This window comes from Arachis hypogaea, chromosome 5 (genome assembly GCF_003086295.3).
Source record: "Arachis hypogaea cultivar Tifrunner chromosome 5, arahy.Tifrunner.gnm2.J5K5, whole genome shotgun sequence".
Taxonomy (NCBI): Eukaryota; Viridiplantae; Streptophyta; class Magnoliopsida; order Fabales; family Fabaceae; genus Arachis; species Arachis hypogaea.
In genome coordinates, this window is record NC_092040.1 from 81,323,691 (window position 1) to 81,395,779 (window position 72,089).

The 72,089-nt window shown below is 38.7% G+C and overlaps 1 non-coding gene across 1 annotated transcript; it reads left to right on the forward strand.

The window, feature by feature from the left end:
- Positions 1-39,357: 39,357 nt before the first annotated feature.
- Positions 39,358-39,464, forward strand: LOC112804695 (small nucleolar RNA R71). The gene has a single exon (XR_003203310.1). It is a non-coding gene; the product is annotated as a small nucleolar RNA R71 (small nucleolar RNA).
- The last annotated feature ends 32,625 nt before the right edge of the window (positions 39,465-72,089 follow it).

The window sequence follows — 72,089 nt, forward strand, 5'->3', positions numbered from 1 at the left end:
TAATTGGTATGGATTGCAAGGAGCTAAGTTTGGTGTTGCACACCAAAATAATTTAAGGGAGAATGAAAGATTCTAAGTTTGGTGTTCCACCAAAAATATCAATTAAAAACACATTCTCACCTCTTGCATGACGCTAGCTCCAAGCAACCAAACACATTATTCAACTGTTTAATTGCTTTCTAGCTTTAATTTCATTAACCTTTAGCAAGGACACAAGGTTTCACATATGGTTAAAATTGTTGCGTAAGAGGCAGTGGCAAACAATTAAGTTTGGTGTTCACACACCAAAACAGTTCCAGGAGCCACAGTATGCATACTAACCAAGTAATTAAGGGCTTGTGAAGCAAGCAACTTTGAGAATTATGCAGGACATGAGTTAACAATTGAAGACATTATGCATCTTAACTCAAAGAGAACACAACAGAAGGAAGAATCAAAGGGCTGCAACTTCAAAGGTTGTATCTAAACTCGATCCTTGCTGCTGTGAAATGTTTTGAATCTGGAAACCATTGTATGTCTTGCTAAAGTGTTTATTTAGTTGCAAGTGAAATTGTTTGTAAAAATGCTAAATCTGCATAATGCTTGTTATCCATCACATAGCTTGAAATTTTGTTTTGTTTCCCATATGCTTAAATAAAAGAGATTTCTTTGAATTGAAAAGTGAAATATCCAATGTTGCAAAAGTAAGAATGGAAGTTGGTGGTGGTATATGTGTTTGATTAAATGCATAACTCATGAAATAATTGTTGCATAATATCATTCTCATTCAAGTGTAAGTTAGCTTGCTGTATAAAGACTCTTATTAATAATGAAACAACCCTTGGTAACGAAAACAGAAAGGAAAGGAAGAAGAAAAAGCCAAAATGGCAAGAAAAACAAAGAATAAAGGTTGGACACCAATAGCTTGGACCCTAGGACATATGCCTGTGGTGTTCTTGTACTAAGATATGCTTGGATGAGTAAATTCTAAGGGGTATTTTAAAACCCGGTCACTTAGATCAACTGATTTGGGATGGCCAATTGAAAATCCACAATAAAGAGCAACTTAGATACAGAACATTTAGTTATCCAAAGAGATGCTGGGCATCAATGATCCTAGGAAGAATTAGTGAGCCATGTGTCGGTGGTGGAAAGATGTTGAGTAAAAGAAAAAGAAAATAAAGCCAAAGGCTAATACTGCAACATTTGACACCAAACCTCCAAAAGAATAATAAGCTTGTTAAGCATAGAAAAGTTAGCTAGGGAGGAAATAAAAAGGTGAGTCTTATAACAGCAAGTTTAGCAAGCCTTTGAGGAAAGATGTATATTATGTAACAGCAACAATAATTGAGTTATCATTGTCTGCATAAAGACTCCATAAATCAAGTTCTGCTATATGCCTAATAAGGATATGTGTTCTTTTCTTATTCATGTCATTTACTCTTAGTTTTGATGCTTGCTTGGGGACAAGCAAGATTTAAGTTTGGTGTTGTGATGACAAGTCATCATATACCCATTTTTCAAGCTAATTTCATTTGTTTTGTTAGTCTTTATGCACTTTCTTGCTTCTTAAGTAAGTGATTTGGAGTGAAAATGCACAACTTCTTTAAATCAAGCAACCACTATGAAATTAATGTTAATCCATGAGGTTTAAGCTAATTTTAATTGAATTTTAATTGATTTATAAGCCTCTTGAATTTAGTGATACTTTGAGTGGTTGTTTTGGTTTATTGTAGGTGAAGAAAAGAAAAAAAGGAAAAAGCGTGGCCTAAGGAAGTGTGGCCCAAGGAAAAGAAAGTGTGGTCAAAGAGAGAAGAAGTGTGGCGCACAATATGAGGAAGGGCAAGCATTGCCCTCCATAAGGGCACACTGCCCTCTAGGAGGGCAACATAAGGGAACTAAGCAACGAAGGCAACTCTGCCCTGCCCACTACAAGGGCAGAGCACAATTTTGTGCCTTGGAATCAAGAGGAATAAAATGTTGCCCTGCCTTCCACAAGGGCAGTATCGGGCTCACCAAGGGAGAAAATCAAAGGAAAATGTCTCCAAATGCTTGCCACAAGAGTTGAACACGGGACCATGAGGAAGCTAGGACTTAAGGCCCATTACCGTGCCAAGAAACCAAGGAAAATGATGTAGCGTGTGTTTCTGCCCGGATTCGAACACGGGACTGCATTTTGGAAACACTGCCCTGCCCTCCGCGAGGGCAGGGCAGCATTTGGTTGGTGCACAACTCTGGCGCACCAAGAAGTGAATCTGGCGCACCAAATCATGACCCTGGCAGCACCAGCGCGCACCACACACAATCCTGGCAGCACCAAATTTTTCTGCCCTGCCCTCCGCGAGGGCAGGGCAGCATTCTGCGCACCAAGGCACGATCCTGGCAGCACCAGCGCGCATCACAGCTTGAATCTGGCAGCACCAAGCACGCACCGTGGCATTTCTGGCGCACCAATTTTTCCTGCCCTGCCCTCCGCGAGGGCAGGGCAGCGTTTTGCGCACCAAGACTGCACCAAGCCGCACCAAGCCGCACCAAGCAAGCACCAACATGCACCAAATCCTACCCTGCCCTCCACAAGGGCAGGGCAGCCTCCTGGAAGCTAATATCTTGGGCCGAAAAATTCAATTAAAATGCCAATTTAATTCATCTCTTCACCAAATCAAAAGCCCATCCAAATCCCAAAATCCAAGAATAGAAAGTGTATAAATAGGATCTAGTTTGATGTAATTAGGACCTTTGGCTTAGCTTTTGAATTTTGCACTTTCTTTGAGCTTTGAATTTTAGTTTTGCATTTTGGAACTTCTCTTGGTGTCTTCACTGAGATTTTAGAGAATTAGGGAGGAGAATTGATCTCTCTTCTTCCTCGTTCTTGCTTGGGTCTTTTTAATTTCCTTGTTCTGATTCTTGGGTGTTAAGAATTGAGGAAATTTTGTCTCAATCTCCACTCTAGAATTCTTTAGTTTCTTTTCTGCATAATTGAATCCATTCACATTCTCTTTACTGTTTCTTCTTCAATTTCTTGTCAATTGCTTTGAGAACTTGGATCTAGGAAGGTAATTGAGATCCAGGCTCTGCTACATAGTCTCTTGAACCCTGAGATCCCAATTTACTTTCGGTTCTTCTGTGAACCCTGCTGCACTTTAATTTGCTTCCAATTCAATTTCTGTTTTATTAATTGTTGCAATTTACTTTCTCTTCGTTTAGATTCTGCAATCCCAGTCCTCAAATCCCTTTTACACTCAAGCAATTTACATTCCTTGCCATTTAAGTTACTGCAATTTACATTTCTTGCACTTTAAGTTTCAGTCATTTAATTTCTTGTTCTTTAAGATTCAGTCTATTTTACTTTCCTGTTCTTTAATTTACTGCAATTTCCCTTCTCCATTTACATTTCAAGCAATTTATCTTCTGTTAAATACAACCCACTCAACCAAAACTTGATTCGCTTGACTAAATCAACCACTAAACTAAAATTGCTCAATCCTTCAATCCTGTGGGATCGACCTCACTCATGTGAGTTTTTATTACTTGATGCGACTCGGTACACTTGCCGGTGAGTTTTGTGTTGGATCGTTTTCCACACATCAGCACTTATCCAAATAAAACTCCAACACCAATGAGAATAATGAAATGAATGAAAGTATGCAAACAAATTAAAATAAAATAAAAAGAAAAATAAGAAGAATGAGAAGGGAAAGAAGGGAAGAGGAAGTAAATAAGAAAGGAGGGAGGAAAAATTAGGATTGGGGAAGAAAAGATAAAATATTTTGGCATATAAGGTTAAGTTGTGCGACGCTGGCAACGCGGTCGCGTGGGCGACTGGCGCACGAAATTGTGATCATCAATGGCGCCATCAACATGGTACGCACAATTGTAATCTCAACTCTTTATCACAACTTCGCACAACTAACCAGCAAGTGTACTGGGTCGTCCAAGTAATAAACCTTACGCGAGTAAGGCTCGATCCCACAGAGATTGTTGGTATGAAGCAAGCTATGGTCACCTTGTAAATCTTAGTCAGGCAAACTCAAATGATTATGGATGATGTATGAATAAAATATAAAGATAAAGATAAAGATAATTATGTAATTCATTGGTAAGAATTTCAGATAAGCGAATGGAGATGCTTTGTCCCTTCCGTCTCTCTGCTTTCCTACTGTCTTCATCCAATCCTTCTTACTCCTTTCCATGGCAAGCTGTATGTAGGGTTTCACTGTTGTCAATGGCTACCTCCCATCCTCTCAGTGAAAATGTTCAACGCACCTTGTCACGGCACGGCTAATCATCTATCGATTCTCAATCAGGTTGGAATAGAATCCAGTGACGCTTTTGCGTCTGTCACTAACGCCCAGCCTTCATGAGTTTGAAGCTCGTCACAGTCATTCAATCATTGAATCCTACTCAGAATACCACAGACAAGGTTTAAACCTTCCGGATTCTCTTGAATGCCGCCATCAATTCTAGCTTATACCACGAAGATTTCGATTAAGGGATCCAAGAGATAAACATTCAAGCCTTGTTTGCTTGTAGAACAGAAGTGGTTGTCAGGCACTCGTTCATAAGTGAGAATGATGATGAGTGTCACATAATCATCACATTCATCATGTTCTTGGGTGCAGATGAATATCTTAGAACAAGAATGAGCTGAATTGAATAGAAGAACAATAGTAATTGCATTAATACTCGAGGTACAGCAGCGCTCCACACCTTAATCTATGGTGTGTAGAAACTCCACCGTTGAAAATACATAAGAACAAGGTTTAGGCATGGCCGAGAGGCCAGCCCCCATGATCTAAGATAGCATAAGACTAAAGATAGCTACCCCGATGAAAATACAATGGCAAAAGGTCCTATTTGTAGAGAACTAATAGCCTAGGGTTTACAAAGATGAGTAAATGACATAAAAATCCACTTCCGGGCCCACTTAGTGTGTGCTTGGGCTGATCATTGAAGCATTTTCGTGTAGAGACATCTCTTGGAGTTAAACGCCAGCTTTTGTGCCAGTTTGGGCGTTTAACTCCCATTCTTGTGCCAGTTCCGGCGTTTAACGCCGGGCAGTTTTGAGCTGATTTGGAACACCGGTTTGGGCCATCAAATCTCGGGCAAAGTATGGACTATTATACATTGCTGGAAAGCCCAAAATGTCTACTTTCCAACGCGGTTGAGAGCGCGCCAATTGGGCTTCTGTAGCTCCAGCAAATCTACTTCGAGTGCAGGGAGGTCAGAATCCAACAGCATCTGCAGTCCTTTTTAGTCTCTGAATCAGATTTTTGCACAGGTCCCTCAATTTCAGCCAGAAAATACCTGAAATCACAGAAAAACACACAAACTCATAGTAAAGTCCAGAAAAGTGAATTTTAACTAAAAACTAATAAAAATATACTAAAAACTAACTAAAACATACTAAAAACATACTAAAAACAATGCCAAAAAGCGTATAAATTATCCGCTCATCACAACACCAAACTTAAATTGTTGCTTGTCCTCAAGCAACTGAGAATCAAATAAGATAAAAAGAAGAGAATATACAATGAATTCCAAAAACATCTATGAAGATCAGTATTAATTAGATGAGCGGGGCTTTTAGCTTTTTGCCTCTGAACAGTTTTAGCATCTCACTCTATCCTTTGAAATTCAGAATGATTGGCTTCTTTAGGAACTCAGAATCCAGATAGTGTCATTGATTCTCCTAGTTAAGTATGATGATTCTTGAACACAGCTACTTATTGAGTCTTGGCCGTGGCCCAAAGCACTCTATCTTCCAGTATTACCACCGGATACATACATGCCACAGACACATAATTGGGTGAACCTTTTCAGATTGTGACTCAGCTTTTAGAGATGTCCAGGGTTCTTAAGCACACTCTTTCTGCCTTGGATCACAAATTTATTTCTTTTTTTTTTCGTTTTCTCCTTCTCTTTTTTTTTTGTATTCACTGCTTTTTCTTGCTTCAAGAATCATTTTTATGATTTTTCAGATCCTTAGTAACATGTCTCCTTTTTCATCATTCTTTCAAGAGCCAACATTCATGAACAACAAATTCAAAAGACATATGCACTGTTTAAGCATACATTCAGAAAACAAAAGTATTGCCACCACATCAAAATAATTAATCTGTTATAAAATTCAAAATTCATGCAATTCTTCTCTTTTTCAATTAAGAACATTTTTCATTCAAGAAAGGTGATGGATTCATAGGACATTCATAACTTTAAGGCATAGACACTAATGATCGCAAGACACAAACTTAGGTAAACATAAGCATAATTTTCGAAAAACAGAAAAATAAAGAACAAGGGAATTAAAGAACGGGTCCACCTTAGTGATGGCGGCTTGTTCTTCCTCTTGAAGATCTCATGGAGTGCTTGAGCTCCTCAATGTCTCTTCCTTGCCTTTGTTGCTCCTCTTTCATGATTCTTTGATCTTCTCTAATTTCATGGAGGAGAATGGAATGTTCTTGGTGCTCCACCCTTAGTTGTCCCTTGTTGGAACTAAATTCTCCTAGGGAGGTGTTCAGTTGCTCCCAATAGTTTTGTGGAGGAAAGTACATCCCTTGAGGCATCTCAGGGATTTGATGATGAGAGGGGTCTCTTGTTTGCTCCATCCTCTTCTTAGTGATGGGCTTGTCCTTATCAATGGGGATGTCTCCCTCTATGTCAATTCCAACTGAATAACAGAGGTGACAAATGAGATGAGGAAAGGCTAACCTTGCCAAGGTAGAGGACTTGTCCGCCACCTTATAAAGTTCTTGGGATATAACCTCATGAACTTCTATTTCTTCTCCAATCATGATGCTATGAATCATGATAGCCCGGTCTATAGTAACTTTGGACCGGTTGCTAGTGGGAATGATTGAGCGTTGGATAAACTCCAACCATCCCCTAGCCACAGGCTTGAGGTCATGCCTTCTCAATTGAACCGGCTTTCCTCTTGAATCTCTCTTCCATTGGGCGCCTTCTTCACAAATAACTGTGAGGACTTGGTCCAACCTTTGATCAAAGTTGACCCTTCTAGTGTAAGGATGTTCATCTCCTTGCATCATGGGCAAGTTGAATGCCAAGCTTACATTTTCTGGACTAAAATCCAAGTATTTCCCCCGAACCATTGTAAGCCAATTCTTTGGGTCCGGGTTCACACTTTGATCATGGTTCTTGGTGATCCATGCATTGGCATAGAACTCTTGAACCATTAATATTCCGACTTGTTGAATGGGGTTGGTAAGAACTTCCCAACCTCTTCTTCAGATCTCATGTCGGATCTCTGGATATTCACTCTTTTTGAGTTTGAAAGGGACCTCGGGGATCACCTTCTTCAAGGCCACAACTTCATAGAAGTGGTCTTGATGCACCCTTGAGATGAATCTCTCCATCTCCCATGACTCGGAGGTGGAAGCTTTTGCCTTCCCTTTCCTCTTTCTAGAGGTTTCTCCAGCCTTGGATGCCATAAATGGTTATGGAAAAACAAAAAGCAATGCTTTTACCACACCAAACTTAAAAGGTTTGCTCATCCTCGAGCAAAAGAGAAAAGAAGAGAGTAGAAGAAGAAGAAATGAAGGAGATGAAAATGGCTTTGTGGTTCGGCCAAAGGGGGGGAATTAGTGTTTAGGGTGTGTGAAAATGAAGGAGTGAAGATGGGTTTATATAGGGGTGGGGAGAGGGTTAGGTTTCGGTTATGGGAGGGTGGGTTTGGGAGGGAAAGTGGTTTGAATTTGAATGGTAGGTGGGGTAGGTTGGGTTTTATGAAGGATGGATGTGAGTGGTGAAGAGAAAGATGGGATTTGATAGGTGAAGGGTTTTTGGGGAAGAGGTGTTGAGGTGATTGGTGAATGGGTGAAGAAGAGAGAGAGTGGTGGGGTAGGTGGGGATCCTGTGGGGTCCACAGATCCTGAGCTGTCAAGGTAAAGTCATCCCTGCACCAAATGGCGAGCAAAATTGCTCCCTGTGCCAATTCTGGCGTTAAACGCCGGGCTGGTGCCCATTTATGGCATTTAACGCCAACTTCTTCCCCTTTCCTGGCGTTTAACGCCAGTCTGGTGTCCCTTTCTGGCGTTTAACGCCCAGAATGGTGCCAGACTGGGTGTTAAACGCCCATCTGCTAGCCTTATTGGCGTTTAAACGCCAGCAAGTTCTCCTCCACGGTGTGCTATTTTTCTTTCTGTTTTTCTTTCTGTTTTTGCTTTTTCAATTGATTTTGTGACTTCTCATGATCATCAACCTACAGAAAATATAAAATAACAAAAGAGAATAGATAAATATAATAAGATTGGGTTGCCTCCCAACAAGCGCTTCTTTAATGTCATTAGCTTGACAGTGGGCTCTCATGGAGCCTCACAGATACTCAGAGCAATGTTGGAACCTCCCAACACCAAACTTAGAGTTTGAACGTGGGGGTTCAACACCAAACTTAGAAGTTGGTTGTGGCCTCCCAACTCCAAACTTAGAGTTTGACTTTGGGGGCTCTGTTTGACTCTGTTTTGAGAGAAGCTCTTCATGCTTCCTCTCCATGGTGACAGAGGGATATCCTTGAGCCTCAAACACAAGGGATTCTTCATTCACTTGAATGATCAATTCTCCTCTGTCCACATCAATCACAGCCTTTGCTGTGGCTAGGAAGGGTCTGCCAAGGATGATGGACTCATCCATGCACTTCCCAGTCTCTAGGACTATGAAATCAGCAGGGATGTAATGGTCTTCAACTTTTACTAGAACATCCTCTACAAGTCCATAGGCTTGTTTTCTTGAATTGTCTGCCATCTCTAGTGAGATTTTTGCAGCTTGCACCTAAAAGATCCCTAGCTTCTCCATTACAGAGAGAGGCATGAGGTTTACACTTGACCCTAGGTCACACAAGGTCTTCTTGAAGGTCATGGTGCCTATGGTACAAGGTATTGAAAACTTCCCAGGATCCTATCTCTTTTGAGGCAGTTTCTGCCTAGACAAGTAATCCAATTCTTTGGTGAGCAACGGGGGTTCATCCTCCCAAGTCTCATGACCAAATAACCTGTCATTTAGCTTCATGATTGCTCCAAGGTATTTAGTAACTTGCTCTTCAGTGACATACTCATCCTTTTCAGAGGAAGAATACTCATCAGAGCTCATGAATGGCAGGAGTAAATCCAATGGAATCTCTATGGTCTCAGTGGGAGCCTCAGATTCCCATGGTTCCTCATTAGGGAACTCATTGGAGGCCAGTGGACGTCCATTGAGGTCTTCCTCAGTGGCGTTCACTGCCTCTTCCTCCTCTCCAAATTCGGCCATTTTGATGGCTTTGCACTCTCCTTTTGGATTTTCTTCTGTATTGCTTGGAAGAGTACTAGGAGGGAGTTCAGTAATTTTCTTGCTCAGCTGACCCACTTGCGCCTCCAAGTTTCTAATGGAGGACCTTGTTTTAGTCATGAAACTTTGAGTGGTTTTGATTAGATCAGAGACCATGGTTGCTAAGTCAGAGGTGTTCTGCTTAGAACTCTCTGTCTGTTGCTGAGAAGATGATGGAAAAGGCTTGCCATTGCTAAACCTGATTCTTCCACCATTATTGTTGTTGAAACCTTGTTGAGGTCTCTGTTGATCCTTCCATGAGAGATTTGGATGATTTCTCCATGAAGGATTATAGGTGTTTCCATAGGGTTCTCCCATGTAATTCACCTCTTCCATTGAAGGGTTCTCAGGATCATAAGCTTCTTCTTCAGATGAAGCTTCCTTAGTACTGCTTGGTGCATTTTGCATTCCAGACAGACTTTGAGAAATCATATTGACTTGCTGGGTCAATATTTTGTTCTGAGCCAATATGGCATTCAGAGTATCAATCTCAAGAACTCCTTTCTTCTGATTTGTCCCATTGTTCACATGATTCCTTTCAGAAGTGTACATGAATTGGTTATTTGCAACCATTTCAATCAGCTCTTGAGCTTCTGTAGGCGTCTTCTTCAAATGAAGAGATCCTCCAGCAGAGCTATCCAATGACATCTTGGACAGTTTAGACAGACCATCATAGAAAATACCTATGATGCTCCATTCAGAAAGCATATCAGAGGGATACTTTCTGACCAATTGTTTGTATCTTTCCCAAGTGTCATAGAGGGATTCTCCTTCCTTCTGTCTGAAGGTTTGGACTTCCACTCTAAGCTTACTCAATTTTTGAGGTGGAAAGAACTTTGCCAAGAAGGCATTGACTAGCTTTTCCCAAGAGTTCAGGCTTTCTTTAGGTTGTGAGTCCAACCATGTCCTAGCTCTGTCTCTTACAGCAAAAGGGAATAGCATAAGTCTCTAGACCTCAGGGTCAACCCCATTAGTCTTGACAGTGTCACAGATTTGCAAGAACGCAGCTAAAAATTGATGAGGATCTTCCAATGGAAGTCCATGGAACTTGCAATTCTGTTGCATCAGAGAAACTAAATGAGGCTTAAGCTCAAAGTTGTTTGCTCCAATGGTAGGGATAGAGATGCTTCTCCCATAGAAGACGGGAGTAGGTGTAGTAAAGTCACCTAGCACCTTCCTTGCATTGTTGGCATTGTTGTTGTTTTCGGCTGCCATGGGTTCTTCTTCTTTGAAGATTTCTGTCAGGTTCTCTACAGAGAATTGTGCCTTAGCTTCTCTTAGCTTTTGCTTCAAGGTCCTTTCAGGTTCAGGGTCAGCCTCAACAAGAATGCTTTTGTCTTTGCTCCTGCTCATATGAAAGAGAAGAAAACAAGGAAATATGGAATCCTCTATGTCACAGTATAGAGATTCCTTGAGGTGTCAGAGGAAAAGAAAAATAGAAGGCAAAAGTAGAAGAATTTGAACTTATCAAGAGAGATGGAGTTTGAATTGTTCATTGAGGAATAGTGTTAGTCCATAAATAGAAGGATGTGAGAAGAGGGGAAGAAATTTTCAAAAATATTAAAAAGATTTTAAAAAGATTTTGAAAAACTTTAATTGATTTTCAAAAATAAGAGTAGAAAAGAAATCAAGTGATTTTTGAAAAAGATTTTAAAATTAGAAGATAAAAAAGATATGATTGAGAACTATTTTGAAAAAGATGTTATTAAAAAGATATGATTGGTTTTAAAAAGATTTGAAAAACATTTTAAAAATATTTGATTTTAAAAAATTAATAACTTGGCTAACAAGAAAAGATATGATTCAAACATTAAACCTTTCTCAACAGAAAAGGCAACATACCTGAAATGTTGAATCAAATCATTAATTGATAGCAAGTATCTTTGAAAATGGAAAGAAATTGATTTTGAAAAAGATTTGATTGAAAAGATTTGATTTGAAAAATATTTGAGTTTGAAAAGATTTTGAAAACTAAAAAAAAAAATTGATTTGAAAACGAAATCTTCCCTCTTGTGCCATCCTGGCGTTAAACGCCCAGAATGGTGCACATTCTGGCGTTTAACGCCCAAACCACTACCCTTTTGGGCGTTAAACGCCCAGCCAGGCACCCTGGCTGGCGTTTAAACGCCAGTTTGCCTTCCTTACTGGGCGTTTTGAATGCCCAGCTTTTTCTGTGTAATTCCTCTGCTGAATGTTCTGAATCTTCAATCCTCTATATTATTGACTTGAAAAGACACAAATTAAAAATATTTTTGGATTTTTAATAATGAGGAATAATTAAAATGCAACTAAAATCAAATAAACAATGCATGCAAGACACCAAACTTAGCAGGTTGTATACTACTGACACTAACAAAATGAGAATACACATGAGAAACGCAAAATACTCAAGTCAATAGAATTCAAAGATCAGAGCAATGAAATCATCAAGAACAACTTGAAGATTAATGAAGACACATGCATGAATGCAAGAAGACCAGAAACATGCAATTGACACCAAACTTAACATGAGACTCTAGACTCAACAAGAAACCTAAAATATTTTTGGTTTTTATGATTTTGTAAATTTTTTTTGGTTTTTTTCGAAAATTAAGTGGAAAAGGAAATAAAGATATCAAAATTCTTAATGACAATTCCAGGAATCATGCAATGTTAGTCTAAAGCTTCAGTCTAAAGGGATTAGACATGGCTAGTCAAGCTTCAGCAGGACATTGCATTCAAGAGCTAAATTGATGAGAATCAATCAGCTTTGGTGATGATAAGAATATCACCTTGAAACACTAGAATACATTCTTAAGAACTCTGAAGAAAAATACCTAATCTAACCAACAAGATGAACCGTCAGTTGTCCAAACTCAACAATCCCCGGCAACGGCGCCAAAAACTTGGTGCACGAAATTGTGATCATCAATGGCACCATCAACATGGTACGCACAATTGTAATCTCAACTCTTTATCACAACTTCACACAACTAACCAGCAAGTGTACTGGGTCGTCCAAGTAATAAACCTTACGCGAGTACGGGTCGATCCCACAGAGATTGTTGGTATGAAGCAAGCTATGGTCACCTTGTAAATCTTAGTCAGGCAAACTCAAATGATTATGGATGATGTATGAATAAAACATAAAGATAAAGATAAAGATACTTATGTAATTCATTGGTAAGAATTTCACATAAGTGAATGGAGATGCTTTGTCCCTTCCGTCTCTCTGCTTTCCTACTGTCTTCATCCAATCCTTCTTACTCTTTTCCATGGCAAGCTGTATGTAGGGTTTCACCGTTGTTAGTGGGTACCTCCCATCCTCTCAGTGAAAATGTTCAACGCACCCTATCACGGCACGGTTAATCATCTGTCGGTTCTCAATCAGGTTGGAATAGAATCCAGTGACTCTTTTGCGTCTGTCACTAACGCCCAGCCTTCAGGAGTTTGAAGCTCATCACAGTCATTCAATCATTGAATCCTACTCAGAATACCACAGACAAGGTTTAGACCTTCCGGATTCTCTTGAATGCCGCCATTAATTCTAGCTTATACCACGAAGATTCCGATTAAGGGATCCAAGAGATAAACATTCAAGCCTTGTTTGCCTGTAGAACAGAAGTGGTTGTCAGGCACTCGTTCATAAGTGAGAATGATGATGAGTGTCACATAATCATCACATTCATCATGTTCTTGGGTGCAGATGAATATCTTAGAACAAGAATGAGCTGAATTGAATAGAAGAACAATAGTAATTGCATTAATACTCGAGGTACAGCAGAGCTCCACACCTTAATCTATGGTGTGTAGAAACTCCACCGTTGAAAATACATAAGAAAAAGGTCTAGGCATGGCCGAGAGGCCAGCCCCCATGATCTAAGATAGCATAAGACTAAAGATAGCTACCCCGATGAAAATACAATGGCAAAAGGTCCTATTTGTAGAGAACTAGTAGCCTAGGGTTTACAAAGATGAGTAAATGACATAAAAATCCACTTCCGGGCCTACTTGGTGTGTGCTTGGGCTGAGCATTGAAGAATTTTCTTGTAGAGACTTCTCTTGGAGTTAAACGCCAGCTTTTGTGCCAGTTTGGGCGTTTAACTCCCATTCTTGTGCCAGTTCCGGCGTTTAACGCCAGGCAGTTTAGAGCTGATTTAGAACACCGGTTTGGGCCATCAAATCTCGAGCAAAGTATAGACTATTATACATTTTTGGAAAGCCCAGGATGTCTACTTTCCAACGCCGTTGAGAGGGCGTCAATTGGGCTTCTGTAGCTCTAGAAAATCCACTTCGAGCGCAGGGAGGTCAGAATCCAACAGCATCTGCACTCCTTTTTAGTCTCTGAATCAGATTTTTGCTCAGGTCCCTCAATTTCAGCCAGAAAATACCTGAAATCACAGAAAAACACACAAAATCATAGTAAAGTCCAGAAAAGTGAATTTTAACTAAAAACTAATAAAAATATACTAAAAACTAACTAAAACATACTAAAAACATACTAAAAACAATGCCAAAAAGCGTATAAATTATCCGCTCATCACAACACCAAACTTAAATTGTTGCTTGTCCTCAAGCAACTGAGAATCAAATAAGATAAAAAGAAGAGAATATACAATGAATTCGAAAAACATCTATGAAGATCAGTATTAATTAGATGACCGGGGCTTTTAGCTCATCAGCGACGCGGCCGCGTGGTGCGCAATAAGGTCAAGCAACGCGGACGCGTGGGTCATGCGATTGCGTGACTCGATTTGCGCTAGTGGTGCGAGTGCAGCCTCGCGCTCGCACAACTCTCTGTTCAAAATCTTATTAGTGCCAAATTTTAAGTGACGCAATCGCATGGGGCATGCGATCGCGTGAGTGGGCTTTAAAGGAATATGACGTGGTCGCGTGGGACATGTGATCACGTGGGAAGGATCATGCGGTCAGCACCAATCCAGCACCACTCTCGCACAACTTTCGGGTGTGCACCACTTTGACGTCGAAATCCAGGGCACGCGGCCGCGTGGGGCACGCCGTCGCGTGGGAGGCCATGATTCCCATGCGACGCGAACGCGTCAGGGACGCGGTCGCGTGGGTTGATTCATGCCAGTGGCACGCCTCCAGCCACGCTCCAGCGTGACTCTCTGTTCACTTTTATTTTTCTTCACTCTAAAAGCGACGCGGACGCGTCGCTGATGCGATCGCGTCGCGTAGCGAATTTTTTTTTTGATGCAATATGCAGATGCAAATGCAATGCTTAATGTGAATGCTATGCATGATTCCAGGTTCAATAAAATAAAATAAATCTCAAAAACAAACAAAACTAAATAAAATTAAAATTTGCAAAATGAACGATCATACCATGGTGGGTTGTCTCCCACCTAGCACTTTTAGTTATAGTCCTTAAGTTGGACATTTGATGAGCTTCCTACTATGGTGGCTTGTGCTTGTACTGATCCAGGAATCTCCACCAATGTTTGTATCTCCAGTAACCTCCGGGGTCCCAAACTAGGCGCAGAAAGCCTTCAAGTAAGTTAAAGAAAGTTACAAGGCCCCAAGAGTGTTGATTGTTGGAATGAATTCCGGGGTCCCAAACCTTGCTTTTATACCCGTCTTCAAGTTGATTATATCATGATTCCATCCGGGTGGTTCAGTTTTAGAATTCTCACTAAAGTGTCCAAACAACTTCTTAGACCCATTCAGTTGAGCCTTACACCAACCTTTGCATTTAAACTTTGAGCACACAACCATGTTGAACCTTGCTTGACAATTCTTATCACTGGCCATCTTCCTCTTACTCTTAATGCCGCAAAGAGATCTAAGTTGACCATCCGTCTCCAGTAGCCCATATTCAAGTGGGATTAGAAAGTTATGGGATATGAATTTTACCTACTTGAATGTTGTGAAGGATGATGGCGACCTAGGGGGAGGTATCTTTAATGAAATTGCAAGCTCCACTCCCTTGTGCTCTTCTCTGATAATTACCACCTCTTTGCAAACTTCTTCAATTTCAACCTCTTCCTCTTGGTAGCCCTCTTTCAATTCAATCTCCTTTTCATTGCTTTCCAAGGGCATGGGAGGTTGTTCTTCTTCTTCTTAAATCTCCATCTCTTGATCAACTTCTTCCAAGTCTTCAACTGTGATATGCATTGGAAGTTGTACACCCTCCTCAGCATCAATTTCAACCGTCTTGGAAGGAGGCTCGATGTCTTGACTTTCCCATGGAGGTTCTGCATCTCCTAAGTCTTCAACCACTTCTTCTTTTTCTTGAACAATGACAGCTTCTTCTACTTGTTCTAGTACGAATTCATTCTTTGTCTTGTTCACTGGGGTTTCTGGTATCTCCTTCATGCTACGCTCTTCACTAGACTGTCCACATGGGGCTGTGGCTGATCCTTGTGTATTTAAGCGTCTAGAAGCCCATTGAATTAATACTTGCCCCAGTTGTTGAGTGGTTGCCTGAAATTGATCCATTGTTTCCTTTAGACGATCCTTTGCCTCTTGATGCACTCGTTTTTCATAAGTAGGATCATAATGCTCTTGGATTGATGGATATGGAGATGGTGAATATTAAAGTGGTGGTTCTTGTGAGTAATTAGGTTGGAATTGGGGTGGTTCTATATATGGTTCATATGGCTCATAAGGTGGTTGGTATGGTGGTTGAGGATTAGGGTCATATGGAGGTGAATGGCGGAAAGGGGCTTGTGAGTGTGGTGGGTTGAGGTTGTGTTGAAAGGATGATCTCTGAGCATAGGGTGGGGCTTGTTGGTAGCTACAAGGTGGTCCACCATATCTATCAGCTTGGGATGCATTGTAGCCTGGTCTTTGTCCATGATATCTAGGATAGTATTGTTGCCTAAAGGGTTGATTAGATCCTCTCGGCTCCATCCATCCTTGATTGGTCTGACCTTGATGCATATTTCTGCTGTGGTTTCTATTTCCTTCAACAAAGTTAGAACCAAACTCAAAGCGAGAGGGATGAGAATTCATAGTATTAGGGGAAAATAAAAACAAAAATTAATAAAAAGAAAATATTTTGAAAAGGATATAATTTTTGAAAAAGATAGGAAAATAATAAGGAAAAGATATGATTTTTTGAAAAAGATAAGATAAGATAAAAAAATTTTAAAATAAAAATCTGAATTTTTTTTTTTTGAAAAATATTTACAATAACCAATAATAAGGCACACGTTTGCAATTCCCCGGCAACGGCGCCATTTTGATGAGAGAAATTTTGCGTGGTCTAGAAATTTGCGGATAAATCCTCGTTGCAAGTATAGTTTCTAAACCTTCAAAAGTCCTTTCATACAAACGTTTTGGTTGTCACAAGTAACAAACCCCTTTTAAAATTGATAACCGAGTATTTAAACCTCGGGTCGTCTTCTCAAGGAATTGCAGGGAGGTATGTTCTTATTATTGGCTATGGAGATTGTAAATTGGGGGTTTTTAAAGTATGCAATAAAAAGCAACAATAGTAAATAGCAGAGGAAATAAAATAATAGCAATAAAAATAAACTCTTGGCAAGGTATTAAGAACTGGAGGTCCTATCCTAGTTATCCTTATCAATTGTGATGAGAATTGGATTCTTCCCCCACCTTATTAACCTCTAACTATGGAGGTAAGTTAAGTGGGCAAATTAATTCCAATTTTCAATCAACAATGAGTTTGATAACTTAAGAGTTACCAATGTCTCAACCAAAGCCAAAAAGAAAATAGTAAATTTACTGAATAAAAAATTTCTTCAGATGGGAAGCAGTAATCATGTAAATAAAAGAAAGCAACCATGAATGGAAATACCTCAAATAACATTAATTAAGAAAATTATATGTAACACGAAAGAGTTCATAAATTAAATAAAAATAAAGAACCTGGGATTGAGAGTCACTCCTAAAACTAAGAGAAGTCCTAATCCTAATCCTAAGAGAGAGAGGAGAGAACCTCTCTCAAAACTAAATCTAAATCATGGAAAAGTAAATTATGAGAGCCTGATAATGAATGGATGCATTCCCCCACTTTATAGCCTCTAATCTGTGTTCTCTGGGCCGAAAACTAGGTCAGAAACTGCCCAGAAATCATTTCCAGCGCTTTCTAGTCCATACAGGTCGTGGAAAAGTGACGCAGTCGCGTCGTCCACGCGGCCGCGCGGGTTGCGCTCCTGCCAGGTCACGCGTCCGCGTGACCCACACGTTCGTGTCGCCTGGCGTCGGGGCAGCTATGGCAAATTATATATCAAATCGAAGCCCCGAACGTTAGCTTTCCAACGCAACTGGAACCGCGTCGTTTGGACCTCTATAGCTAAAGTTATCGCTGTTTGAGTGCGAAGAGGTCAGGCTGGACAACTTAGCAGTTTCTCCAACTTCTTGTATTCCTTCCACTTTTGCATGCTTCCTTTTCATCCTCTGAGCCATTCCTGCCTTGTAATCTCTGAAAACACTTAACACACATATCAAGGCATCTAATGGTATAAAAGGAGAATTAATATTAATAAAATTAAGGTCAAAGAAGCATGTTTTCAATCAAAGCACATAATTAGGAAGGAAAATGTAAAACATGCAAATAGTATGAATAAGTGGGTAAAGAGTAGATAAAAACCACTCAATTGAGCACAAGATAAACCATGAAATATGGGTTTATCACTTCTTCCATCAAATTTGGAAGTAGGTGTAGTATAGTCACCAAGCATCCTCCTTGCATTATTGTTGTTAGGTTCGGCTGCCATATTCTTTTCTTGTTCGAAAATCTCAGTAAGGTTTTCTCTAGATTGTTGTATTTTAGCTTCTCTTAGTTTCCTCTTCAGAGTCCTTTTAGGTTCAGGGTCAGCTTCAACAAGAATGCCTTTTTCCTTGTTCCTGCTCATATGAGAAAGAAGAGAACAGAAAAAGAAGAGGAATCCTCTATGTCACAGTATAGAGATTCCTTTATGTTAGTAGAAGAAGAAGGGAATAAGGAAGGAAAAAGTAAGAATCCAAACACAAGGATGAAGATAGGTTCAGATTCTTGAGAAGAAGAGAAGTGTTAGTGAATAAATAAATAAATAGAAGAAGATGAGGGGGAGAGAGTTCGAAAATTAATTTTGAAAAGGGGTTAGTGATTTTCAAAAATTAATAAAAGAAATAAAATTAAAATTAAAATTTGAAATAATTAATTAATTAAAAGAATTTTGAAAAAGAGGAAGGTAATTTTCAAAAATTAGAGAGCTAAAATTTGATAGGTGGTTTTGAAAAAGATAAAAAATAACAAAAGTTAATTAGTTAGTTGAAAAAGATTTGAAAATCAATTTTGAAAAGATAAGAAGATAAGAAAAGATATTTTGAAATCAAATTTTTGAAAAAGATGAAATTTTAAAAAAAGATAATTTTAAAAGATATGATTGAAAAAGATATTTTGAAAAAGATTTAATTTTAAAATTAAAATTGATTACTTGATTAACAAGAAAGTAACAAACTTCAAATTTTTGAATCAATCACATTAATTGTTAGTAAAGTTTTCAAAATTTTGAAATACAAATAAGAAAAAGATTTTGAAAATAAATTTTTAAAAATTTCAGAAATTAAAAAAAGTGAAAAAGATTTGATTTTTGAAAAAGATTTTGAAAAGATAAGATTTTTAAATTTGAAAATTTGACTTGACTTGTAAAAAACAACTAATTTTAAAATATTTTTGACTAAGTCAACTCAAATTTTCGAAATTTTGAGAGAAAAAAGAAAAAGATAAATTTTTTTTGAATTTTTAATGATGAGAGAGAAAAACACAAATATGACCCAAAACATGAAAATTTTGGATCAAAACACTTAATGCATGCAAGAACACTATGAATGTCAAGATGAACACCAAGAACACTTTGAAGATCAAGATGAACATCAAGACTTATTTTTGAAAAATTTTCAAGAAAAGAAAAACATGCAAGACACTAAACTTAGAAATTTTCAATGCTTAGACACTATGAATGCAAAAATGCATATGAAAAATAACAAAAGATACAAAACAAGAAAATATGAATATCAAACAAGAAGACTTATCAAGAACAACTTGAAGATCATGAAGAACACATGCATGAATATTCGAAAAATGCACAAATTTTTATAACATGCAATTGACACCAAACTTAAAAATTGACACTAGACTCAAATAAGAAACACAAAATATTTTTGGTTTTTATGATTTTATTAATTTTTTTTGGTTTTTATTTTTTTCGAAAATTGTTTTGGAAAACGAAAAAGAAAAGAAAAATTTTTGAAAGATTTTTGAAAACTTTTTGAAAAAAAAATAAAACAAAAATTACCTAATCTGAGCAACAAGATGAACCGTCAGTTGTCCAAACTCAACAATCCCCGGCAACGGCGCCAAAAACTTGATAGGCGAAATTATGATCATCAACAATGGCTCCAAAAAACTTGGTGCTCTCAAACGTGAATCACACTTTGTCACAACTCCGCACAACTAACCAGCAAGTGCACTGGGTCGTCCAAGTAATACCTTACGTGAGTAAGGGTCGATCCCACGGAGATTGTTGGTATAAAGCAAGCTATGGTCATCTTGTAAATCTCAGTCAGGCGGATAATAAATGGTTATTGAGTTTTCAAATAATAATAATAAATAAACAGAAAATAAAGATAAAAATACTTATGTAAATCATTGGTAAGAATTTCAGATAAGTGTATGGAGATGCTTTGTCCCTGTTGGATCTCTGCTTTCCTACTGCCTTCCTTCAATCCTTCTTATTCCCTTCCATGGCAAGCTGTATGTAGGGCATCACCGTTGTCAATGGCTACATCCCATCGTCTCAGTGAAAAAGGTCCAAATGCTCTGTCATGGCATGGCTAATCATCTGTCGGTTCTCGATAATGTCAGAATAGAATCCATTGATTCTTTTGCATTTGTCATCACGCCCAACAATTGCGAGTTTGAAGCAAGTCATAGTGATTCAATCCCAGAATCCTACTCAGAATACCACAGACAAGGTTTAGACTTTCCGGATTCTCATGAATGCCGCCATCAATTCTAGCTTATACTACGAAGACTCTGATCTCACGGAATGGAAGACTCGGTTGTCAGGCAAGGGCAACCATGCGTCGTGCATCAAGAATCCAAGAGATACACATTCTAGCTCTTGCTTGTAGAACGGAGGTAGTTGTCAGGCACGCGTTCATAAGGATGAGTGTCACGGATCATCACATCCATCAGGTTGAAGTACGAATGGTATCTTAGAACAGGAATAAATTGAATTGAATAGAAAATAGTAGTAATTGCATTAAAACTTGAGGTACAGCAGAGCTCCACACCCTTATTATATGGTGTGTAGAAACTCCACCATTGAAAATACATAAGTGATGGTCCATGCATGGCCGAATAGCCAGCCCCCCAAAATGTGATATGAATTCGAAAATAGGGAAAAGGACCCCTAATACAATAGTAAAATGTTCTATTTATACTAAAACTAGCCACTAGGGTTACAGAGATAAGTAATTGATGCATAAATCCACTTTCGGGGCCAACTTGGTCTGTGTTTAGGCTGAGCTTGAGCTTTACACGTGAAGAGACTTCTTTTGGAGTTGAACGGCAAGTTGGAACTGGTGTTGAGCGCCAGTTTGCGTCGTCTAATCTCAAATAAGTTATAGACTATTATATATTGCTGGAAAGCTCTGGATGTCTACTTTCCAACGCCATTGAAAGCGCACCATTTGGATTTCCGTAGCTCCAGAAAATCCATTTCGAGTGCAGGGAGATCAGAATCCAACAGCATCAGCAGTCCTTTGTTAGCCTTCTTATCAGAGTTTTGCTCAGGTCCCTTAATTTCAGCCAGATAATACCTGAAATTACAGAAAAACACACAAACTCATAGCAAAGTCCAGAAATGTGAATTTAGCATAAAAACGAATGAAGACATCCCTAAAAGTAGCTAGATCCTACTAAAAACTACCAAAAAACAATGCCAAAAAGCGTATAAATTATCCGTTCATGATAAGTCAATTAAAAAAAATGTTATGAAAAACAATAGTGGAGTTATCTTGTGAAGCAAATTCTTAAGTTTGTGGTATGGTCATTGATCAGCTAAGTTGGTTCACCTACAAGGTATAGAGGCAACTATATGCTCTAAACCACATCCTTGAAACACATTCTATGAGACTAACCAAACAATAAGATCCCAATAAAAGAAGAGAAAGAACAATAAGAGTTTGAAAAAGAAAGAAAAACAATAAGATATAATCCTAGGCACCAAGGGTTTGAATATTGAGGCATGTGTCTGTGGTGTTGATGCATGAAAACTTGTCTCTCAACAAATTTCCCTTCGGTAAGTATACCGAATTGTCATCAAGTAAAAACTCACCATAAAGTGAGGTCGAATCCCACAAGGATTGATTGGTCAAGCAATTTTTAATTGGAAGATTATGCTAGTTGAGCTGAGTATGATGTAGTTGAGAATTGCAGAAAATTAAATGGCAGGAAAGTAAATAACAGAAAATAAAGTGCAGAATCTTAAATGGGGATTTGGGGCGATGAGCATGAAAATAAATGACAGAAAGTAAAGATAATGGGTAAGATCAGGAATGGGGAAATCATTGGGTTCAGGAGATGTTGCATTCTCCGGATCAAGCTCATTCTCATCTCTTCCTCAATCAATGCATTCATTGATCTCCTTGGCAATCTTAAGTGATTGGATCCCAATTCCTTGGGAACCCAATTTCTCTAAGCTTGAACAATTGCCCAATTCCTTGATTTAATTGCTCATGGGAAGAGCTGAAGTGTGGTCACTGATTATACCACATGTATTTCCAAATAAAAGTGTTGGGAGGATTACATGTCACTGTATCCGCCCAAACCCCAATTTAGTCCAACATGAGAAAGCATTTCTAGCATGATCTCCTCATCCCTTTTCCAAGGCTCAGAGGAGATCCAATTATGGAGAGTTTCTTTTCCAAGATAAAAATCCAATTATATGAAGATCAAAAGCTTTCTAGTAAGATCAAGAGAAAAGAAAGACGAAGAAGAATGAAAACTATAATTGATACATCAAATTACAACAGAGCTCCCTAACCAAATGAAAGGGGTTTAGTTGTTCATAGCTCTAGAAATCAAAAATGGAAGAAAAGAAGAATCCATGCTAAAAGTGCAGAAAAGTAAATATACAGAGGTAGTTCTCCCAAGTGCCACGCTCTCTATAGTTCAAAACTACTCCTATATATACTACTCCTCTTGATCTTTTAGTGAGTTCTTCAAGTCTTGGATGTGGACTCTGGATCTTGAGTTGAAGCAGTTCTAATCTTTAGTGGGCCCAACTTGCAGAGAAGTATGAATTAGGCATGGGCGTTAATGAGATTAACGTTAAGTGACATTGTGGGTTCGAGAACATCAGTGGCAATCACTTTTTCCACTAACGTTCCACCCTCAAATACCTCACGTTAAGTCCAACGTTAGTGGCACTAACGTGACCACTAACGTTGCCTTCTAAATCCTTGCTAATGTTATTGGGACTCACTTTTCCCAATAACGTTGGCTTATACCCCTTTCGCAAGCGTTATTGGGACTCACCTTTCCCAATAACGTTGCTATGTGCCTTTTGTCCCTACGTTAGAGTTCACGTTAGTGTAACTAAAGTGGCTCTTAACGTGGGTATGCTTCGCCTTCGAGAGCATTAGTGACACTTACCTTTGTTACTAACACTCCAAATGCCCCTACTCTCCACGTTAGAGCTCACATTAACTAAGTTAACGTGACTCTTAATGTAGTATAGAATGCCATCTTCCAACGTTAGTGACAAAAGTGAGTGTCACTAACGTTGGCTCATCAATCCTCAACTCCACGTTAACTCTCACATTAGTGGTCTTAATGTGTCCACTAACGTAGGCAATACTAGTTGATCCAACGTTAGTGACAAAGGTGAGGTCACTAACGTTGGCATTGTTCTTCTCTTCCACGTTAGAGTTCACGTTAACTAAGTTAACATGACTCTTAACGTGGCTCATTGCCAAGTTTTGGAACGTTAGTGGTGTTCACTTTTACCACTATCATTGGAGTTTTCTTCTGTCTCCACATTAACTTAGTTAACGTGGCAAGTAACATGAGCTATTGATGGCTTCGCAGGCGTTATTGGTGATCACTTTTTTCATTAACGGTGCAAGCTATTTACCATTCCACGTTAGTGTTCACGTTAACTAGATTAACGTGAGTACTAACGTGGTTCTGCCTTACTTCCTTTGCCATGAAATCAAGCAAATAAAGTGCATCAAAGCTCTAGCAAAAGTCATGAGATTATGCATCATCAATTTATCATGCAATTCTAGCAAAATCCTCATGAAATCATATAAAATTCACAATAGTTGCTTGAATCAAGGTGTAAGTGTATTTTCATCCAAAACTTGCCTTATTCACTAAGAAAATGTATGAAACTATCCTAAAATAGTAAAGAAAAGGTCAGTGAAACTGGCCTAGATGCCCTGGTGATGAGCGGATAATTTGTATGCTTTTTGGCATTGTTTTTAGTATGTTTTTGGTATGATATAGTTAGTTTTTAGTATATTTTTATTAGTTTTTAGTTAAAATTCACTTTTCTGGACTTTACTATGAGTTTGTGTGTTTTTCTGTGATTTCAGGTATTTTCTGGCTGAAATTGAGGGACCTGAGCAAAAATCTGATTCTGAGACCAAAAAAGGACTGCAGATGCTGTTGGATTCTGACCTCCCTGCACTCGAAGTGGATTTTCTGGAGCTACAGAAGCCCAATTGGCGCGCTCTCAACGGCGTTGGAAAGTAGACATCCTGGGCTTTCCAGCAATATATGATAGTCCATACTTTGCCTACGATTTGATGGCCCAAACCGGCGTTCAAAGTCACCCTCAGGAATCCCAGCGTTAAACGCTGGAACTGGCACCCAAATGGGAGTTAAACGCCCAAACTGGCACTAAAGCTGGCGTTTAACTCCAAGAAGAGTCTCTGCACGAAAATGCTTCATTGCTCAGCCCAAGCACACACCAAGTGGGCCCGGAAGTGGATTTTTATGTCATTTACTCATTTCTGTACACCTTAGGCTACTAGTTTTCTATAAGTAGGAACTTTGACTATTGTATTGGAGAGTCTTTCGATCTTTGGATCTTTTGATCATGTTTTTATGATTGAACCCTCTTTGGGAGGCTGGCCATTCGGCCATGCCTAGACCTTATGCTTATGTATTTTCAACGGTGGAGTTTCTACACACCATAGATTAAGGTGTGGAGCTCTGCTGTACCTCGAGTATTAATGCAATTACTATTGTTCTTCCATTCAATTCCGCTTGTTCTTGTTCTAAGATATCACTTGTTCTTCAACTTGATGAATGTGATGATCCGTGACACTCATCATCATTCTCACCCATGAACAAGGTGACTGACAACCACTTCTGTTCTACAAGCAACCAAGGCTCTAGTGAATATCTCTTGGATTCCTGATTGCACGATGCATGGTTGATCGCCTGACAACCGAGTGCTCGTCTGACAAACGAGCCAACCATTCCGTGAGATCAGAGTCTTCGTGGTATAGGCAAGAACTGATGGCGGCATTCAAGAGAATCCGGAAGGTCTAACCTTGTCTGTGGTATTCTGAGTAGGATTCAATGATTGAATGACTGTGACGTGCTTCAAACTCCTAGCAGGCGGGGCGTTAGTGATAGACGCAAAAGAATCAATGGATTCTATTCCGGCCTGACCGAGAACCGACAGCTGAATTCCGCTATGCTGTGACAGAGCATATGCAATCGCTTTCACTGAGAGGATGGGAGGTAGCCATTGACAACGGTGAAACCCTACACAAGCTTGCCATGGAAAGGAATGAGAAGGATTGGATGAAGACAGTAGGAAAGCAGAGAGACGGAAGGGAAGGCATCTTCATGCGCTTATCTGAAGTTCCTACCAATGAATTACATAAGTATCTCTATCTTTACCTTTGTGTTATTTTCGTTCATCACCATTACCATTTGAGTTTGCCTGACTAAGATTTACAAGATGACCATAGCTTGTTTCAATACTAACAATCTCCGTGGGATCGACCCTTACTCGCGTAAGGTTTATTACTTGGACGACCCAGTGCACTTGCTGGTTAGTTGTGCGAAGTTGTGTAATGCCATGGTATTGAGCTACCATGTTTTTGGCGCCGTTGCCGGGGATTGTTCAAGTTTTGAGCAAGCTTTTGGTAACATCAGTGCCAAGATCCGGCAACAACACCAAGTTTTTGGCGTTATTGCCAGGGATTGTTCAAGTTTGGACAACTGACGGTTCATCTTGTTGCTTAGATTAGGTATTTATTTTTTTCGAAATTCTTGAAGATGAATTCTAGAGTTTCATGATGATTTGTTGAAGTCTGGCTGGCTGAGAAGCCATGTCTAATCTCATTGGACCGAGGTTTCAACTTATCATCACAAGAGCTTGTTGATTTCTATCAATCTTGCTTTTGGAGCAGTGATCTGCTAAGGCTTGGCTGGCCATTGGCCATGTCTAGTGTTTTGGACCGAAGCTTTCTTTGAAAGCTTGGCTGGCTGTGAAGCCATGTCTAATTCCTGGACCGGAGTCTTAGACTAGCATTGCACTGATTCCTGGAATTCTCATTAAGGATTTTGATACCTTTTTCCACTTAATTTTCGAAAAACACAAAAAAAAAATTTACAAAATCATAAAATCCAAAAATATTTCTTGTTTGAGTCTAGTGTTTCATTTTAAGTTTGGTGTCAATTGCATGCATTCATTCATGTGTCTTAAGGATCTTCAAATAATTCTTGATGATTTCTTACTCTAATCTTTGAATTCTCTTGACTTGAGTGTTTATGTGTCTCATATGCATTCTCATTAATATCAGTAGTATACAAACTGCTAAGTTTGGTGTCTTGCATGCATTGTTATTTGATTCTTGTTGCATTTTGATTTTTCCTTATTATTAAAAATCCAAAAATATTTTTAATTTGTGTCTTTTCAAGTCAATAATACAGAGAATTGAAGATTCAGAACATACAGCAGAGGAATTGCACAGAAAAAGCTGGGCGTTCAAAACGCCCAGTGAAGAAGGACAGACTGGCGTTTAAACGCCAGCCAGGATACCTAGTTGGGCGTTTAACGCCCAAAAGGGTAGTATTTTGGGCGTTAAACGCCAGAATGTGCACCATTCTGGGCGTTTAACGCCAGGATGGCTAGAGGGGGAAGATTTTGTTTTCGAATCAAATTTTTTTAGTTTTCAAAATCTTTTCAAAATCAAATTTTTTTCAAATCATTTTTTTTCAATCAAATCTTTTTCAAAATCAATTTCTTTCCATTTTTAAAGATACTTACTATCAATTAATGATTTGATTCAACATTTCAAGTATGTTACCTTTTCTGTTGAGAAAGGTTTAATGTTTGAATCATATCTTTTCTTGTTAGTCAAGTTTTTAATTTTCAAATCAAATCTTTTTAAAATGTTTTTCAAATCATATCTTCTCAATCACATTTTTTTTAAATCAATCATATCTTCTTAACCACATCTTTTTCAAAATAGTTTTCAATCAAATCTTTTTGATTTCTAATTTCAAAATCTTTTTCAAAAATCACTTGATTTCTTTTCCATTTTCATTTTCAAAAATTAAGTAATGTTTTTCAAAAATGTTTTCAAAATTTTTCACCTAATTTTCGAAAATTACTTCCCTCCTTCTCACATCCTTCTATTTATGGACCAACACTATTCCTTAATGCAAAATTCGAACTCCATCTTCTCTGATAAGTTCGAATTTTCTACTTCTGTCTTCTACTCTTCTTTTCCTCTGACACCTAAAGGAATCTCTATACTGTGACATAGAGGATTCCACATTTTCTTGTTCTCTTCTCTTTCTTATGAGCAGGAGCAAAGACAAAGGCATTCTTGTTGAGGCTGATCCTGAACCTGAAAGGACCTTGAAGAGAAAGCTCAGAGAAGCCAAAGCACAACTCTCTTTAGAGCACCTGACCGAATTCTTCAAAGAAGAAAAACTCATGGCAGCCGAAAACAACAACAATGGCAACAATGCAAGGAAGGTGCTGGGTGACTTTACTGCACCTACTCCCGACTTCTATGGGAGAAGCATCTCTATCCCTGCCATTGGAGCAAACAACTTTGAGCTTAAGCCTCAATTAGTTTCTCTAATGCAACAGAATTGCAAGTTCCATGGACTTCCATTGGAAGATCCTCATCAGTTTTTAGCTGAATTCTTGCAAATCTGTGACACTGTTAAGACTAATGGGGTTGACCCTGAGGTCTACAGACTTATGCTATTCCCTTTTGCTGTAAGAGACAGAGCTAGAACATGGTTGGACTCTCAACCTAAAGAAAGCCTGGACTCTTGGGAAAAGCTAGTCAATGCCTTCTTGGCAAAGTTCTTTCCACCTCAAAAATTGAGTAAGCTTAGAGTGGAAGTCCAAACCTTCAGACAGAAGGAAGGAGAATCCCTCTATGAAGCTTGGGAAAGATACAAACAATTAATTAGAAAGTGTCCATCTGACATGCTTTCTGAATGGAGCATAATAGGTATTTTCTATGATGGTCTCTCTGAACTGTCCAAGATGTCTTTGGATAGCTCTGCTGGAGGCTCTCTTCATTTGAAGAAGACGCCTGCAGAAGCTCAAGAACTGATTGAAATGGTTGCAAATAACCAATTCATGTACACTTCTGAAAGAAATACTGTGAACAATGGGACTAGTCAGAAGAAAGGAGTTATTGAGATTGACACTCTGAATGCCATACTGACTCAGAACAAAATATTGACTCAACAAGTCAATATGATTTTTCAAAGTCTGTCTGGAATGCAAAATGCACCAAGCAGTACTAAGGAGGCTTCATCTGAGGAAGAAGCTTATGATCCTGAGAACCCTTCAATAGAAGAGGTGAATTACATGGGAGAACCCTATGGAAACACCTATAATCCTTCATGGAGGAATGATCCAAATCTTTCATGGAAGGATCAACAGAGACCTCAACAAGGTTTCAATAACAATAATGGTGGAAGAAACAGGTTTAGCAATAGCAAACCTTTTCCATCATCTTCTCAGCAACAGACAGAGAGTTCTAAGCAGAATACCTCTGACTTAGCAACCATGGTCTCTGATCTAATCAAAACCACTCAAAGTTTCATGACTGAAACAAGGTCCTCCATTAGAAATTTGGAGGCACAAGTGGATCAGCTGAGCAAGAAAATTACTGAACTCCCTCCTAGTACTCTCCCAAGCAATACTGAAGAAAATCCAAAAGAAGAGTGCAAGGCCATCAACATGGCCGAATTTTGGGAGGAAGAAGAGGCAGTGAACGCCACTGAGGAAGGCCTCACTGGGCGTCCACTGGCCTCCAATGAGTTCCCCAATGAGGAACCATGGGAATCTGAGGCTCAAAATGAGACCATAGAGATTCCATTGGACTTACTTCTGCCATTCATGAGCTCTAATGAGTATTCTTCCTCTGAAGAGGATGAGTATGTCACTGAAGAGCAAGTTGCTAAATACCTTGGAGCAATCATGAAGCTAAATGACAAGTTATTTGGAAATGAGACTTGGGAGGATGAACCCCCTTTGCTCACCAAGGAACTGGATGACTTGTCTAGGCAGACACTGCCTCAAAAGAGGCAAGATCCTGGGAAGTTTTCTATACCTTGTACCATAGGCACCATGACCTTCAAGAAGGCCTTGTGTGACTTAGGGTCAAGTGTAAACCTCATGCCCCTCTCTGTAATGGAGAAGTTAGGGATCTTTGAGGTGCAAGCTGCAAAAATCTCACTAGAGATGGCAGACAACTCAAGAAAACAAGCCTATGGACTTGTAGAGGATGTTCTGGTTAAAGTTGAAGACCATTACATCCCTACTGATTTCATAGTCCTAGAGACTGGGAAGTGCATGGATGAATCCATCATCCTTGGCAGACCCTTCCTAGCCACAGCAAAGGCTGTGATTGATGTTGATAGAGGAGAGTTGATCATTCAAGTGAATGAAGAATCCTTGGTGTTTAAGGCCCAAGGGTATCCCTCTGTCATCATGGAGAGGAAGCATGAAGAGCTTCTCTCAAAACAGAGCCAAACAGATCCCCCACAGTCAAACTCTAAGTTTGGTGTTGGGAGGCCACAACCAAACTCTAAGTTTGGTGTTGAACCCCCACATTCAAACCCTAAGTTTGGTGCTGGGAGGTTCCAACATGGCTCTGAGTATCTGTGAGGCTCCATGAGAGTCCTCTGTCAAGCTACTGACATTAAAGAAGCGCTTGTTGGGAGGCAACCCAATATTATATTTTATATGTTTTCCTTTGTTATTTTATTTTATTTTGTAGGTTGATGATCATAAGAAGTCACAAAATCCATGAAAAAAGCAAAAACAGAATGAAAAACAGGAAGAAAAACAGCACACCCTGGAGGACGCACCCACTAAACGCCAGTGAGGTTAGCTGGTGGGCGTTTAACGCCCAGTCTGGCACCATTCTGGGCGTTTAACGCCAGAAAGGGGCACCAGACTGGCGTTAAACGCCAGAAAGGGGCAAGATGCTGGCGTTAAACGCCAGAAATGGGCACCAGCCCGGCGTTTAACGCCAGAAATGGCACAAAACGTGATTTTGCATGCCATTTGGTGCAGGGATGACTTTTCCTTGACACCTCAGGATCTGTGGACCCCACAGGATCCCCACCTACCCTACCACTCTCTCTCTTCTTCACCAATCACCTCAACACCTCTTCCCCAAAAACCTCTCACCTATCAAATCCCATCTTTCTCTTCACCACTCACATCCATCCTTCATAAAACCCCACCTACCTCACCATTCAAATTCAAACCACTTTCCCACCCAAACCCACCCTCAAATGGCCGAACATCTCTCTCCCCCTCTCCTATATAAACCCTACTTCACTCCTTCATTTTCACACACCTTAAACACTACTTCTTCTCCCTTTTAGCCGAACACAACACCCTCTCCATCTCCTTCATTTCTTCTTCTTCTACTCTCTTCTTTCTTCTTTTGCTCGAGGACAAGCAAACATTTTAAGTTTGGTGTGGTAAAAGCATTGCTTTTTGTTTTTCCATAACCATTTATGGCATCCAAGGCCGGAGAAACCTCTAGAAAGAGGAAAGGGAAGGCAAAAGCTTCCACCTCCGAGTCATGGGAGATGGAGAGATTCATCTCAAGGGTGCATCAAGACCATTTCTATGAAGTTGTGGCCTTGAAGAAGGTGATCCCCGAGGTCCCTTTTTCACTCAAAAAGGGTGAATATCCGGAGATCCGACATGAGATCCGAAGAAGAGGTTGGGAAGTTCTTACCAACCCCATTCAACAAATCGAAATCTTGATGGTTCAAGAGTTCTATGCCAATGCATGGATCACCAAGAACCATGACCAAAGTGTGAACCCGAATCCAAAGAATTATCTTACTATGGTTTGGGGGAAATACTTGGATTTTAGTCCGGAAAGTGTGAGGGTGGCGTTCAACTTGCCTATGATGCAAGGAGATGAACATCCTTACACTAGAAGGGTCAACTTTGATCAAAGGTTGGACCAAGTCCTCACAGTCATATGTGAAGAGGGCACCCAATGGAAGAGAGATTCAAGAGGAAAGCCGGTTCAATTAAGAAGGCATGACCTCAAGCCCGCGGCTAGAGGATGGTTAGAATTCATACAACGCTCAATCATTCCCACTAGCAACCGGTCCGAAGTTACCATAGACCGGGCTATCATGATCCATAGCATCATGATTGGAGAAGAAATAGAGGTTCATGAGGTTATAGCCCAAGATCTCTATAAGGTGGTGGACAAGTCCTCTACCTTGGCAAGGTTAGCCTTTCCTCATCTCATTTGTCACCTCTGTTATTCAGTGGGAGTTGACATAGATGGAGACACCCCCATTGATGAGGACAAGCCCATCACTAAGAAGAGGATGGGGCACACAAGAGATCCCACTCATCATGAGATCCCTGAGATTCCTCAAGGGATGCACTTTCCTCCACAAAACTATTGGGAGCAATTAAACACCTCCCTAGGAGAGTTGAGTTCCAACATGGGACAACTAAGGGTGGAGCATCAAGAACACTCCATCATCCTTCATGAGATTAGAGAAGATCAAAGAATCATGAGGGAGGAGCAACAAAGACAAGGAAGAGACATTGAGGAGCTCAAGCACTCCATAGGATCTTCAAGAGCAAGAAAGAGCCGCCATCACTAAGGTAGACCCGTTCTTTGATTTCCTTGTTCTTTATTCTTCTGTTTTTCGAATTTTATGCTTATGTTTATCCATGTTTGTGTCTTGTGATCATTAGTGTCTTAGTGTCTATGCCTTAAAGTTATGAATGTCCTATGAATCCATCACCTTTCTTAAATAAAAATGTGCTTAATTGATAAAAGAAAGAATTGCATGAATTTTGAATTTTATAACAGTTTAATTATTTTGATGTGGTGGTAATATTTTTGTTCTCTGAATGTATGCTTAAACAGTGCATGTGTATCTTGAATTTGTGATTTATGAATGTTGGCTCTTGAAAGAATGATGAAAAAGGAGACATGTTACTGAGGATCTGAAAAATCATCAAAATGATTCTTGAAGCAAGAAAAAAGCATTTCTATTCAAAAAAAAAACGAAAAAAATAGAGAAATAAGAGTTGTGATCCAAGGCAAATAAGAGTGTGCTTAAGAACCCTGGACACCTCTAATTGGGGACTTTAGCAAAGCTGAGTCACAATCTGAAAAGGTTCACCCAATTATGTGTCTGTGGCATGTATGTATCCGGTGGTAATACTGGAAGACAGAGTGCTTTGGGCCACAGCCAAGACTCAATAAGTAGCTTTGTTCAAGAATCATCATACTTTACTAGGAGAATCATTAGCACTATCTGGATTCTAAGTTCCTAAAGAAGCCAACCATTCTGAATTTCAAAGGATAGAGTGAGATGCCAAAACTATTCAGAGGCAAAAAGCTAAAAGCCCCGCTCATCTAATTAATACTGATCTTCATAGATGTTTTTGGAATTCATTGCATATTCTCTTCTTTTTATCTTATTTGATTTTCAGTTGCTTGAGGACAAGCAACAATTTAAGTTTGGTGTTGTGATGAGCGGATAATTTGTATGCTTTTTGGCATTGTTTTTAGTATGTTTTTGGTATGATATAGTTAGTTTTTAGTATATTTTTATTAGTTTTTAGTTAAAATTCACTTTTCTGGACTTTACTATGAGTTTGTGTGTTTTTCTGTGATTTCAGGTATTTTCTGGCTGAAATTGAGGGACCTGAGCAAAAATCTGATTCTGAGACCAAAAAAGGACTGCATATGCTGTTGGATTCTGACCTCCCTGCACTCGAAGTGGATTTTCTGGAGCTACAGAAGCCCAATTGGCGCGCTCTCCGCGGCGTTGGAAAGTAGACATCCTGGGCTTTCCAGCAATATATGATAGTCCATACTTTGCCCAAGATTTGATGGCCCAAACCGGCGTTCAAAGTCACCCTCAGGAATCCCAGCGTTAAACGCTGGAACTGGCACCCAAATGGGAGTTAAACGCCCAAACTGGCATTAAAGCTGGCGTTTAACTCCAAGAAGAGTCTCTGCACGAAAATGCTTCATTGCTCAGCCCAAGCACACACCAAGTGGGCCCGGAAGTGGATTTTTATGTCATTTACTCATTTCTGTACACCATAGGCTACTAGTTTTCTATAAGTAGGACCTTTGACTATTGTATTGGAGAGTCTTTCGATCTTTGGATCTTTTGATCATGTTTTTATGATTGAACCCTCTTTGGGAGGCTGGCCATTCGGCCATGCCTAGACCTTATGCTTATGTATTTTCAACGGTGGAGTTTCTACACACCATAGATTAAGGTGTGGAGCTCTGCTGTACCTCGAGTATTAATGCAATTACTATTGTTCTTCCATTCAATTCCGCTTGTTCTTGTTCTAAGATATCACTTGTTCTTCAACTTGATGAATGTGATGATCCGTGACACTCATCATCATTCTCACCCATGAACAAGGTGACTGACAACCACTTCTGTTCTACAAGCAACCAAGGCTCTAGTGAATATCTCTTGGATTCCTGATTGCACGATGCATGGTTGATCGCCTGACAACCGAGTGCTCGTCTGACAAACGAGCCAACCATTCCGTGAGATCAGAGTCTTCGTGGTATAGGCAAGAACTGATGGCGGCATTCAAGAGAATCCGGAAGGTCTAACCTTGTCTGTGGTATTCTGAGTAGGATTCAATGATTGAATGACTGTGACGTGCTTCAAACTCCTAGCAGGCGGGGCGTTAGTGACAGACGCAAAAGAATCAATGGATTCTATTCCGGCCTGACCGAGAACCGACAGCTGAATTCCGCTATGCTGTGACAGAGCATATGCAATCGCTTTCACTGAGAGGATGGGAGGTAGCCATTGACAACGGTGAAACCCTACACAAGCTTGCCATGGAAAGGAATGAGAAGGATTGGATGAAGACAGTAGGAAAGCAGAGAGACGGAAGGGAAGGCATCTTCATGCGCTTATCTGAAGTTCCTACCAATGAATTACATAAGTATCTCTATCTTTACCTTTGTGTTATTTTCGTTCATCGCCATTACCATTTGAGTTTGCCTGACTAAGATTTACAAGATGACCATAGCTTGTTTCAATACTAACAATCTCCGTGGGATCGACCCTTACTCGCGTAAGGTTTATTACTTGGACGACCCAGTGCACGTGCTGGTTAGTTGTGCGAAGTTGTGTAATGCCATGGTATTGAGCTACCAAGTTTTTGGGGTTCATGACCGGGGATTATGAGAGTTGTGAAAACGTATTGTTCACAATTTCGCGCACCACCTGGCATCACAACACCAAACTTAAAGCTTGCTTGTCCCTAAGCAAGTACTGAAACATAGGAAGAATGATATTATAGAACAATAAGATAATATAGAAGTAAAATTCCTGGTTTATGGGGTTTCATGCATAACAACTTAGGTTCTTTCCTTTTTAGGTTTCAAGCCTTTATCAATTCCTTGGTCACTTTCTTGATTGCATCCTTTGAGACTCCTTTCTTGTTGATCCTTCCTTCTTTTTCAAAGTTTATTACCTTCTTCTTTTGGCTAAGTGCTATGTAAGAGGGCGACTCTTTATGATAAGCTTTCAGCCAACACTCCCGAGCCAGTTGGTTCAAGGTGCTAGGTGTTAAGACACCCCTAAGGACTTACTCCCTCAAGTCTCTTTCCCTCATACATACACACCACAGGCACATGGTTTGTTATTTTTCTTTCTTGAGACCTTGGTGTCCAGCACCTCTTTGGGTTACTAAGTATTCTGTAGCAAAGGTTACTCTTGATAGTGGACTTTCAGCTGATAATCCTGGATTAGTTAATCCAAGTTACCAAATGATAAGGCACCACTAAGAGCTTATTCATCCAAGTATATCCCTTGCACATAAACACCACAGACACATGCCTCAATTTTGAAACCCTTAGTGCCTAGCATTGTTTCTTATTGTGTTTCTTCCTTTTTCACTTTTATTGCTCTTTTTCTTTTCTTATTGGGATCTTATTATTTAGTTAGTCTCAAGGGATGTGTTTCAAGCATAGGAATTGGGATAGATAGTTGCTTTCTTTCCTTGTTTGGTGAACCAACTTAGCTTACTAATCATCCTACCACAAACATGTAGAACCTACTTCACAAAATAACTTCACTCTTGTTCTTTTCATAGCATTTTCTTTTTGATTAGCTCAAAGGACAATCATACAAGTAAGCAAGATGAAGATGAAAACCAGGGACACTAGACTAGTAATCATAGACTTTAACAACAATGAAACTTAAATGCAGAATTGAAAATCCTAGACTACTATGGAAGCATGTTCTATTTCATACATGATTTTCTTTATTTAAATCTTGAAAGGGTAAAGAACAAGGAAGAACTCCACCACCTTTTACTCATGAGGTTGTTCATGTTCCTTTGCTTCCTTGGGATTCTCCTTGATTACTTGAGTCTCCATTCCCCTTGCGCTTCCCTATCAGCTTTTTCCAGAAACCGGCATCCTCCATCTTCTTCTTTAATGCTTCCTTTTGCTGTTTCACCTTCCTCTCTTCCTGCTCTGTTAAGTCCTTGTGAACTTCCTCATAACTTGGGATGGCAGGGGTGCAAGTTATGCATATGCCCAGTCATATAGTTTAACTTAGCCTGAGTGCTTATACTGAATTCTTCTCGATGCAGCTGCCTTCCTTCGTTGAGCACACTGAATTTGTTGAAGGCTTTCATCTGAGCTTTCTGGCGTTGGTTGAGTTCTTGGAGGCATTTGTCTTGGCTTTCTTGCCTTTCGGACACTTGACTGATGGCTTGGGTGAGCTGGGAGAAATGCTCCTGTTGCAATTCCATTTGTTGTTTTTGCCACTCTCTTTGTTGATCCATCCAACTAGAGAGTAGTTTTTCTTGATGATCCATCCTTTGAGCTTGGACATGTAGTTACTGTTCTTGTCCCTCCATATAGCTCGTTGCCATATCCTCAATGGCTTCCTTGATGTGAAACAGATTTATATTGGTTGGGTCATAGTACTCTTCTTGATGATATTCTATTTGTTGGGGTTCTTCTTGGAAAGGTTTTTCCTCTTGTGCTTCTTCTGATGTCCTCTTTCTTAGATGCGGTCTTTTCTGCTGTTGAGCTGGAGTCACATGGGTTATGCGTTGGAGTGTAAGTGATCTCCCAAGACCTACCCAAGTTGGATTGCTGTCTTCAAAGACTACCTTGGCTTTCATGCATAATCTAAGGATGGTGCTGGGGTACCAAAGTCTAGCACCCGGATCTCTCTTCTCGGCTGATTCTTGGATTCCCTCAGCTATAATTTCGTGTACATTGATGCTTCCACCCTTTATTAAATAATGTACCATGGTAGCTCGAGCAATATTGACTTCAGAATTGTTTCCGGCTGGAAGGATAGACCGTCTCACAAGCTTAAACCATCCCTTGGCTTCCGGGATGAGGTCACCTCTCCTAATGAACCGGGGCCTCTTATCCGAATACTTTTCCCAGTCAAATCCCACAATACATATGTCACCTACAATTTCTTCCAGTTCATCATTGTCAGGGCCATTATTTATTCTTTCTTGATAACCGAGCTCAACAAAACGTGTTGATTTCAGCTGGAGAGCCCTTGTTATAGCATTTGGGCTGAAATCTACCTCTGTTCCTCTTAGATAACTCTTGAAGCTGGGGGCTATAGTCTTGTCTTCTCTAACCACATTGCATAGAATTCCCTGATGAGGGTTGCATTTATCCTTGCTTCCGGGTTAGTGAGCTTTTGCCCTATTTGCTCAATTTTCTCTCGAATTTGTGGGCATTCATCTTTATTGAATTGGAATGTCAACTCAGGCAGTATCTTTTTATTCTTTATTCGTCCAAACTCGAGCTCATGGAAGGCTGTTTTAAATCTCCCGGCGTCGGAGGGGGGCTGCCCCATAGGCTCTTTTCCTCTTTGCCGCTTGGAGCTTGATGATGCCATTCAAGATTGTTGATGTGTGGTTGCGGTTCACAAGTGGTTAGGAGGGTATGTGTGAAACTTTCGGTAAAGCAGATGATAAAGTGTGTATCTGAGAGAAAGGAGGGGGAGGAATGATAGTAAGAAGTGTGTACAGAGAGGTTGTATGAAGGGGTTTATATAGGAAGATGGCAAATGATTTGATAGTGTTATTTAATAATGGACGGTTGGGGTTTGGTGTTGAATGAGCACAAGGATCACCTCTTTTATGAGGGCCATAGTTCGGGTCCCCAAGGCTATCCAACTCCCAATGTTGCATGGCAAAACTTTCAAGGATATTCCCCTTGAAGACAAGTGTGATATTTCCTTGGTATAGTTGCCGAATCTCCCTTCCTTAATTGTCCTATCAAGTACCATCAATGTCCTTTTTGATTCCCTTTACACGAAGAAAAAATTGCAAATGGTTGATTGAAATTTTTGGTAGGAAAATTTAAGGTGTGAGCTAGCTATCAAAAAAATATCTTTTTCTTTTGTTTTTAAATGACTAAATGCTTTCCATGAATGCAAATCAATCAATAACTAAACCTCCTATGCATGCAATGTGGTACACCAAACTTGTTTGTGATCATATGACGCAACAAGTTTGGGGAAAAAAAATTTATCTCAAAGTATGTTCAAGCCCACTTGGTGTGCCTTGAACACCAAACTTATTATGTACTATACGCTGCATGTAAAGAAGTCTTATGTTTGTTGTCAAAGTTGAATTAAAAATCCATGAAATTTGCCTTATTACTACTACTAGAAATTAAAGGAAGAGGGTATAGAACATGGGTTGCCTCCCATGGAGCGCTTCTTTAGCGTCATTAGCTTGACGTTTGGTCCTTGTCAAGGTGGTTGATAGTGCTTGAAGTCTTCTCCCCTTGTAGTGAACCTATATCCATTGGCTTTGTTGATAAGCTCCATATGCTCTAAGGACAAGATTTTGTTGATGGTGTACACTGGAGGCAGCTGACATGGAATAGTGGGGAGGTGAGGTGGTATAGATGGAAAGTATGTAGAGACCACTTCATCACCTGGCGAGAAATCTTCTATAGGAATTTTCTTATTTTTCCATCCCTTTGGGACTTTTTTTCTTGTGTTCGTGGATACCAGCTTGTTCTTTGTAATTTCCTCTTTGAGAAGGGTTTTGTTGTCTATTTCATGTGATTTTTGTGGGTCTGGTTCCTTTTGGATTACACTTGGCTGTTGCTCCTTCTGATTACATTGGTTGTTGACCATAGGAGTCCTTATGTGTGGTGCTTGTGCTTCCTTATTTGGCTCCTCCATCAGCTCATTGTCATCATGATCTGCTTCTTGTAAGTGGTTGAAAACATTGAAAGTGAGCTGCTCGTCATGTATTCTCAGCACTAACTCTCCTCTCTCTACATCTATGAGTGCTCTAGCTGTGGCTAGGAATGGCCTTCCCAGAATGATGAGGTAAATAGGATTCTCATCCATTTCTAGGACAACAAAGTCTGTGGGAAGATAGTAGCTCCCAACCTTCACCAGCACATTTTCAATTATTCCTACTGCCTGTTTTTGAGTTTTGTCAGCCAATCTGATAATTACATCAGTAGGAGTTAATTCATTGATTTGGAGCTTCTTCATGAGGGAGAGGGGCATTAAGTTGATGCTTGCTCCCAAGTCACAAAGCCCTTTTCAATCTTTGTTTTGCCTATAGCACAGGGAATGTGGAAACTTCCTGGATCCTTCTTCTTTGTGGGTGGCCCTGGTTGAATGAGAGCACTGCAATCCCTGTTCATCTTTATTGTCTGTCCACCCTTCAATGGACTTTTTCTGGCTAGTAGCTCCTTTATATACTTGATGTAGAAAGGCATTTGCTGGAGGTCCTTAATAAATGGATATTTACATCAAGAGATGCAAACATATCGAGGAACCTTGAATACATTCTCCCTGCTACACCACCTTTAAGCCTTTGGGGAAAAGGTGCATATGGGTTCAATGCCTCCTTCTTCTTCAGCTCTTCCTTGAGTATAGGTTGAAGTGCATGGCTTATCGAGTTTTCAAGTAGAGCCTCAATCTTTGAGAGCCTATCGTCTGTTAGAGATGGTGGGTTGAGATTAGGTGGTTGAGAAGGATGGTTAGATGGGTGTTGATAAGATCTTTGTGAGGTGTGTTGGTGAGTTGCATTGTTGTTGGAATTGAGGTTGTGGCATCTCTTATCTTGACCCTGGTCTTGTTGATTTCCCCACCCAAAGTTGGGGTGATTTTTCCATCCAAAGTTGTAAGTTTTGGAGTATGGATCATAGATTTGTCTAGGTGAGTTTCCAACATAGTTGGCTTGCTCCCAGTCACCTTCTTCTACTATATTCACTCCTTCTTGAGCTAGTGATGAGGTGATGACTACTGCAACTTGGTTTTCCTCCACCTTCTTAGTAAGATCTGCTAGCTGCTTGGTGATCATCTTATTTTGAGCTAGCAATGCATCCATGTAGTTCAGCTCCATTACTCCTCTAGTGTTACTTCTTTCGGAGGCATAGAAGTAATCATTCTCAGCAACTATTTCAATGACATCTATGGCTTCTTTAATGGTTTTCTTCTTGTTTAAAGAGCCTCCCGATGAATGATCTACGACCTTCTTTGACTCATAGGAAAGACCTTCATAGAAAATGTGAAGTTGAACCCATTCATTGAACATATCTGGTGGGCATCTTCTTGTTAAGTCCTTGAACCTCTCCCATGCTTCATAGAGAGTCTCACCATCTTGCTGCCTGAAAGTCTGCACCTTAGCTCTCAGCCTGTTGATTCTTTGAGGAGGGTAGAATCTTGCCAAAAATTTGTTCACCACTTCTTCCCAATTTGTTAAGCTCTCCTTTGGGAAGGATTCAAGCCATTTGGATGCCTTGTCCCTGAGTGAAAAAGAGAACAAGAGCAGCCTATAGACATCTGGGTGGACTCCATTAGACTTCACAGTGTCATAAATTCTCAGGAAGGTGGTTAGGTGTTGACTGGGGTCTTCTTGAGCACTTCCTCCAAGTGAACAATTGTTCTGAACAAGGGTGATGAGCTGGGGTTTTAGTTCAAAGTTGTTGTTATGTATGGTGGGCTTCTGAATGCTACTTCTACAGTTTACTGGATTTGGATTGATGTAGGAGCCTAGAACTCTCCTTTCTTGCCCAGCATGGTTTGTAGGGCATTCTCTAGCATGGTTGTGAGCTTCTTCTTCATGATTGTTTTCCAAATTTTCTTCCATGTTGGGTTCAAAGTACTCTTCCTCTTCCTCAGTACCAATAATTCCTTTCATTCTTGCTTCCCTCCTTAGTCTCCAGAGGGTCCTTTTAGGTTCTGAATCGAAAGAAGTTGAAGCTCCCTCTCTTCTCCCTGTCATACAACTAACAAAACACACAACAAGAGATAAAATAAAGAGACTATTCTTGTTAGAGTAATTGTTAGTGTGAGTGATGCAAATTATCAAACATTAGTGGGTTAGTGAGTAGAATTGTAATTAACAACAAAAAAAAAGAAAGAAAAACAAAGAGGGTGAAGGGGATGAGGAAGAAACTAAACAAACTGAAGGTAATCGACCAAATCAAATAACAAATAAAGGAAAAGAAAAATGCTCAATCTAGTAATCTTCCAACTTAATCATTGTTGATTCAAAATCAATCCCTGGCAACAGCGCTATAAACTTGATGCATGAAAACTTGTCTCTCAACAAATTTTCCTTCGGCAAGTATACCGAATTGTCGTCAAGTAAAAACTCACAATAGAGTGAGGTCGAATCCCACAAGGATTGATTGGTCAACCAATTTTTAATTGGAAGATTATGCTAGTTGAGCTGAGTAGGATGTAGTTGAGAATTGCAGAAAATTAAATGGCAGGAAAGTAAATAACAGAAAATAAAGTGTAGAATCTTAAATGGGGATTTGGGGTGATGAGCATGAAAATAAATGACAGAAAGTAAAGAGAATGGGTAAGATCATGAATGGGGAAATCATTGGGTTCAGGAGATGTTGCATTCTCCGGATCAAGTTCATTCTCATCTCTTCCACAATCAATGCATTCATTGATCTCTTTGGCAATCTTAAGTGATTGGATCCCAATTCCTTGGCAATCCAATCTCTCTAAGCTTGAACAATTGCGCAATTCCTTGATTTAATTGCTCATGGGAAGAGATGAAGTGTGGTCACTGATTATGCCACATGTATTTCCAAATCAAAGTGTTGGGAGGATTACATGTCACTATATCCGCCCAACCCCCAATTTGGTCCAACATGAGAAAGCATTTCTAGCATGATCTCCTCATCGCTTTTCCAAGGCTCAGAGGAGATCCAATTATGGAGAGTTTCTTTTCCAAGATAACAATCTAATTAGATGAAGATCGAAAGCTTTCTAGTAAGATCAAGAGAAAAGAAAGACGAAGAAGAATGAAAACTATAATTGATCCATCAAATTACAACAGAGCTCCCTAACCCAATAAAAGGGGTTTAGTTGTTCATAGCTTTATACATCAAAAATGGCAGAAAAGAAGAATCCATGCTAAAAGTGCAAAAAAGTAAATATACAGAGGTAGTTCTCCCAAAAGCCAAGCTCTCTATAGTTCAAAACTACTCCTATATATACAACTCCTCTTGATCTTCAAGTGAGTTCTTCAAGTCTTGGATGTGGGCTCTGGATCTTGAGTTGAAGCAGTTCTAATCTTTAGTGGGCCCAGCTTGCAGAGAAGTATGAATTAGGCATGGGCGTTAGTGAGATTAATGTTAAGTGACATTGTGGGTTCGAGAACGTTAGTGGCAATCACTTTTTCCACTAACGTTCTACCCTCAAATACCTCACGTTAACTCCAGCGTTAGTGGCACTAACGTGACCACTAACATTGCCTTCTAAATCCTTGCTAACGTTATTGGGACTCACTTTTCCCAATAACGTTGGCTTATACCCCTTTCGCAAGCGTTATTGGGACTCACCTTTCCCAATAACGTTGCTATGTGCCTTTTGTCCCTACGTTAGAGTTCACGTTAGTGTAACTAACGTGGCTCTTAACGTGGGTATGCTTCACCTTCGAGAGCGTTAGTGATACTTACCTTTGTCACTAACGCTCCAAATGCCCCTACTCTCCACATTAGAGCTCACGTTAACTAAGTTAATGTGACTCTGAACGTAGTAGAGAATGCCATCTTCCAACGTTAGTGACAAAAGTGAGTGTCACTAACGTTGGCTTATCAATCCTCAACTCCACGTTAACTCTCACGTTAGTAGTCTTAACGTGACCACTAACGTAGGCCATGCTAGTTGATCCAACGTTAGTGACAAAGGTGAGTGTCACTAACGTTGGCATTGTTCATCTCTTCCACGTTAGAGTTCACGCTAACTACGTTAACGTGGCTCATTGCCAAGTTTTGGAACGTTAGTGGTGTTCACTTTTACCACTAATGTTAGAGTTCTCTTTTGTCTCCACGTTAACTACCACGTTAACTAAGTTAACGTGGCAAGTAACGTGAGCTATTGATGGCTTCGCAGGCATTATTGGTGATCACTTTTCTCATTAATGGTGCAAGCTATTTACCATTCCACGTTAGTGTTCACGCTAACTAGATTAACGTGAGTACTAACGTGGTTCTGCCTTGCTTCCTTTGCCCTGAAACCAAGCAAATAAAGTGCATCAAAGCTCTAGCCAAAGTCATGAGATTATGCATCATCAATTTATCATGCAATTCTAGCAAAATCCTCATGAAATTATATGAAATTCACAATAGTTGCTTGAATCAAGGTGTAAGTGTATTTTCATCCAAAACTTGCCTTATTCACTAAGAAAATGCATGAAACTACCCTAAAACAGTAAAGAAAAGGTCAGTGATGCCAGGGCATCTAGGCCAGTTTTAGTGACCTTTTCTTTACTATTTTAGGGTAGTTTTATGCATGTTCTTAGTAAATAGGCAAGTTTTGGATGAAAATACACTTACACCTTGATTCAAGCAAACATTGTGAATTTTACATGATTTCATGAGGATTATGCAAGGATTGAATGATAAATTGGATAATGCATGATCTCATAACTTAGATTAGAGCTTTGATGTACTTTATTTGCTTGATTTCAAGACAAAGGAAGCAAGGAAGAGCCACGTTAGTATCCACGTTAAACTAATTAACGTGACCACTAACGTAGAATGGGAATGAGCTTGCAACGTTAATGAGAAAAGTGGTAGTTAATTGCAATGTTAATTATCCAATAATGTCTTCGAAGACGTTAATTGCCATGTTAACTACATTAACGTGGTAGTTAACATGGAAGAAAAGGGAGCTCCAGCGTTAGTGGTAAAAGTGAATACCACTAACGCTCCAAATTGGCAATTGGCCACGTTAAGAGTCACATAAACTCAGTTAACGTGAACTCTAATGTGGAAGGGGAAGGCAATGCCAACATTAGTGACACTCACCTTTGTCACTAATGTTGGATTAAGCCAACATTGCCCACATTAGTGGTCACATTAAGACCACTAACGTGAGAGATAACGTGGAGCTAAGCATGATAAGCCAACGTTAGTGACACTCACCTATGTCACTAACGTTGGAGATGGCATTCACTACCACGTTAGTGGCCACATTAATCTAATTAACGTGAGCTCTAACGTGGGAAGGAGGGGTGTTTGGAGCGTTAGTGACAAAGGTAAGTGTAACTAACGCTCTCGAAGCTTATGCATGCCCACGTTAAGAGTCACGTTAGTTATACTAACGTGAACTCTAACGCAGGGAAAGGGGGCACAAAGCAACGTTATTGGAAAAGGTGATTCCTAATAACATTTGCGAAGGACCAAGAAGCAACATTAGTGGTCACGTTAGTGCCACAAACATTGAAGTTAACGTTGATTATTTTGGGTTGGAATGTTAGTGGAAAAGGTGATTGTCACTGACATTCCCATGCCTAACTCACACTTTTTCTGCAAACAAAGCAGAGCCCACTGAAGATTGTAACTGCTTCAACTCAAGATCAAAGGCCCATATCCAAGACTTGGAGAACTCAATAGAAGATCAAGAAGAGTAGTATATATAGGAGTAGCTTTAAACTATTAGGGAGCTTTTGCACTTTTGAGAACTACACTATATATATTTACTGCATGTATTCTGTTCTACCCTTTTTCATTTCCATTTCCAGAGCTATGAACAACTAAACCCCTTTCATTGGGTTAGGGAGCTCTGTAGTAATTTGATGGATCAATTATAGTTTTCATTCTTCTTCCTCTTTCTTTTCTCTTGATTTACTAGAAAGCTTTCGATCTTAATTTAATTGGTTAGTTGTCTTGGAAAAGAAACTCTCCATAATTGGATCTCCTCTGAGCCTTGGAAAAGGGATGAGGAGATCATGCTAGAAATGCTTTCTCATGTTGGACCAAATTGGGGTCAAGGCGGATATAGTGACATGTAATCCTCCCAACACTTTGATTTGGAAATACATGTGGTATAATCAGTGACCACACTTCATCTCTTCCCATGAGCAATTAAATCAAGGAATTGGACAATTGTTCAAGCTTAGAGAGATTCGATTGCGAAGAGATTGGGATATAATCACTTATGATTGCCAAGGAGATCAATGAATGCATTGATTGAGGAAGAGATGAGAATGAACTTGATCCGGAGAATGCAACATCTCCTAAGCTCAATGAATCTCCATCTCTGATCTTACCCATTCTCTTTACTTTCTGCCATCTATTTCCATGTTCATCTTCCTAATTTCCCATTTATGACTCTACACTTTATTTTCTACAATTTACTTTCCCGCCAATTAATTTCCTGCAAATCTCAATTACATTCTGTTTAGCTCAACTAGCACACTCTTCCAACTAAAGTTGCTTGAACAATCAATCCCTGTGGGATTCGACCTCACTCTATTGTGAGTTTTTACTTGACGACAATTCGGTATACTTGCCGAAGGAAAATTTGTTGAGAGACAAGTTTTCGTGCATCAATATTCTATTCTGCAGCTTTTATTATTGAGCTTATCATCTAATCAAGCAATTACCACCACTAAACTTCATTCTAACTCCTACCACATTAGACAATTACTTTCTATTTCAAACATTTTCTCTTATTGATGCAAAAGGGAAACAAGACATGAATTTAAAGCAGGTGAATGATAACAAGCATTATGCAGATCACCTATTTTGAATAACACATGACAGCAAACTAATAGAGTAAGCTTTATAAAAAAAGGAGAATAATTTGACTTCTAACTAAAGCATAGCAGATAGAGACAGTTGAGTAACAATACAACTTTTTGGTATCTTCTTGTTTAGTCCTTCATCTTCCTTCTCAGCTTTTATGTCTTCTTTGCTCATGTTGTATAATCCTTCTGATGAGCGGATAATTTATACGCTTTTTGCACTATTTTTAGTGTGTTTTTAGTACGTTTTAGTTAGTTTTAGTATGTTTTTATTAGTTTTTATTTAAAATTCACTTTTCTGGGCTTTACTATGAGTTTGTGTGTTTTTTTGTGATTTTAGGTAATTTTTGGCTGAAATTGAGGAACCTGAGCAAAAATCTGATTCAGAGGCTGAAAAAGGACTGCAGATGCTGTTGGATTCTGACCTCCCTGCACTCGAAGTGGATTTTCACGAGCTACAGAAACCCAATTGGTGCGCTCTCAATTGCGTTGGAAAGTAGACATCCTGAGCTTTCCAGCAATGTATAATAGTTTATACTTTTTTCGAGATTTGATGGCCCAAACAGGCGTTGCAAATCAGCTTCAGAATTCCCGGCGTTTAACACCGGAACTGGCACAAAAGTTGGAGTTAAACGCCCAAACTGGCACAAAAGCTGGCATTTAACTCCAGGAAAAGTCTCTACACATGAAAGCTTCAATGCTCAGCCCAAGCACACACTAAGTGGACCCCGGAAGTGGATTTTTACGTCATTTACTCATTTCTGTATATCCTAGGATACTAGTTCACTATAAGTAGGACCTCTTGACATTGTATCTTTATCGGATGACACTTTACACATTTCATACTGTACCTTCTACGGCATGAGTCTCTAAACCCCATGGTTGGGGGTGAGGAGCTCTGCTGTGTCTTGATGGATTAATGCAATTACTACTGTTTTTCATTTAATCACGCTTGCTTCCATTCTAAGATATCACTTGTTCCTCAACTTGATGAATGTGATGATCTGTGACACTCATCATCATTCTCACCTATGAACATGTGCCTAACAACCACCTCCGTTCTACCTTAGATTGAGTGGATATCTCTTGGATCCCTTAATCGGAATCTTCGTGGTATAAACTAGAATTGATGGCGGCATTCTTGAGAGTCCGGAAGGTCTAAACCTTGTCTGTGGTATTCTGAGTAGGATTCAAGGATTGAATGACTGTGACGAGCTTCAAACTTGCGATTGTGGGGCATTAGTGACAGATGCAAAAGAATCACTGGATTCTATTCCGACATGATTGAGAACCGACAGATGAATAGTCGTGCTCTGACAGAGCGCGTTGAACATTTTCACTGAAAGGATGGGAGGTAGCCATTGACAACGGTGAAACCCTACATACAGCTTGCCATTGAAGGAGCCTTGCATGCATGAAGAAGAAGACAGTAGGAAAGCAGAGATTCATAAGATAGAGCATCTCCAAAACCTCAACCTGTTCTCCATTACTGCAAAACAAGTATCTATTTCATGTTCTTTTACTTTTCACAATTAAACCTGAGAATTATTGATATCCTGACTAAGAGTTACAAGATAACCATAGCTTGCTTCAAGCCGACAATCTCCGTGGGATCGACCCTTACTCATGTAAGGTATTACTTGGACGACCCAGTGCTCTTGCTGGTTAGTTGTGTGAAATTGCAAAAGTGTGATTGCGATTTCGTGCACCACCTTCCAAAAAGTTGAGTAGTTCTCTGTACTGATAGTGGAAGTTGCTTGTCCCCCAAGCACTTAACAAAATGGTTAGCATGCATGAATGCTTGCAAACTTTTGAACTTACTTTGGTGTGTGAACACCAAACTTAGTCCCTTGCTAACATCTCTTATGCAACAAATCATCCATATACATGGAACCTTGTGCTTTTGCTAAAAGTAATAGAACTAAAAACTAGAAAGTAGAAAATGGTTTAGTGGTTTCCCTGATTTCTTGGAGCTAGTAATTATTTATGTAGAGGTTGAGATGTGTTTTTAGATGAGAATTTTGGTGGAACACCAAACTTAGCATCCTTCATTCACCGTTAAATTGTTTTTGGTGTGCAACACCAAACTTAGCTCCTTGCAATACAGATAAATCTACTTAACCTTTTTATTGTAATGGTTAGGAAAAGAAAACTACATCTGGTTGGGTTGCCTCCCAACAAGCGCTCTTTTAATGTCACTAGCTTGACATTCGTCCCTGGTTAGGGTGGCTGATGATTGTGGTGCCTCAGTTTGTCCTCTCTCACTGTGAGCCTTCTTCCTGTTCGTTGATGATCAATCTCCATATGCTCTAGTGAGAGTATCTTATTGATGGTGTAGTAATCATCAGTTTGTGGATCTGTCTCCAACTGCTGGTAGATCAATCTTACTCTGTCCCCTTTTGAGAATCCTTCAGTTGGTATCTTTTTGTTTTTCCACCCTTTTGGAATCCTTTTCTTACTCTTCTTTCCTCTCTTCAATGGTGTTTCTTTTTTTGCAGTGGGTTTTATGTCAGGGACCTCTTTCCCAATAATTAAATCTTCAATCCTTTCCTTCTTTCACTTTTCAGCCTTCACATGTTCATTTCCCTCTTTTCCTTCTCCACTGTTTGTCTTTTGCTTCAGAATTAAGCTGATAAATGCTTCATTGGGTTTTTCTTTCCACTGTAAATCTTCTTCTTCAACTCTCATGCAGCATTTCCCTTCAACAGTATGATGTACTTCCTGGAAAACATTTAAGGTGATCTTCTCATCATTTACCCTCAAGGTCATTTCTCCTTGTTCCACATTAATGATGGCCCTTGCTGTGGCCAGGAAATATTTTCCCAATATAATAGAGTCATTCCCCTCTTCACCTAAGTCCAGGATTACAAAATCTGTTGGAAATATGAATTTCCCTATTCTGACCAAGAGATTTTCAATCACCCACTTGGGAATTACCATAGATCTATCCACTAGCTCCAATGACATTTGTGTAGGCTTTACTTCTATAAATAGCCTTCTCATCATAGATAAAGGCATCAGGTTGATACTGGATCCCAAATCACACAGTGCTTTATCAATGGATATGTTACCAATGGTACAATGCAAAAAGAAACTCCCACGGTCTTTGAGTTTTGGTAGGAGGCCTTCTTGGATCAATGTTCTGCACTCTTCGGTAAGGAGGATGGTTCCCTTCTTATGCCAGCTTCTCTTCTTGTTGATGAGTTCCTTTAGAAATTTTTCATACATAGGCATCAGCTCTAATGCATTAGTAAGTAGGTTGTTGATTTCTAGCTTCTTAAAGATTTCTAGGAACTTGGGGAACTGTTGGTCTTTGATCTCCTTCTGAAATCTTTGATGATATAGCAAAGGAGGGGTGTAAGGCTTCACCATCTTCCTCTGTTCTTGTGATTGCTCCTTCATGACATGCTTTCCTTTCTTTGAAGCTTTGAGCTCTTCCTCTTTCTCCTTGAGCTTTTCTTAGTCCTTCTCCTCAAGTGTTACTTCTTCCTTGCTGCTGGCCTCATCATTCTTAGCTGGCTTCTTGTTGGTTTCCTTGTCATTCACCAAGGTTCTTTCACTCCTTAATTGGATTGCTTTACATTCTTCTTTGGGATTAGGAATGGTGTCACTTAAAAGTGCATTGGGTGTTATTTCAGCTACTGCTTGCTTGGACAATTGACCAATTTGCCTCTCTAGATTCCTCATTGAAGCTTCATGGTTCTTACTAGTTAACTCATGCTGTTTCATAATTTTTTCCATCATCATCTTCAAGTTGGAGATCCTTTGAGCTTCTGGGGATGGTTGTGGTTGATTGTAGGGTGTAGATGGTGGATGATAGTTATTTTGGTTAGTGGATGAATTGTTGGATGGATAGTGGTTGGGTTGAGGTTAGTTGTTTTGTGGTTTTCTGTATTGGTTTTGGTCAGTGTTTTGATGGTTTTGATGGTTTGTGTTTCTGGAATTATTTTGGTTTGAGTTTCTTTGCCAAGGCTGTTGGTTTTGGTTATCTCCCCATCTCAAATTTGGGTGGTTCCTCCAGAAAGGGTTGTAAGTGTCTCCATAGAACTCATTTTGTCCAACTCCTTGGTTGTGCATGTATTGGACTTGCTCAGACTGTTGCTCTTCATAACTCTCTTCATTTTGTCCCCATGTAGGTGATGGTTGACTTGTATTCACTGCTGCAACTTGAAGACCATCAATCCTCTTGGCCATCATCTCCATTTGCGGCTAAATTTGTTGATGCATCACCTTGTTTTGAGCCAAGATGGTATCCACACCTTCCAGCTCCAATACACCCTTTCTTTGAGCTGGTTGGTGTTGCCTTTGATGAGTATAGAAGTATTGGTTATTTGCCACATTGTCTATGAGGTTTTGAGCTTCCTCTGCTGTCTTCATTAGTTGCACTAAGCCTCCAGTAGAATAATCCAAGGTTCTTGAGCTTTTAGAGTCCATCCCTCATAAAAATTCCAAAGTCTGTCCCATTCACTAAACATCTCAGGTGGACACTTCCTAATCAAGGCCTTGTATCTCTTCCAAGCCTCATAAAGTGATTCTCCTTCGATTTGGGTAAATGTTTGCACCTCTGTCTTCAACCTTATGATCCTTTGAGGTTGGTAAAACTTGGCTAGGAATTTGCTCACTAGATCCTCCCAATTGTTGATGTTTTCTTTGGGAAATGTCTCTAACCATTGAGTAGCCTTATCCCTCAAGGAAAATGGAAACAGCAGCAACTTATAGATGTCTCGATGTACACCATTTATTTTGACTGTGTCACATATCCTCAAAAAGATGGATAGATGCTTGTTGTGATCTTCCAAGGGACCTCCTCCATAAGAACAGTTGTTTTGTACCAGTGTGATGAGTTGAGGCTTCAATTCAAAGTTGTTAGCATACACATTTGGAGTGAGTATGCTACTCCCACAATGTCCTGCATTAGAAAAGGGATAAGAGGCTAGAACTCTCCTATAAGGTGGGTTATTGTTGGCCACTCCCTCTGGTGGAATGGAAGGATTCTCTTCCATCTCTTGATTCTCTTCCTCTGAATCTGATTCTCCAACAACTCCTTTCCTTCTTGATTCTCTTCTCAACCTCCAAAGTGTTCTCTCTGGCTCATAATCAAAATATATGGACTCACTTCTTCTTCCTCCTGGCATAAAACACACACAGAACCAAAAACCAGAAATAATTCACTCTACTGCTAGAGTAAGGTTAGTGTTAGCTTAAACAAAAACTCAAACAGTTAATGTGCTTGTCAAAAACAACGAAAAAGTGCTTAATCTAGATTATCACCCTACTTAATCATTGTCAATCTATATCAATCCCTGACAACGGTGCCAAAAACTTGATGAGGGAAAAGCGATTCCACACAAACTCACCGGCAAGTGTACCGAGTCGCATCAAGTAGTAATAACTCACAAGAGTGAGGTCGATCCCACAGGGATTGATGGATTGAGCAATTTTAGTTAGGTGATTGATTTAGTTAAGCGAATATTTGATGATTTGAGTAAATTTTGATTAACAGAAGCTAAATTGCTAGTAAACTAAAGTGCAGAAGAAGTAAATTTGCAAAAATTTAAAGTGCAAGAAAGTAAAAGAGCTGAAACTTAAATTGCAAGAAATGTAAATGACTGAATCTTAATGTGCAAGAAATGTAAATTACTTGAAGAATTAAAGGAATTTGGGTACAGGGATTTAGAATTGAACTAGAAAATGTAAATTGAAGTAAAGCATAGAACTATGAGGTGAAGGGAATTACAGAAGAACTAAAATAGAATTTGAAAATTTGCAGAAGAAGTAAAAACAAAGAGATAATTGGGATTAGATATTTAATTTATAAAATCCAAAAATAGAAAATAAATGGAACTCCAAGATGAAGAACTTTAGAGAATTCTTCAATCAGAGTTCCAAAACCCAAAATAAGAAAATAGAAGTTGCAGAAGAAGGAAAGTGAAATCAGAAAATGAGCTCAGATCCGATCTCAATTCTAGAATTCTAAAAAGGAGAATTTAAAAGAGAAAACCAAAAGTGAGCTAAAGGTCCTTCTCAAATCAAATTTGCTCATATTTATACAGTTTTTATTCTAGTCACAAAGCACTTGGAATGGGCTTTTGGGTCTGTAAAGAATTGGATCCAAGATGGCACTTGATTTAATTGGATTAGGGTGCATTTTGTGATGCTCCATGGGAGCGCTCCATTGGGGTAGTGACGTTGCATTCAATTTCTTTTGGTGGGCCTTTGGCGCGCATTGGGCAGCTCCAGTGTGGCGCTCCGTGACTAAAAATGAACGCTCCATTCATTCTTTTAGGCGTGCCAATTTTGTGGGCATGCTGCCTCCACTAGCGTTCACTATTTTGAACGCCACGCTCCATCTTTGAGTGCTACATTCCTTTGTTTCCCTGGGTGCACCTTGCTTTCCTTGGCCAAGAGCACAAAAAAGCTCACAAAAGTGAACGTGGCTCTTGTTGCGCCTTGGTGCTTCAATTGTTTCCTTGCCTAGCGTTCATTCCTTCGAACGCCATGCTCCCTTGGTTGAGCGCTCCCTTGTAGCGTTCCCTTGGTTGAGCGCTTGCCTTGCTTTCTTGCCTTGTCTCACGCAAAAGTTCATAGAACTGAACGCTATGTTCACTTCAATAAACGCTAGCTATTTCTTGTGTTGCGCCTTGGTGCGCACCATCCCCTTCACGAGGGTTCACTTAATGAACGCTATGTTCATTCATTGAACGCTATCCTTTATTTCTCCTTTCTTCACCTACAAGCAACCAAACAAACAATCAAAGTATCACCAAATTCACAAGGTCTCTGCATCATTCATGAAATCAATTAATTCTATCATAAACCTCATGATATTGTGTAAAATAGATGATGGTTGATTGATTTACATAGTCATGAAAATCCACTCCAATCACTTACTTATTGTGCAAGAAAGTGCATAAAACCTAATGAAACTAATGAAAAATTCTTGTAAAACTAGCATAAGATGACTTGTCATCACAACACCAAACTTAAAACATGCTTGTCCCCAAGCAAGCACGAAACTTAAAACTTGCATGATGGATTGAGAAATTTTAGTTGGGTGACTTGTCTAGTCAAGCAAATATAGAAAGGTTGGTGAAAATTAATGAACAGAATATAAATCCACAAAAAAAGTAGGACAACAAAATGTATAGTACTAGAAAATTAGATGCTGAAAGGAAAAGGACAGAAACTTAAATAGCATAAAATGTAACGTGCCAGAAATGTAAATGCTGCAAAGTAAAAGACAAAAACTTAAATGGCATGAAGCTAAATCGACAAGAAAGTAAAGGCAAGAATGTAAACAGCAATGGAAAGTAAATTGCATGAAATGTAAAGGGCTTTGGGTGTTGGGAATTTAAGGAAGCAATAAATTCAAGGCAATTCAAGAAAACCCAATGAAATCAAAGTGAAGAGTAACAAAGAGAAAGATTCATTAGGGATTGGAGATATCATAATCCATCATGAATCAATAGGTCTCAACTTCAATCACAATCATATGATGTAGATCTATGGCGGATTGGAATTAATTGAGCCCCAATTTCTCTAATCACAATCAATTTGCCAATTCCTTGATCTAATTGTCATGGGAAAAGGTTAAGTGTATGTCTCTTATCCATAGGCCACACAATCTCTCAAGATCTCAATTCCTCCCGAATGGTGTTGATCAAGAGAGTTGTGAGAGATAGAGCTTCAATCTAATTTCCATGATTCCCCTTCCTAGGCTCACATGGAAATTCAATGGATCTAAACCCCCTTCTGGAGTAAATAGATCAAATTGAAAATAGATGATATCTCTTGGATACGACAAAGCGGATTGAGAAGAAGAATAATTTCATTCAATCATGTGAATTATAATAGAGCTCCTCCCCCTAACGATGTGGGGTTTAGTTCATCATTGCTCAGCAAAATCAAAAGGAAAAGAAAAGTACATGAAAGAAAAAGAAAGTACAAAGAAAATGATTCAGGGTTTCCCAATTAGGGTCCCTGCTTCGCAGCCTTTTTTCTAACTTCAAAATCTATCCTATTTATACATATTCCAGATCAATCTTCAAGTCTTTGGATGTGGACTTTGGCCTTTGTTGAAGCAAGTTAGGAGTGGCTCTTTCTGACGTTGACATAAACGTTAGCTCACTAATGTTCCATACCTACATGGGTGCCATTTGGAATGAAAGTTGGTGCTGCCGTTAGTGACCAATGTTAGTGCACTAACAGTGGCTAACGTTACCTTTAAAATCCTTAAGGAAAATTGCCACTGGTGTTAGTTCACTAATGTTGCTACTAACGTTCTTTCAGTCATGCGTACGTGTCGCCCACGCGTACGCATCACTGACCGATTTTCCATGCATTCCTCTTGAAATTATCAAAGACGTTATTGTGCTAAATTTAAGTAGCATTAGCACACTAATGTTGACACCATATTTTGCTAGTAACGTTGGTGAGCCAACTTTGGGCCACCAACGTTGCTTGTCAATTTTTGAAACATTAGTAAGCCAACTTAGGCCACTAACGTTGCTCCCCTCTCCTTTGGCAACGTTGATGGGCAACGTTGGTGAGCCATCTTGGGCCACCAACGTTGCTTCCCTCCTCCTTGGCAATGTTGATAGGCAACGTTGGTGAGCCAACTTGGGCCACCAACATTGCTTCCCTTCTTCTTGAGCCAACGTTGATGGCAACGTTGGTGAGCCTACTTGGGCCACCAACATTGCTTCCTCCTTCTTTGCAACGTTAATGAGCAACATTAGTGAGCGAAATTTGGCCACTAACGTTGCTTCCTCTACTTCTTCTCTGCCCTTGCTTTGCCTTTTCTCACCTATCATTAACCAAACAAATGCATCAAAGCCTTGCCATATTCACAAGATAATGCATCATTCATAGCATCAAGTAATTCTTGCATTAATCTCATGAAATTGCTCATAAATAATAACGTTTGATTGAATCAAGATATGTATACATTTCTCATCCAAATGCTTACTTATTGCCTAAGAAAGTGCATGAAACCAGGTAAGAACTAATGAAAAAGGCTTGTGAAACTAGTCTAAGATGCCTAGGCATCACCCACTTGCTCCGTGATGGGTGTTTCTGTCCATGGTTAGCTACCAGGACATGTCGGGTTGGCTATATGACTGACAGATAATATCATCAGCCATAGGACAGGCATACATCATATGCATTTGTTTGTTTAGTTTGAGTTTACATTACTTGGGTTTGCCTATTTCATTATCTATACTTATTTGCTATATGTTCTACCTGCTGTAACTGCATTCTATTTGTGTTTTCTTTGTTTGTATTATATGTCTATGTAACTAAGAGATCCCTCGTCTGGCAGAGGAGTGACGACGGTAGTTCCACCAGAGTTTGGAGGGTTGGATGAAGGAGAGATTGAGGTGTTAAGCTAAAATTGGACTAGAACCTAAATACCATAGATAGTTCACTTGTTTTTTCGTTTAAAGTATAACTCTAAGTTTTTAATTTGCGTGTCAGAGTTCTAGGATTGCCTTTAACTTTCTTGGGACCTTATATATTATTTATGTGTGCACCATTACCATTCTAAGAATTGTAAAACCCAAATAATTCATAAATAATTAACTCATAAGTTAAAATTTATTCTAGAAAATTAAAGAATGAAATTTTATAGTTTAATGTGATAGAAAAAATTAAAACGAGAATTTTGACACTAATTTTAAAGAATTTGGCCCAAGATTGGACCGAACAGGCTAAACCGGGTGAACTAGGCTCATATTGGGCCCAAGGCCCAACCCATCAACTCATTAATAAAGGGCACATCCCTTCCCTCCCCATTCCAAACATCACAAAAGCTGAAACACATTAGGGAAGGGAAGATGATAAACCACTATTTTATGGTTTATTTTGGATTGAATTGAGTGCATTTTGTCAACTATTTCCACACTGTTGATATAAATTGCATGGTTTTGAGATTCCTTCCTAATTTGTGCTTAAGAATGAAAACATGCTTCCAAGGCCTTAAAAATGCGAATTCTTAATCCTCTCTTATTACCATTTGATGCCGTGATATGTTTATTGAGTGATCTCAGGTTTATGTGGTAGTAATGGCTTAGAGGATGGAAAGGAAGCATGCAAAAGTAGAAGGATCACAAAGAATTAAAGATTTGAGAAGCTAATCAAGACACGAACATGAGGCTAACACATGCGCGTGTCTAAGTACAGCGTCCACCCGATGCGTACATGTGCCTAACACGTACGCATGGTCAATGTATTATCCAAGCGACGCGTACATGTATCTAACGCGTACGCGCGACAAGCGTCACGTGCCTCATTAAAGAGAAAACCCTGGGGGTGATTTCAGAGCTCATCTCTGGCCCAGTTTTGAATCCAATATGGAGATTAGAGGCTGGGAGTGAAGGAGGATGGGAGAATCAACCATTAATTCATACACATTAGTTTTAGTTTTAGAGGGATGTATAATTCTAGAGAGAGAGAGGCTCTCTCCTTTCTCTTGGTTTTAGGGTTCTTAGTTTCATTTCTTCTTAGATTTACTTTTAGGGTTTTAGCTTTCTTTTACTTTTCATTGTTCTAGTATCTTAGTTTATCTTTTTCTCTTGTTAATTTCTTTATTTTGCCGATGTTAGCTCATGAACTCTTTTGTTAATTTCATTTCCCTTTTAATGCAATTTTATATTTCTGTGTCTTTTGATGTTTACCTTAGTTGCTATTATTGATTTCTTGCTTTTGTTAGTTATGGCTTTCATTAATTCTTGCAATTAATGATGTTTACTTTTATTGCATTCTATGTGTTTGATGAAATGTTTCTTTTAGACTTAGTGTAGATTTTCCCTATCCTTGCCTTGGGTTGGTAACTTAGGTGACCTTAAGTTGCTAATGTTCAAGTGATTGATAATTAGTGTCCATTTACACTAGTCTTCACTAAGTCAACTAGTGAGTGGCTAGGACTTATGGATTATGATTAATGAAGCTCATTTGACTTTTCTTCAGTTGTTGGAGGATGACTAAATAGGATTAATCCTTGCAATTATCATATTATGGTTAGTAACAAGGATAGTGATCCTTAACCATCCACCCTTGCCAAGACCTTTTTTCTATTTGATTTCCTTTCCTTTATTAGTTAATTGCCATTTACTTTCTTGTTATTACATTTCTTGTCAATCACTACCTCAATCCCAAATTTCCCCTATAGCTAATAATAGAGCACTTCATTGAAATTCCTAGGGAGAATGACCTGGGATTAATACTCTCGATTATTTTGATTTGTATTGTGACAAACCTTTCTAAACTTTGATTGGTGGATAAATTGTTGGTTTAGACTATGCTTACAACGAAATTCCTTTAGTAAATTCTAGACCGACATTTATCCCTCATCAGAAGAACACTTCAAGAAAACCTAACCCACACTTAGATAATCAAATCCTTGTAACTTTTGATCTGGAGCTCCAATCGCCGTACCGTTTACAACCACGCAACCGCGGCATTGATCTCTACAAATCCCATAAGATTGTTTAAGAAGTAAGCCACGTTTTCTTAATTGTCTTCCCAGCCCTTGATTTTCGAAATTATTGGATAAATGTGTTGAGATTTTGAGTTCTTTGATGTTATAGGATCCAATTATCTTGAGGAAAATGCTTAATCTTGCCTCTTTGGTTCTTGGATAAGATAAGAATTATCAACCCAAGTGAAATACTTGAATTGTTGTGATTAGTTATTGAGTTTGTATCTATGGGTGTCTATTATGTGTATTAGGCAATATACATACATATATATATATATATATATGTGTGTGTGTGTGTGTGTGTGTGTGTGTGTGTGTGTGTGTTTGTGTGTGTGTGTGTGTCTGTGTGTGTGTGATGCACGAAAATCTATCTCTTAACAAATTTCCCTCGGCAAGTATACCGAATTGTCATCAAGTAAAAACTCACAATAGAGTGAGGTCGAATCCCACAGGGATTGATTGGTTAAGAAACTTTAATTTGAGGAGTGTTCTAGTTGAACTTAACAAAATTTTGATTGAGAATTTTAGAATTTAAATTGGCGGTAAAAGTAAATAACAGGAATGTAACTAGCAGAATGTAAATGTCAGAAATTAAATTACAGAAAGTAAATTACAGGAAATTAAATGGGAGTGGGGTTGATTGAGCATAAATGTAAACAACAAAAATTAAATAATGGGAAAGATCAGAAGTGGGAAATTCATTGGGCTTAGGAGATGTTGCATTCTCCGGATCAAGTTCATTCTCATCTCTTTCTCAATCAAAACATTCATTGATCTCGTGGCAATTGATGCGAGTGCATCATTGCCTACATTTAGTAGTCATTTCAGTAGATTTCTGTTTAGTTTTCTTACAAATATTTCCAATATATGAGTAATAGCATGAAAAATCTCTGCATGAAACAAAATCTCAAGCATAGGTGAATTTTAGCTAATATACATGGTAAATATGATAAAATAGATCACACTAAGTGAAGTTTTGATTTTGAGTATTATTAGCACACTTAGTATATAAAGATAATCTTGTATGTTACGTTGATGCACTTTGTTTGTTTGATTTCAGGCCAAAAGAAGCAGAGAAGAGCCACGTTAGTAGCTACGTTAGTGGGAACGTTAATGGCATCAACTTTGAAGAAGGAGCAGCGTTAGAGGCAAAAGTGAGTGCCAATAACGTTAACGAAGGTGCAAGAAGACCTACGTTAGTCTCCACGTTAGTTACATTAACGTGGGAACTAACGTGGAAGGAAAGGGAAAAGCCAACGTTAGTGGAAAAAGTGAGTGCCACTAACGTTTGCGAAGCAAAAAGACCCACGTTAATGGCCACGTTAACTACATTAACATGGAAGTTAACGTGGAAGCAAAGAAAGATGCCAATGTTAGTGGAAAAGGTGATCTCCACTAACGTTTGCGAAGCAAAAAGACCCATTCTAATGGCCACGTTAACTACATTAACGTGGAAGTTAACGTAGGCAAAAATCTCACCTGGAAGCCTGACCATGCCTTCTTCAAACAAGAATAACTTGAACCACAAAACTCCAAATGAGGTGATTCTAAAAGCAATGGAAAGTAGGATTCTAGATCTTTCCAAGCATATATGGCACTACATGGTGGACACTAAATTTGAGGGAGAAAACCTGCCCCGAAAGTGCAAAGATGAACATGCTATCAACCTGTAGTAAGGCCAACTGACCTCTTCACCTTCCAAGAAGTGTAACTCGAGCTGTAGAGCTCCAAATGATGTGCTTTCAAAAGCGTTGGAAAGTAGACATCCAGAGCTTTCCAAAAATATATAATAGTATGGGGTGAACATTACTGTTGAGCTCTAGAACCTGGCAACATTAAGCCCCTGATCGCTAGCGTTATCGTGACTCACGTTTTCCAGTAACGCTAGCGACTGTGCCAGCGACCTTGTCAACTTCAAAGGAGCATAACTTGAGTTTCAGAAGTCCAATTGAGGTGATTCTAGTTGCGTTAGAAATATGACATTCAGAGCTTTCCAAAGATATCTAATAGTCTATAGTGGGTATGAAACTGGAGCACAAACAAGAGGCTTCTTTTAAGCCCCAAAAACACCAATTAGTAACAAGTGCAACGTTAGCCACAATAACTTTGGCACTATCGCCACACTTGTAGCGTTAGTGTGGCTAACGGCAGCATGAACGCTAGGCACCTAAACCTCAACTTGATTCACTTCTCTCTCAAGTCCACTGCAAAGCTCAAGCAAGCAAGCCCACAATTGTCAACCAATCAAGGCCACAAGAAGCATCTAGAATAGGAATTTTTATTTAATTGTAATTTTCTTTTAATTTAATTTTTGGTAATTTAGGAGAGCCTATATAAAGGCCTTAGTCTTTACATTCAATATCATTAATAAATGGAGAATTGAAGGAAGGGGGAGAGAGTGAAGACCAATTCGAACTTCTGTGAATTGGCACACTCCAAGGGGAGTGGGTCTTCGGACCCCTCCCCTCAACCACTCTTCTTCCTTTTCTCTTCTTTTCTTCCTTAGGAGTAGTTTCTTTTTTTTTGTACTTTTCATTTATGAATTTGAAAGTTTCATTTTTAATTTTAATCTTCATCTTTACTTTGCTGCACTTTCTTACTTTTCTATTTTGGTAGAGCAATGACCAACTAACTCTTTTCATTGGGTTAGAGAGCTCTATTGCGATTCAATGGATCAATTGTAGTTCTTATTCTTCTTCTTCTTTCTTTTCCCTTGATTTTACTAGAGAGCTTTCGATCTTCATCCAAGTGGGTAATTGTCTCGGAAGAAAAATTGCTCATATTTGGATCTCCTTTGAGTCTTGGAAAAGGGATAAGGAGATCATGCTAGAAATGCTCTCTCACATTGGATTAGGTTAGGGGTTGGGCGGATATAGTGACATGTAATCCTCCCAATACTTTGATCTATGAATGTGTGTGGTATAATCAGTAACCAAACTTCATCTCTTCCCATGAGCAATTAAATCAAGGAATTGGGAAATTGTTCAAGCTTAGAGAGATTGGATTGCCAAGGAATTGGGATCCAATCACTTAAGATTGCCAAGGAGATCAATGAATGCATTGATTGAGGAAGAGATGAGAATGAACTTGATCCGGAGGATTGCAATATCTCTTGATCCCAATGTTCATTTTATTTTTAGTTCTTACATTTACTTTTCTTGCCATTTTACTTTTCTGCACTTTATTGCTTTCTTTACTTTTATGCCATTTACATTTCCTTGTTACTTATCACTCCTTAATGATTCGTCTAACTAGGATAATTAATTAACCATTGATTGCTTAATCCGTTAATCCTTGTGGATTTGACTTCACTCTATTGTGAGTTTTTACTTGACGACAAATTCGGTATACTTGCCGAAGGAAAATTTGTTGAGAGACAAGTTTTCGTGCATCAAGTTTATGGCGCCGTTGCCGGGGATTAATTGTGATTAACAAACTACCGGTTGGTTGATTACCTAGATTAGACATTTTCCTTTGTTTTGGTTTGTTCATGTAATTGCTTTGGTTCTTTATTTTCTATGCTCTGTAACTGTTTGTGTTAATGCCTCACCAAGAAGCCCCTATTGGTGACAGCTCTGGCTCTTGGTAATTTTGTTATTAATACAACAGTTTCTTTTACTTAGCTTCTTTTCAAATAAAATTGGCATATGATCACATTCTAAGTTTGGTGTTGCCCTGCAACAATCTGTTTTCAATCTTTCTGGATACTTGCATCAATTCCAAGAGAAAGTGTCACACTAAGTTTGGTGTGCCACTTATTTTTCTATGCAATGTATCCAGCAACACCACTTGTTTGTACAATCATAATGCTTTTGCTTCTTAGGCCTGTAGTGTCATTTTTTAACCAAGCTTGCTTAATTTTATGCATTACTCATATCTTGTTTCTCTTTTTTGACATTCATAGTTGAATCACAATCTCAACACCACTGCTCCTACTTGTTGCTTTCCTATAAAGCACTTATTCTAAGATGGTCATTGGAGGGAGAAAGTCTGCAGGAAGGGACAACAAGGGCGAAGATGAGCTACAAAGGTTGTAAAGTTCCTTTCCTTCTCATTTACTCCCAGTAGACTTAATGGCAATCATGAATCTTTCTTGTTTTGAATTCTGTGATCTACCTCTGTTTTGTTATGATTACTTTTAGTAATAAGCATGGTTCACTGCTTATCATTGCACCTTCATCTTTCTTACTGTATGCTTGTCCTTTGAGTTAATCAAAAAGAAAATGTTATGAAAAGAACAAGAGTGGAGTTATTTTGTGAAGTGAATTCTGAATGTTTCTAGTAGGATGATTAGTAAGCTAAGTTGGTTCACCAAACAAGGAAAGAAAGAAACTATCTATCCTAAGTCCTATGCTTGAAACACATCCTATGAGACAAACTCAATAATAAGATCCCAGTAAGATAAGAAAAAGAGCAATAAAAGTGAAAAAGGAAGAAACACAATAAGAAACAATGCTAGGCACCAAGGGTTTTAAGATTGAGGCATGTGTTTGTGGTGTTCATGTGCAAGGGATATGCTTGGATGAATAAGCTCTTAGGGGTGCCTTATCAATTGGTAACTTGGATTAACTAATCCGGGATTATCAGATGAAAGTCCACTATCAAGAGTGACCTTTGCTACAAAACACTTAGTAACACAAAGAGGTACTGGACACCAAGGTCTCAAGAAAGAAAAATAACAAACCATGTGCCTGTGGTGTGTATGTATGAGGGAAAGAGACTTGAGGGAGTAAGTCCTTAGGGGTGTTTTAACGCCTAGCACCTTGAAACAACTGGTTCGGGAGTGTTGGCTGAAAGCTTATCATAAAGAGTCGCCCTCTGACAGAGCACTTAGCCAAAAGAAAAATGTAATAAACTTTGAAAAAGAAGGAAGGATCAATAAGAAAGGAGTCTCAAAGGATGCAATCAAGAAAGTGACCAAGGAATTGATAAAGGCTTGAAACCTAAAAGGAAAGAACCTAAGTTGCTATGCATGAAACTCCATAAACCAGGAATTCTACTTCTGTTTTATCTTCTTGTTGTTTCATTTCATTCTTCCTATGTTTCAGTACTTGCTTTGGGACAAGCAAGATTTAAGTTTGGTGTTGTGATGCGCGTGTATCATTTCCTAATTTTAGTAGTCATTTCAGTAGATTTCTATTTAGTTTTCATACAAACATTGCCAATATATGAGTAATAGCATGAAAAATCTCTGCATGAAACAAAATCTCAAGCATAGGTGAATTTTAGCTAATATACAGGGTAAATATGATAAAATAGATCACACTAAGTGAAGTTTTGATTTTGAGTATTATTAGCACACTTAGTATATAAAGATCATCTTGTATGTTACCTTGATGTATTTTGTTTGTTTGATTTCAGGCCAAAAGAAGCAGAGAAGAGCCACGTTAGTAGCTACGTTAGTGCTACTAACGTGGGCACTAACGTGGAAGGAAGGAAAGTTGGAACGTTAGTGGGAACGTTAATGGCATCAACTTTGAAGAAGGAGTAGCGTTAGTGGCAAAAGTGAGTGCCAATAATGCTAGCGAAAGTGTAAGAAGACCTACGTTAGTCTCCATGTTAGTTACATTAACGTGGGAACTAACGTGGAAGGAAAGGGAAAAGCCAACGTTAGTGGAAAAAGTGAGTGCCACTAACGTTTGCGAAGCAAAAAGACCCACGTTAATGGCCACGTTAACTACATTAATGTGGAAGTTAACGTGGAAGAAAAGGGAGATGCCAACGTTATTGGAAAAGGAGATCTCCACTAACGTTTGCGAAGCAAAAAGACCCACGTTAATGGCCCCGTTAACTACATTAACGTGGAAGTTAACGTAGGCAAAAATCTCACCTGGAAGCCTGACCATGCCTTCTTAAAACAAGAATAACTTGAGCCATAAAACTCTAAATGAGGTGGTTTTAAAATCATTGGAAAGTAGGATTCCAGATCTTTCCAAGCATATATGGCACTATATGGTGGACACTAAATTTGAGGGAGAAAACCTGCCCCGAAAGTGCAAAGATGAACATGCTATCAACCTGTAGTAAGGCCAACTGACCTCTTCACCTTCCAAGAAATGTAACTCGAGCGATAGAGCTCCAAATGATGCGCTTCTAAAGGCGTTGGAAAGTAGACATTCAGAGCTTTCCAATAATATATAATAGTATGGGGTGGACATTACTGTTGAGCTCCAGAACCTGGCAACATTAATCCCCTGATCGCTAGCGTTATCGTGACTCACGTTTTCCAGTAACGCTAGCGACTGTGCCAGTGACCTTTTCTACTTCAAAGGAGTATAACTTGAGTTTCAGAGGTCCAATTGAGGTGATTCCAATTGCATTAGAAATCTGACATTCAGAGCTTTCCAAAGATATATAATAGTCTATAGTGGGTATGAAATTGGAGCACAAACAAGAGGCATCTTTTAAGCCCCAAAAACACCAATTGGTAACAAGTGCAACGTTAGCCACAATAACTTTGGCACTATCGCCACACTTGTAGCGTTAGTGTGGCTAACGGCAGCATGAACGCTAGGTACCTAAACCTCAACTTGATTCACTTCTCTCTCAAGTCCACTGCAAAGCTCAAGCAAGCAAGCCCACAATTGTCAACCAATCAAGGCCACAAGAAGCATCTAGAATAGGAATTTTCATTTAATTGTAATTTGCTTTTAATTTCATTTTTTGTAATTTAGAAGAGCATATATAAAGGCCTTAGTCTTTACATTCAAGATCATTGATAAATGGAGAATTGAAGGAAGAGGGAGAGAGTGAAGACCAATTCGAACTTCTGTGAATTGGCACAGTCCAAGGGGAGTGGGTCTTCGGACCCCTCCCCTCAACAACTTTTCTTCCTTTTCTCTTCTTTTCTTCCTTAGGAGTAGTTTATTTTCTTTGAACTTTTCATTTATGAATTTGGAAGTTTCATTTTCAGTTTTAATCTTCATTTTTACTTTGCTGCATTTTCTTTCTTTTCTATTTTGGTAGAGCAATGACCAACTAACTCTTTTCATTGGGTTAGTGATCTCTATTGTGATTCAATGAATCAATTGTAGTTCTTATTCTTCGTCTTCTTTCTTTTCTCTTGATTTTACTAGAGAGCTTTCGATCTTCATCCAAGTGGGTAATTGTCTCTGATGAGCGGATAATTTATACGCTTTTTGGCATTGTTTTTAGGTAGTTTTTAGTAAGTTCAAGCTACTTTTAGGGATGTTTTCATTAGTTTTTATGTTAAATTCACATTTCTGGACTTTACTATGAGTTTGTTTGTTTTTCTGTTATTTTAGGTAATTTCTGGCTGAAATTGAGGGACTTGAGCAAAACTCTGAAAAAGGCTGACAAAAGGACTGCTGATGCTGTTGGAATCTGACCTCCCTGCACTCGAAATGGATTTTTTGGAGCTACAAAACTCCAAATGGCGCTCTCAACGGCGTTGGAAAGTAGACATCCAGAGCTTTCCAACAATATATAATAGTCCATACTTTGTCAGAAATTGACGACGTAAATTGGCGTTGAACGCCAAGTACATGCTGCTATCTGGAGTTAAACGCCGGAAACACGTCATGATCCGGAGTTGAACGCCCAAAACATGTTATAACTTGGAGTTCAACTCCAAGAAAAGCCTCAGCTCGTGGATAGATCAAGCTCAGCCTAAGCATACACCAAGTGGGCCCCGGAAGTGGATTTATGCATCAATTACTTACTCATGTAAACCCTAGTAGCTAGTCTAGTATAAATAGGATAAGTTACTATTGTATTAGACATCTTTTGATAGTCTAATATTTGACTGTTCTAGTCTTTGATTATTCGGTCTTTTGATCATTCAGGGGGCTGGCCATTCGGTCATGCCTGAACCTTTCACTTACGTATTTTCAACAGTGGAGTTTCTGCACACCATAGATTAAGGGTGTGGAGCTCTGCTGTACCTCAAGTTTCAATACAATTACTATTACTTTCTATTCAATTCTCTTTTATTCTTATTCCAAGATATACGTTGCACAATACTTTGATGAATGTGATGATCCGTGACACTCATCATCATTCTCACCTATGAACGTGCGTGACTGACAACCACTTCCGTTCTACTCTAGGCCGGGCGCATATCTCTTAGATTCCCCAACAGAATCTTCGTGGTATAAGCTAGACAGATGGCGGCATTCATGGGGATCCGGAAAGTCTAACCTTGTCTGTGGTATTCCGAGTAGGATCCAGGGAATCCGAAAAGTCTAACCTTGTCCGTGGTATTTCGAGTAGGATCCCGGTATTGAATGACTGTGACGAGCTTCAAACTCCTGAAGGCTGGGCGTGATGACAAACGCAAAAGAATCAAGGGATTCTACTCCAACCTAATTGAGAACCGACAGATGATTAGCCGTGCTGTGACAGAGCATTTGGACCATTTTCACTGAGAGGATGGGATGTAGCCATTGTCAAGGGTGATGCCTCCAGACGATTAGCTGTGCAGTGACAACGCATAGGACCATTTTCCCCAGAGGATTAAAAGTAGCCATGGATGACGGTGATGCCCTACATACAGCTTGCCAGGGAAGGGAGTAAGAAGAATTGGATGAAAGCAATAAGAAAGTAGAGATTCGAAAGAATTCTATCATCTTCAGATGCCTATCTGAAATTCCCACTATTGATCTACATAAGTATTTCTATCCTTTTTTTATTTTATTTATCTTTTAATTATCTAATCCAATTACATTTGACCCTATGAATCCACTTAACTGAGATTTACAAGATGACCATAGCTTGCTTCATACCAACAATCTCTGTGGGATCGACCCTTACTCACGTAAGGTATTACTTGGATGACCCAGTACACTTGCTGGTTAAGTTGAACGGAGTTGTGAGCTTCTGTAACAGTGCCTGGAACTCTTTTATCACAATTTCGTCCACCAAGTTTTTGGCGCCGTTGCCGGGGATTGTTCGAGTATGGACAACTGAAGGTTCATCTTGTTGCTCAGATTAGGTAATTTTCTTTTCAAAAATCTTTTTCAAAATTTTTCTTTTCTTTTTCGTTTTTCTAAAAAAAAATATTTTTGAAAAAAAAATTTAATAAAAATCAAAAAAATCATAAAATCATAAAAAATAAAAAATATTTTATGTTTCTTGTTTGAGTCTTGAGTCAACTTTTAAGTTTGGTGTCAATTGCATGCTTTAAAAATTTTTCTTGCATTTTTCAAAAATCTCATGCATTCATAGTGTTCTTCATGATCTTCAAGTTGTTCTTGACAAGTCTTCTTGTTTGATCTTGATGATTTCTTGTTTTGTGTTGTTTGTTGTTTTTTATATGCATTTTTTGTTTGTTAGAGTCCATGCATTAAAGATTTCTAAGTTTGGTGTCTTGCATGTTTTCTTTGCATCAACAATTTTTCAAAATTATGTTCTTGGTGTTCATCATGATCTTCAAAGTGTTCTTGGTGTTCATCTTGACATTCATAGTGTTCTTGCATGCATTATGTGTTTGATCCAAAATTTTCATATTTTGGGTCATTTTTATGTTTTTCTCTCTCATCTTTAAAATTTCAAAAATCAAAAAAATATCTTTTCCTTATTTCCCTCCAAATTTTCAAAATTTTGGGTTGACTTGGTCAAAAATTTTTAAAATTAGTTGTTTCTTACAAGTCAAGTAACATTTTCAATTTTAAAAAAAATCTTATCTTTTTTAAAATCTTTTTTTAAAAAATCATATCTTTTCAATTTTATCTTTGTTTTTCGAAAATTTTCAAAAATCTTTTTTTAAATTATTTTCAAAATCTTTTTCTTATTTTTATATTATATTTTCAAAATTACATTAACAATTAATGTGATTGATTCAAAGGTTTGAAGTTTGTTACTTTCTTATTAAGAAAGGTTCAATCTTTAAGTTCTAGAATCTTATCTTGAAGTTTCTTGTTAGTGAAGTAAATAATTTTAAATTTAAAAATTAAATCTTTTTATCTTTTATCTTATCTTTTTCAAAAATTTTATCTTTTTCAAAAGTTGATTTCAAAATATCTTATCTAACCTCTTATCTTCTTATCTTTTCAAATTTGATTTTAATATCTTTTTCAACTAACTCTTTGACTTTTTGTTTGTTTCTTATCTTTTACAAAACCACCTAACTACTTTTCCCTCTCTAATTTTCTAAAATATCTCATCTCATTTTCAAAAATTCTTTTGTTTTAAATTTTAATTTTAATCTTATCTTATCTCTAATTTTCGAAAATCACTAACCCTTTTTTTCGAATTCTCTATCTCTTCTCTTTTATTCTATTTTATTATTTATTTACTAACACTTTTCTTCACCTCTTTTCATCTAAAAATCCGAACATAATCTATCCCTTGTGTTTGGATTCTTCACTCTTTCTTTTTCTACTAACATAAAGGAATCTCTATACTGTGACATAGAGGATTCCTCTTTCTTTTCTTGTTTTCTTCTCTTTCATATGAGCAGGAACAAGGATAAAGGCACTCTTGTTGAAATTGATCCAGAACCTGAAAGGACTCTGAAGAGAAAATTAAGAGAAGCTAAGTTACAACAATCTAAAGGTAACCTTTCAGAAACATTAGAACAATGTTTCTGAAAGGAATTGGGATCCAATCAGTTAAGATTACCAAGGAGATCAATGAATGCATTGATTGAGGAAGAGATAAGAATGAACTTGATTCGGAGGATTGCAATATCTCTTGATCCCAATGTTCATTTTATTTTTAGTTCTTACATTTACTTTTCTTGCCATTTTACTTTTTTGCACTTTATTGCTTTCTTTACTTTTATGCCATTTACATTTCCTTGTTACTTATCACTCCTTAATGATTCGTCTAACTAGGATAATTAATTAACCATTGATTGCTTAATCCGTTAATCCCTGTGGATTCGACCTCACTCTATTGTGAGTTTTTACTTGACAATAAATTCGGTATACTTGCTGAAGGAAAATTTGTTGAGATCCAAATGATACACTTTAGAGATATAGCTCTTTGTTGAGATCCAAAATTTGAACCTTCCATGGAGTATAGCTCGAGCTTTAGAGATCCAAATGATGCGCTTTCAATGGCATTGGAAGGTAGACATTTGGGACTTTCCAAAAATATATAACAGTATGGAGTGGACAATAAGTTTGAGCTTTAGAATCTGGTGTTGTTACCAACATTGGTATAAACGTTGGTGTGCCAACGTTGCCTCAAACGTTGCACACCAACAACAGCAACCCTGTCCCCTTTTAAGGAGCATAAATTGAGTTACAGATATTCAATTGAGATGCTTTTAGTTGGGTTAGAATGCTGACATTCAAAGCTTTCCAACCATGTATAATAGTCTATAGTGGGGCACGGAATTGGCAATGTTGACAAGAAGAGAAAGGAAGCAACATTGGTGGCCTAAGTTGGCTCACCAACATTGCTGGCAACATTCCAAGCACAAGGGTGCCAACGTTGGACATAATGTTGGCGAACCAACGTTACCCCCATTGTTCTCGATAAATTTCAAAGTTGGAAAATGGAAGAACTACCTTGTGTGCGTACGCACAGTGTTGTGTGCGTACGCACAAGAAGAAAAATTACCAGTGTGTGCACGCACAAGATGCCAACATTGGAGGTAACGTTGGTGAACCAACGTTACCCCCAACGTCTGTGATAAGTTTCAAAATTTTGAGTTAGAAAAATTGCCTTGTGTGCGTACACACGGCGTTGCGTGCGTATGCACAAGTAGAAAAATTGAAAGTGTGCGTACGCACAAGTGGACGAACATTGGTGCACCAACGTTGGGTCAAACGTTAGCAGCAACACTCTGTTATAAATGTTGCAATGTTTGACTCAATATTTTGCGGTAAACATTGATCACCAACGTTCTCACCCACTTACTATAATTGGGCACCCATGTAAACTTGTGAACGTTTAGTGAAGTAACAGCCAATGTCAACGTCATCAAGAATCATTCGTTGCATTCGTACGCACAAGTAGAAAAATTGAAAGTGTGCGTACGTGACGTTAGGATTTTTGCTAGTAAAGAATTTTATAAAAATAGTCGCGTTGTAGATATAGATTCTAAACCAACAGAAATCCCTTCGTGCAAACATTTTGGTTGTCACAAGTAACAAACCCCTTAAAATTGATAACCAAGTATTTAAACCTCGGGTCGTCTTATCAACGAATTGCAGGGAGGTATGTTCTTATTATTGGTTATGAAAAAGTGTGTTTTGGGGTTGAGAGTGAGGAAGAATATGGCAAAACATTTAAATGGTAATTAAAATAAATAAATACTATAAAGCAAATCCTTAGGCAAGGTATGAGAAATTGGAAGTCCAGACTTAGTTATTCTTGTCAATACTAATGAAAGTTGAATCTTAATTCCACTTAGTTGACCCTTGCTAAAGCAAAGGAAAGACAAGGGACTAATTAATTTGACCTTTGAATCCTATTTATTTCCTAAGAAAAGGTTGGGATTATTGAAGTTTAGTTCAATTAGCAAAGATAACAGTTATCAATTATGTTGAGCTAAGATAACTCCTGAGTTACTGATTTCTTAACCAAGACCAAAAAGGGAAAAGTAAATTAATTCTACTGGAATGAAATTGTCTTCATATTGGGAATAATCAATGGCATAAATAAAAGAAGGCAATATTAAACTGAAATACCTCAAATAACATTAAATAAGAAAATCATCATGAATGTGGCATAAGCCAAATAGGTGATGCCAAGGCATCTTAGGCTAGTTTCACTAGCATTTTTCTGTTAGTTTTAGTTGTTTTATGCATTTTCTTGAGCTTAAAGTAACCAAGAATGGTTAAATGAACAACAAAGTAATGAATCATCCAAACAGTGTAATTTTGATGCAAATTCCATGAGTTTTTGGTTATATTACTTGAATGCTATGAATGGAAGAATTCTCATGAAATTTTGCAAGACTTTGATGCAATTGTGTGGATGATTTCAGGGAAGAAGAGGCTAGGCAAGGAAGCAACAAAATCAATAAAGGAAGCTTGAAGATCACATGTGGAGTTTAAGTTCCAGTTTAAGCTTAAACTGGAACTTAAACTACCAAGCCATACAATGCTGAAAGTGGCGTTTAACCTCCAGTTTAACCTTAAACTGGAAGTTAAACGCCAGAATAAGAAATGCACCAAAGCTGAAAGTGGCGTTTAACCTTCAGTTTAAGGTTAAACTGAAGGTTAAACGCCAGAATCATGAAAGCTGAGAAAAGAGGAAACTGGCGTTTAACCTCCAGTTTAACCTCAAACTGAAGGTTAAACGCCAGAATGAGAATGGCACCAAGGAAGTAATTCCACGTTTAAGCTCCAGTTTGACCTCAAACTGGAGCTTAAACGTGTTCGACATTCACACTCCTGGGCTACCTTCTTCATTCCCACGTTTAAGCTCCAGTTTAAGGTTAAACTGGAGCTTAAACGTGTTCGGCGTTTTTGCTCCTCCAGGGTTGCCTTCTCATTTCCACGTTTAAGCTCCAGTTTAACCTTAAACTGGAGCTTAAACGTGTTCGACCAGGATTGCCTCCAGGGTTGCAATTTTCATTTCCACGTTTAAGCTTCAGTTTAACCTTAAACTGAAGCTTAAACGTGTTCGATTAATTACTCTCCTGGGTTGCTTTCTTCCAATTCCACGTTTAGGTTTCAGTTTAACCTTAAACTGAAACTTAAACTTCAACTTAAACGCCACTCTTTGAAAGGGTTTCTGGGCCAAATATATTGAAGTTTAAGTTAGCATTGAGCACAAACATTAACTTAAACGTATTATGGTATGAAACCCAATTGAATATCATGGTTTATGGGATTGGGCCTGAAGAATTGATGAGTCTGGAACTTCAAATTGTTGAGTCTTGTGTCATTACTTGTTTATCACTAAGTTTGCTCAATGAATGTTACAGAATTGGATCACAGCCTCATCAGGATTATGGACCATAAACCCAAAGCAAAAGGAAATCAAGGAAAGGCCTCAAAGCCCAAGAAACACAACAGAAGCTCAATTTAGAAAGTGTATAAATAGGATAGAATTGAAGTTAGTTAGGATTACTTTGGACACTTTAGCACTTTTTTTACTTTGTAATTGAATTCTGAGCTATGAATCACTAAACCCCTTTCATTGGGTAAGGGAGCTCTATTGTAATTCAATGAATCAATAATAGTTTTATCTTCTTCTTCAATCTTTTCTCTTGAATTTTGTTAGAAAGCTTCTCGATCTAATTCCATTGGTTAGTTGTCTTGGGAAAGAAACTAGCCATAATTGGAATCCTTCGGAACCTTGGGAAAGGAATGGAGGATTCATGCTAGAGAAGCTTTCTCACAGTGAATTGGATTGGGGTTTGGATGGATATTGTGACATGTAATCCTACCAAATTGTGGTTCATGAAACTGTGTGGTATAATCAGTGATCGAGCATCATCTCTTCTTATGAACATTTACACCAAGGGATTAGGAATTTGTTTGTTTTTAGAGAGAATTGGTGAGCCAAGGGATTGGGATCCAATCATATAAGATTGCCAAGAAAAATTCAATGAATGCATTGGTTGAGGAAGAGATAAAAATGTTTTGATTCGGAGATCTCAATATCTCCTAACACCCAATGAACTCCCCATTTCTGATCTACACTTTCTCTTTACATTCTGCAATTTAAATTCATGCAATCATCCCCATCCCATTTAATTTCAGCAATTTAGTTTCTCGCCCTTTAATTCATGCAATTTAATATTCCACAATTCTCATCTAAATCTTGATTCCGCTCAACTAGAACAAACTTCTAATCCGAATTGCTCATTCAACCAATCCTTGTGGGATTCAACCTCACTCTATTGTGAGTTTTTACTTGACGATAACCGGTGCACTTGCCGGAAGGAATTTTGCCGATCGTGCAATTTCCAAAAAGCATAGCATCAAGTTTATGCTAGATCAAGTTTATGGCGCCGTTGCCGGGGATTGGTTTTCGATTGACAATTCTCAAATTGGAAGTTAACTAGATTGAGCATTTTTCTTGTTTTGTTAATTTAGTTCAAGTTACTTGTTGAATTTAATTTCTGCACTCTGTTATTTGCTTTTTCTTTCTTATGCCTTTCATTTCAAGCAACTAACTCACTGACCCACTAATTATTTGAATTAATTCCTCAACTGCTCTAACCATACTCTTCCAGTAACCAAGAGTATTCAACTTGTTTGTTGCTTGTGGTGTGTTCTTGTATGACAGGTAGGAGAGGAGAGACATCAACTCCTCCATATACCGAACCAGAGAGGACCCTTCATAGACTTAGAATGGAAGTTAGAGGGAAACTTTTTGACACTTTGGAATTTTCATACTTTTGTAATTGAATTCAGAGCTATGATTCACTAAACCCCTTTCATTGGGTTAGGGAGCTCTATTGTAATTCAATGAATCAATAATAGTTTTTATCTTCATCTTCAATCTTTTCTCTTGAATTTTGTTAGAAAGCTTCTCGATCTAATTCCATTGGGTAGTTGTCTTGGGAAAGAAACTACCATAATTGGAATCCTTCGGAACCTTGGGAAAGGAATGGAAGATTCATGCTAGAGAAGCTTTCTCACAGTGAATTGGATTGGGGTTTGGATGGATATTGTGACATGTAATCCTACCAAATTGTGGTTCATGAAACTGTATGGTAGAATCAGTGATCGAGCATCATCTCTTCTTATGAACATTTAAACCAAGGGATTGGGAATTTGTTTGTTTTTAGAGAGAATTGGTGAGCCAAGGGATTGGGATCCAATCATATAGGATTGCCAAGCAAAATTCAATGAATGCATTGGTTGAGGAAGAGATAAAAATGTTTTGATTCGGAGATCTCAATATCTCCTAACACC